This window comes from Vanessa atalanta, chromosome 5, assembly GCF_905147765.1.
Source record: "Vanessa atalanta chromosome 5, ilVanAtal1.2, whole genome shotgun sequence".
Lineage (NCBI taxonomy): Eukaryota > Metazoa > Arthropoda > Insecta > Lepidoptera > Nymphalidae > Vanessa > Vanessa atalanta.
Genome location: NC_061875.1, coordinates 5,614,783 through 5,686,871, shown reverse-complemented (window position 1 = coordinate 5,686,871; position 72,089 = coordinate 5,614,783).

The following is a 72,089-nucleotide window of genomic DNA, read 5'->3' as shown; positions in this document are numbered from 1 at the left end:
TCTAGGTGGTGACGAAAACCATTCCAAAAAAACCTCTAAATTGTGAAACATTGTGAGTGTCAGTGAGGAGAATAAACCTATTCTATATATCCAACCGGATAGAATATTGTCTCACATGTACCCACCCACACGTATGTGTGCAACATGTTCATATAAGCTTCTCCTCTTCAGGAGTGGAGACTTTAAGCTAGTAGAAAAAATATTGCAGGCTGCTTACTTTTTTTATTTAATTTAATAATATCCACGTGCTAACAGTTGCCCGCGCCTTTTTTTAAATTCTACTTTAATACATTTTGTCGTTTTTTATTATCAATTATTACATTTTTCACTTGTTTTTTTTTTTGGTGAATTATAGGATTGTGCTATTCAGTTTGTAAAATGCTAAAGCTTAAACAGTAATGTATTTTATATTTGAATGCTTAAGCGAGATCATACTTTATATTATTTTGTTTCGACAAAGTTTCACCCGTCGTGGTCACGAGCTGAGTGGGTTTTGTATTTCCACGCGCCTTCGAAGTCGATTTTAGGAGTTTGCATAGTCTACTTCTATTTCCATTTTATTGACATAATTTAATATAGCAAAATAAAGCAAATATTATAATTTGGAGTATATTTAAATTTAGTTAAATAATGCTCCAAATTGAATCTATTGTTGCGAGTATAATTTGTTCTCATTTAAAACCCATTTGCTTCTCGTATGAAAGTAGTACAAATGTTTGTCCATCGAGAGGATCTTTGGCGGTAATTTTTTAATTTGTTTTCGAGCTAAAGAAGCGTTTAAGTTACTGCATATTTATTTATATGTAAAAGTAATAATATCCAAATCTTCTTCTTATAGGGTGAGGAGACCTTTACCTATTAGAGAGATACTTTAGACAACTATTTTTTTTTTTCTTTTTTTATGTTTATTGTAAACATAATAACTATAAAAGATAAAAGAAAGCTATTGGTAGATATTCATGTTTAACTTCGCACACTATTGTTTAAGCCCAATGTCCAAAAGATATGTAATCTATATACTGGAAAGATCTCCATACAACATTTATTTAAAATCTAAAAAAATAATTCATTCTTAACAAATCTTACCTCATTACTAACTTATTCCTTTATAAAGCAATCCTCTAAACCCCGTCAAAGATAGAGTGAACCCTTTTCCACGGGCTTATTTAGACCGAGATCATTAAGAAAGAAAGGGTTAACTTTGAACCCGGTCTTAAGGTCCCCTATATAGATGCAGTATTTTAACTCGAATTAGCGTTTAAGGGGAAGACGAATTATTAAGTGTTGATAAGAATTTATCTCATTTGCTGATTAGAGATTGTTTGACGTATGGAATATCATTATGCCGAAGAGAATGACTTAGAACTTAATTCATTAATATGCTCTTTTATAACGTAAACCTTATAAAAACAATGACCTTTTTAAGGAACTACTATTTAATCTCTCAATTAATCCCAAAAAAGCTAGAAGTGGGGACGTCAACTGCACAAGACAAGAGGTCAGGATCGAAACTGTGACTTATCACATCGCTAGGCAGCTCGTAAACCGTTGTGCTATTGTCCCTAAATATACATATATTTATGTATAAGGTGTATATTGGGTTGTAGATATTTCATAATGACCGGTTATATCATTGTAGCTTTGTTAATTCATTACAGCATTATGAAAATAAAAACCAAAAAACCGCTGAGTTTCTATTATCTAGTATTTTTATTTGCAAAGCTTTTGTATACCTTTACTATCAATAGGTAAGCGTAATGCTTCTACACTGAATAAATGAATTTGAAATTGTATCAATGATATCACCACAATGTACTGAAACTGTTGAAAAATCGCGTGATTATATTTTCGTTGCGATTATGTTGTAACTTTTTACGGTAAATATTGTTTTTGTTATATCAAAATATTGAGTCATATCTAAACTGTATGACTTGTTTATTGTTGCTTAAAATATGGTGATGGCAAGATTAAATAATTTGAGCATATCGATAACGTAATTATTTAAAGATTTTTTAAATACCTTTATCAATAATAAAATATGGCATTTAAAATAATGCAATTAACAGCCAATTTAAAATAAATAAATTAGCGGAAATGAGTGCCGACGATCGATTTGGTAACATAAATCATTTAATTATATTAAAACTTAATTAACACACAGCTGTGATTTTAATTAGTTCCCTCATATTTAATTACATCGATCCGTAAAGAGAGGACGGTAAAAATTTTAACGATTAAGTAAATACGGACATAAAGATTCGAACAGGTGTTAAAATTTGACGAAACATTAAAAGAATACAGGTAATGTGACATAAAATGATTAGTGAATCGGAGATAAAGATGCTCGTGCAATGGCGATAGAAATTAACCGTTAAAATGCTGATCAGCAATAAAAACTCCGAGCCAAGACCACTACACGTGTTTGTGTTGGGACGTCGGCAGAGTGAAAGAAATCTCAGACATGGCACGAAGAGAAGATGGAATAGGAAATTTTAAAACAGGATCAAATGTTTTAAGAAATATATTGGTGATAGCTAATTTGCTATTAAATATTTAGCTCTTGCAAACTTTCAGACGAGGAGAAAAATTATGGCTAGACCCATACGAAGACCGATACGAATGGAGAAGGAAATTGTTTCATTGCTTGGAAATTGTTTGATATAATGAAAACGTTAAAAAGTCTAAAAAAATATAAACTGTTAATATATCCACGAATATCCTCAGACAAAAAAAAAAGAAAACAATGTTGTCACTAAATGAACGTAAAGATAATGTTACAATTATTTGTTAAATGCTTTGCAGGTATAAATGGCGTATCTGCCTTACGTTTCTAAGATCTGTGGCTATCATTGAAATCGCTGCGGGCAATTCGGACGATGTGGGCCGAAATAATTTAATTAGCTCACATAATTATTGACGAGCGGCAATGCAGGTGCAGCTTCGTATTTCCAATATGTGTTTGGGAATTTTTCGGAATGATTAGTTATGCTTTGAATCCAGTTTCCTTTATTTATTTTATCGTTGCTACTTTATCTTATTTGTGGGAGTTCTTATTTGGTACACCTGGTTATAAATTATTTTACGCACGAATAAATGAATTATATAATCAATTGTATAATTAAATAAAATCTACAACTTACGTGTCATACGTAATATTTTATTGCAAGATCTTTATTTTCATCGGCATATTTATGATTCACCTTTTGATATACGTTGAAAACATTTAGTGTGCATTTTAAAAATTTTAAGTTTCAAAATTACGATTATTACATTTTAAAGTTTGTTATTATGAAATACTGTAAATAATAAATGTCGAATAGAGTGAAACAAATTATAAAATTATTCTAAGTATTCAGGATTAGAATTTACATTTGTCAAAATCGATCAAATATGTGAATGGGTATTCAACTCCACCGTAAATATTAATTACTAGCTTACATTGCGTGTCCATTGAATATTGAGGTACAATTTCCTTATAGCTCTATAAATCCTTCCATTAAAGACAGAGAAATGGTTAACATAGTACAAAAATACTAACACGTAGTGCATTTCATTCTGTACTAGACTATATAGATGATTTAAAACTTGGTGTTTGAATTCGTTGATTTTCATACAGATCACATTATTATAATATATGATTAATACATGTATATCATTGATAAAATGAGTACTTACCGAGTTTATTGGCTGTTCATTGTTGAATCTACTTAAATAAAGTAGATATATATTGCTATTACGATCTATATATTATATGTCATATTATACAATACCGTTTTAGATTGAATATAAGTTTGATTATCTAACTTCAGTACTATATCTTTATCGCCACATTATGACCATTATGATTATCTAATTCAACCTTACTAAAATACATTTTAAAAGTAACGATAATCCAGTCGTCCTCCAACTCTCCCACAAGAGCCGGCAATCAACAGATAACAGCCTCTCAATCTGACGAGATATAGATAAATGACTAGTTTGTCCTAACGCTAATACACCGAGATTATAAGCAGCCCTGGAGAATGTCACCCGGCCTGTTGCCTAACGAATCAAACCAGTTTATATCTTGTTCATATTAAACTAATGATTTGCAACGTTGCTCACTGGGCCTCTACTCAGTGTAAGAAAGACGACAGTGTATGAAGATAAAATGACTTTATTATTACATCGTTTGTTTATTATATTATCTGTGACATGAAATTGTTTATTTTTATTACTGATGTATGAATGGAAATGAAATTATAGAAGTGAAGCTTTGGTATTAGCTGTTAAATTCATTCATTCAATAAAATCAAACAATTTTAAAATACTAATGGTCGAAAAAATTATGGTTGTAATTAACATTTGAATTTAGTATGTTTGGGTTGTTTCTATATAACTTCAGTAATTTTTATGTTTTTATATTAGTAGGTATAGAAGACATATAATAGCATCTGGTTTATGACTTTTTTAGAAAATTATAAATTATCGAAGCATTATCGATTGTAATATTACATACATGTAGAACATTTATCTGTATATTTTATAACGTTTTAGTTTCAGTAAAATGAATAATTATTTTTAAAAACGGTCTCTATATATATTTCATGCCCGAAAATGAATAATATTTATATTGGATTGTATTATAACGAGACTCCACAGTGTGTGCAAAAATTATTTGCAATGTTTGACACATTGATAACATTCTTGTAGATGTCCTATACTAGGAAAAGACTCTTCTTTAGAATAAGACTTTGAGCTCATACCATCGCGTTGCTCCAATGCATGTTGGTGGCAGTTTCTGTAACATGTGGCAGTTGTTGATTCGACACTTGTAAGTTATTCCTCACTATGAATCATCGAGATAATTGATTGGAAGAATTATAAACACAAATTAAATATATGAAAATCTCGATCCAGCTGGTTTTAAAGCCGCAACATTCAGGTAAGATTCTTGTAAAACTACCAAAACATTATTCGAATTCTAAATTAGTTTTTTTTCAATTGTGACATTTGTTTACAAAAAATCAACATCCAATTATGAAGAAGATCTGTGTATAAACTAGATAGTAACATTATAAGAGAAATACATTTAGTATTCGGTAATGTTAAGAAATATTCTCCCCAAAAGGTGTATCCAATATAGCTATAATCTTATTAAGAACATCAATATGGATTCTTCCAATGGCAGTATAGAAGACGATTACGTCTCGAGGTTATGGACCAAACTACCGGATCAACATTAACACAATGGATCGAAGGTATTTTATGTAATAGAAAATTGTATCTAATAAATAAATATTGAATAATAAATATGAAAATGAAAAGAATTCGGGGAAAATATTAATAAAATTATAATAAATTATAGGGTACAAATGAAGCAGTTTCAGTTTACTCAAAGATTATGCATGATATTTCATATTAACTGATGTTTACTTTTCAAATAAATAAAAAGAGCTTTAGTATTTTTTTATAAGCCATAGCTCATTATGAATATACCTATTCTATTTATCGATATGACTATATCATTGGCACAAGTGAAATCCGAAAACCGCTTTACACGTCTTAGTATGTTTTAAGCAGTATCGTCAATTAGAAAAACATTCTAGGTACCATTAGCTAAACAGAGTTCTTTGGACTGTCTGATATAATCCTACAAAATAGCAAAGCACTTTAGTTATAGGCTATGACAATAAAAGTTCTCGTAAATACAAACATTCGTATTTATGCGCACTCGCGTTCGCACATCAGAAATCACTATTTAGGTTATCGCCGCTCGATTCCGATTCATTCGGATTTTTCTACGCACTGCATCAAATATATTGGTACCATAAAAAGAAGCTCTCGATATCGGAAGCCGTCGTAAAAATAGATATACAACAATCATCGTAGGACTTAAAATATATCGCGCAATATTTTATGCTTGTGATATTGAAATAAGGGCGATTTTGCGATGAAAACTTGTTACAGTTTGGTTTCGTCGCACCAATAATTTAGAATGCTCATTGCGGAAAGATATTTGGTTAAGTTTGCTCATCGGTGTTGTATAAATATATTAACGTGTAATTATTTTTTATAATATCTGGTATTTGGGATAAAAGAAACAATTGCAATACGAGTGTGTAATATAAGAAAAAAAAAATAACGAGGAGAATGATATTAACAAAAATATAAATTGTAATTTTGTTTACCTTTAGAAATTTACGGATTTTATCAATATCTAAGTATTTTCAATATTAATTTATTTAAAGGTTATCTAAAGATAAATGTTTAAATTAAGATACATTACTGTTTAATTTCTTAATAGCTAACTCTGCACGCGTGAAATCCGTACTTCAGTCTGTAGTTGTTATACTTGAGTTTATTTTGTTGCCATAAAGTGACGTGAAATTATTCGGGGGACACGGCCGGATCCGAAAGCGGTTGGCTGTCAAAAAAATAACGTTTCACATTTAAAAAGAATTATAGGAATGAGGATCGTACGTGCTGCAGCGAGAGGCGAGGGGCCGAAGCTGGCTAGGTTTTTGTTTACGAGGGCGCTGCGAGCGCCGGCGGACCCGATGCCTCTCTTATCACTGTCCTTATTAGAAAAATCTCTAATTTTGTTTATTCTAATTTCAGAACGGAACTTTATGTTGCGAATTAACTTAGCTTTCGTATTTTGCTTGCTTGCTTGATATATGTAAGATGATAGAAGTTTTCGGCACGAAGATATTTGTTTAAATTAAAATAATTACTATTTCAAGCGTTTACCTCTAGCAATAAGCAACTTATGACAACGATACAAAGCCATTTACAACCTATATTCGACATATGCGTTTTATTTTATATTCGTATTAATTTTCTTCTCTAACTTTTCTTCCAAACTACGCACAAGGAGTAGGATCCATTCAATTTCGCGTCCGCGGCAATAAAGCGTGATTGTCACGCACGTACTCCAACCGCGGAGGGGTCCGCGCCCGTGCTCCTTAACGCACGGCCTCACTTTTCTAAACACACACATATACATCTCGATTTAGGGATATATTGATAGCATTCGTAAATTCAAAATTTAATCGATTGCGAGTTTGGTATTACTTTCTTGTAAAGAATGTACATATGGAAATTTTTACATTAATTCAAATGTAGTATGTGACCTTTGATTTATGTATACCTAGGTAATAAAAGGATTTTATATTTTAAATATTATTCTTGGAAATTTAAGTATTGTACAGAGCAGTATGTAACGTTAACTTTCCGCTGCTGAGAAAAGGCTTCTACTGCGAAGAAGATTTGGAGATCTGTTACTAAGCTGCGAGTTATTTGACTTAACAGCATAATTTTATCCGATAAGTACATCGCTATTTCCTTTCAAGAAAGTAATTCTAATGTATCTGCCGTTAAAGAACAGCAGATACATTACATGCTGATTATTATTAATTGCGCTGTTTTGAAGGTCGTTGGAGTATAGTTCCTTAGTAGTATATTTTATCTATATTGGTAATTCTAACTACGAGATAAGATTACTCGTAGAATTCAATTTAGATGGCCAAAATTTGGAAACTTTTAATATATCTTGTCCTCCAAATTACTGCAGACTGATAGACTGACAGACTGACTGCAGACAAATGACAATCGATAGTCTTTGAAGTATGTGTGTTACAACTGATAAAAATATGACATTACTTTATCGTCAGCCTTATTCACAAACACAAGGTTGCTGATCCTATTGAAAAATCTATTGCTTTCGTTTTTTGCTGCACAACTATGTTATAATACTGAAATCTGTAGACGAACGATGATACCCAACCCAAGAAGTTTTACTGGACAGGCCAAAACATTCAAGATGATAAAATGACATTCAAATAAAAGTAGGTACTTAAATGGAGATGAAGAAATGAGTATAAGACGTAGTAGATGACGGCGTGTTATCGTTGGATACAGTAAATTGTAAACTATTTATTTTTAGAAGAATTTAAGATGCATATTAATGTACAGTGTTAATAATAAACATATTAATGTTCATACTTAAAAATGGAAAATAACCTTTTTTAATTAGCGTAGTTTTTATCGCTTGTATCAATAAATTGGTTCGTATTTGTCACACGTTGCAACACTTAAAACTGATTCGAATACGTATCTTTTATTGCCATTTTATTACGATATTTGAATATTGTAAAGGATCTTCGCCACCTCGATTGTCACATCATTCAATGGTAATCTATCAGATATGGTAATCGATCTAGATCAGACTATTAATGAACCTATTATATTATAAAAGAACATTTACTATCGAAAATGATATGATATAATGATGATAAGTTCATGGCATATTAAGCGTATTCCATCAATAAAACAGACGATTTATGATTTAGGAAGTGTTATATGTTTTTGACTGATATAATAACGCGTGATGTTATTTATCGAAATTTATGTATAATATAATATATTTATTATATTTATTTGTGGCTTTAAAACGTGAATAATAACCGAGTATTCCGGCTCAAAACCTCCGAACGTATTAACCTATTACAATTCCGTGAGGAAACCTGTATGTGTCGGATGTAAATCTCTGTGCCTTGTGTGTAGGTAGGTATATCGTGTTTGAATAGCGTGGTGGAATAAGCTTCAAACTTCTCATATAAAGGTGAGGTGAAGTAAGCCCAGCTGTGGGATACATAAAGGATGGTATTTAACTTTTTTTCCATATTTATTACTATTCATTATTTTCCAGAGTACCAATAATTGTAAAAGTTTGGAATTTAACATTTAAAAGAACATAATTTATTTAACAATTACAATGGATGTACATATTTTTTAAAATTAAGAAAATCTTTCTAATTTCCTATAAGATTTTGGCGCAAGTCAAAGCAGTATCCCGCATTCGGCACAAATATCGCGTCCTGGGAGACGCATCGATTGACCGAATCCGGCCGATCCTGCGGGATCGACGCGTAATTTCTCTGAACGCGACGTGCGCTGAATGAGTAACCGCGCTCAATCGCTCACACCATTACGCTGCGATACTTGGGAGGTTGCTTCATTGACAGGATTTAGCGTTGAATCGATAACCTGTATGTTAAGAAAGTTTAGTGTTTACACGTATCTGCGAAAACCTTAGCTTACTAGTGGGTATTTGCAGGTGCCTACTTTATTTTACCTTATAATGCTGATAAAATCAATCATACATTGAACTAATAATAATATAATACAGCGTAATATGTGTTTTTCTATTTTTGCTGAATTTATAAAGGACTAGACAGGTCTAGAGGTCTAAAGTTTTATAAAACAATATTACAAAACTGTCAAAACATGAATATATTTACTGTATAGTGTTTTCTGTAAATCTGTAGAAATAGAATATTACATTATTTAAAAAATTAAGGATTATGTCGATTATAATAAAATTGTACAAAAGTATTTAACTTGGACAGTATCAGAGCGCATTACTTGGATCGATGTCAGATCGAAGCGGGCAATCAGGGAGTTCCTTACAACTGAAAACAGCTTACTATCGCCTATGTTGTATGTCTTGCCAAATATGCTGAACATAATATAGTAGATGACGCTACTTTAAGTCAGAATTACTTCAAATTACTGATATTGACTAAAAAGGTATAAAACAGTTTGTACAGACTCATTTTTTTTAAAGAAATCTTCATTTGAATAAGACAGCGTAGAACAAAGAGAATAAATTTTAGGTTTAGACAATATTACAGGAACAAACAGGAACAAACAAATGAGCCGAGATGGCCCAGTGGTTTGAACGCGTGCATCTTAACCGATGATTTCGGGTTCAAACCCAGGCAGGCACCACTGATTTTTCATGTGCTTAATTTGTGTTTATAATTCATCTCGTGCTCAACGGTGAAGGAAAACATCGTGAGAAAACCTGCATGTGTCTAATTTCAACGAAATTCTGCCACATGTGTATTCCGCCAACCCGCATTGGAGCAGCGTCGTGGAATATGCTCCAAACCGTCTCCTCAAAGGAGAGGAGGCCTTTATCCCAGCAGTGGGACATTTACGGGCTGCTTATGCTAATGCTAACCATATTTGAACTAGAACAGCAAAGGTCAGAAAGTTTGTTATTTCGTATCACACATAAAACATAAAATTATTAAATTTACTGATAAAGTTATATATTTATTAATAAGTAACATAATTAATAACAATAAATTTTTCTTTTCTTTCTTTATTAACTTTTTTAAAATAGCGAATTCTTACGAGTGTTATTTCTTACGATCGGCTTTGTACAAACTTTTCGTTTCAAACAAATTCTTTGTTACGCATAATATATAATTATAATTGCTAGGAAGAGTATAGGAAGTATGTCTGCCAAAAAAAACATGGCGCCCATGATAATGCCAATCTGTCATTAGTTAAATCTTTGACCTCGGTTTAATGATAGATTGATGGATAGATGAAACAGACAAAAAACATCAGAACATTTTGACCAATAGCAGCAATCTATATCAGAACGATTCTGTCATTGCTACTTCCAAGCTCATATCGACGATCGCTTTTTATTTACTAGTATTTGACATATAATGTACCTTCATTAAAGTCGTTTCTTTAAAGGTTTAACTTCTGAATCTTTACCTTATGGGAACGGATTTCATGTTATCATATCTTCATCGTATATATCTTACTACCTTTTAATTATATCTACCGAATAAAATTATCTTGAAAAATGCGTTAAAAAACTCAACACCCAGGATTATTATGGGGGCTGACACTAAATGTACTAGTCGTGTATTCTCATTAGTTTGTTAATACATAGCGGTGAAATCAAAGGTCGAAGATTCAGCTGATACAAAATATCTGGTATATTGTAGGCTAAGGTAAAAAAAATTTAATAAGATTAAGCCGTCAAAAGTAAAAATTACCCAAATTTAGTTGGTTATTATTGATAATGAGTTAATTTAAGCCTTTGATGTCGATAAGAAACTGGACATCTACCACGGTATCAGTTCAAATCTTAGAAAAAAAAGATAATAATTACATGCCAGCTCCGCCCTAATCACTTTAAAAACTGGTTAATTGAGTTTGCTTCCTTCATTTGGTAATAAAAATAGCATTAGTTAATTAATGACTTACAAATATTTAACTTTATGCTTGAAAAGCATAACATTAAAATCGATAAATAACATTCAGCCTACGTAACGACATTTTAAAATGTTGTCTAATAAAAACGACCAGTTTCTAAAAATTAAGATATTTAGTATTAGTTTAAAAATAGTTAAGACTTATCGGAATAACTATATATAAATATAGTTCACCGCAATTGGAACGCACATGAGCACCGAAGCTAATTTAATCTTAAGAAATAAATGTAATGCCACAAGTCAATCGTAGGTTGGGCTTTTTTTGCAAGACCCTCTGGACGGGTACCACCCATTTTTATGTATAGATAAAGATAAAGATATGTTTTGTCTATTCTCTATTTATTTCGCTTCATGAAATAGAATAATAATAATATTATAGAATCTGTAACACAGTAGGACTAAAAAGGTATAGAGAAGGAACAATTTCGATTGAATAACACTCGGACTCGGACAAAGGATAACAAAATAACAAGGACAGAACCCTCCTAAATAAACTCATAGAAGATTACTTGGCGGTACCACCTATCATATATTCTTCTGCCAAACAATAATACTCAGTACTCTTGTTTTTCAGTTTGAAGGGTGAGTAAGTCAGTATAACTACAACCAGGGTCAAAATCTCAGGTCCTGGTGACCGTTTTTTTAATAGCGCCCGTATCCATGGACAATAGTGACCACTTACCATCAGGTGGTCCATATAAACTACCGTGTAATTGTACCATAAACAAATAAAATTTACAATGATAATACAAGTAAACACATGTGGTTCATTTTTAAAAATGAAATCAATTACTTTAGGACAATATATTATAGCAGTATATTCAAAAATAACTAATGGTAACACTTAAATTGAAAAAAGGTTTTTATGGTACAGATAACGTTAATAAATTAAAATAATGTACAGTAATGTCATGATGCGTTTTATATACGTTACATTATTTTTTTCACTTTTAACCTTTCAAGAATGAGCGTTTAAATAAAAAATAATGTTATACAGGTTGTCGGAAAGATTCAAAGTAAAAATTTAATTACGATAAAATGGATCGACAAGTGCAGATAGGGATGTATCTAGACAGTATCGATATCGATATTATATATATTTTACAAGCTTGTTTTGCGCAGGAGCCGCGAGGAAGTGTCGCGGCCTTGATCGAGCGCATCGGCTACTGCGCACTATGTTTTGTTTACTACTAATACCTACAGAACATACATTTATTAGAAATGATATGAAAATATAAAGTATCCAAAAATAATGTCGTAATGCTAAATAATTATAAGAAATAGACAATATGGAACTTAGCCATTCGTTTTAGTTGCTTCGTAGCCCGACGCCCCATGCGAATGCTTTTGCTGGTGTGTTTGTAACCATATCATAACCCGGAGCTTGAGTCGGATACATCTTAGTCGACTAGGCACTTAAACGCCTTTAGATGAGATGGGTGTCCGTCCGGAAAATTTGGGTAACCAACTACTTATACATATATTTTGAGTGTTTCAATATATCTGCGTATTGAGACGACCTCCACCACAAGGGCAACGGATGAGTACGTAAAAATGACAGACGGCCTTCGCAGTAGGTTAAATTTTTCCTGGAAGATGGTTATATTCTGCTCTGCCAGGACCACATGAAAAATAAGATAATTAATAAGATAAAAGATATTAACATTTTACTGAATTATTACAGAGTGTTCTCAGTTGATTTTATCATCATTATGATTTATCTCTTTCCGATATCATTTCTAAAAATCACAATTCTAGCCGAGGTTTTGTATTTAATTCTATGAGTGCGACCAGAGTTACAATTACAATGTTTGGTCACATTTTTTTAATCGAATTCGATGTTAATGTTCATTACATTACTTTTTTACAAGGCATCTTAGGTGCTCAATAATATATGAAGACTTCAATAGCAAAATATTGCGTAAAGATAGATTGGTGTTTTATTTCACATACAACAGGAGATTAGAATAGAAGCCGGTTTGGTGTTTATCGCCAGCCATTACTTATTACTTCTATCATGAAGTATTGTCATGACGTATTCTATTCAATTAGCTATATTCGTCGTGACTTTAAGATCGTTTAGAACTTTGTATTATATAGAATAAATAAAATCAATTTAAAAGAAAAACTCAACTATAAAATAACGTTCCACTTTATCGCTTCTTAAATAGGAAGGTATACGAGTAAAAAATCTACGTGATAATAAGTGGTTACCGCTATTCTTATTCCGGCAAAAGTCCCACCAACAGTAGGAGCGAAAATCACCATCATGATTCATGTGTTTAATTACTCAGGGTGCATCTGAGTAGTCACTCTTTAAATCACTGTTTGCCTGGTAGATTTTTTCATGAATGTGAATCTAGTACTTACTGTAGATATAGTGGAAAAAATTGATATTAATGAAAATTGAACTTTAAATAAAAAAAATGATATAAAAAAAAAACTTTTGGTCTTTTTACAAGCCAAGTGTGTAGGTATCATCTATTCATTACATATTCTACTGATATATATTGACACTCCTTAGTATTGTTGTTTTCCGGTTTAAAGGGTGAGTCAGCCATCAATGTAATTATTGGCACAAAGGCCTCAATTTCTTAGTTACTTATGTTCGAGAGACATTAGCGATGTGAGAAATAATTAATATTTCTTGCAATGTTGTGGTGACCACTTATCATCAGGTGGGCAAGTTGCTAAGCCGCCTTTCTATTGTAAATAAAAAAAGACATTCATTCAAAAACAAAAATAAAATCGAGCATTCGAATACGAATACAAATAAAAATAAACTAAAGCTATTGAATAAAAACGTGCTCACATAATATTATCAATTGTAAATGCATTAAAATGTTGGTAAACTCAGCATGTAATTTTTACTGGTTTATTTTGAATAAATTTTCATACATTACATTAATTCGGAAGCAGTACTTTACGATTTGATTTTAAAAACTTAATTGAGAGATATTATTATAATCTAATTTGTGTTTTAATAACGATGTTTAAAAATCCTTATGAGTTTAAAATTATAAATTTTGATATTTTAGTTTTATATAGATTGAACATACATTTATGAAAGTAGAAAGATAAACATATTGTGTGACGTCATTGTCATACCAATTATTTATCTATCTATTACATATTATAAACAAGATAACTATGTGTGCATGATACATATTATGTGCACGGACTTTTGTGTGTGTTAAGATTGGTAATAAATTCTGATATAAATTTAAATAAATTACATGTGTTTAGCTTTTACGAGCGCTGCAGCAGATCAGCAATTTAGTAAGCTGCTTCTAACAGCTCTAATACACTAGAAATAATTATATTTAAAGAATACGAATTATATACATTATTTTTTAAGGCTACTTAAGAGCACAGCAAGTACAAAAAAACATTACCGAAAATATTATTTGTGAAACTTGCAATAATCGATAACTATAATCACGATTCGATGTTAAATATCGATTTGCAAGAATGACACAAAAAAAAACTCCGAAGTCATAGACGCGTGTAGTCGTGACACGCGGAAGAGATTGGAATCGTCATTAATCGGAGCCGGTCACGCGCATGCGCTACCGACCTGAGCTGTTCTATACTCTTGACTCTGATATTGATAGACTCGATGATTATATTAATAGTAATACAGAAATAATTATATGCGAATACTATGCCTGCAGTGAAATTAATCTTAAATTTGATTTTTTTTACATTGACAGCCTGTAAATCTCACACTGCTGGGCTAAGGCCTCCTCTCCCTTTGAGGAGATGGTTTCTTGTAGGTGGGTTAGTATTGTTGTAGATATAGATATATATATTTATCAATGTATGTAATATCTTAAAAAAAATACTATTTTTATATTTAATTTTTGAAAAGGATATCAGACGGACAAATGAGCTATCTGAAGACACAATTATCACTACCGACCATAGACTGCCACTGTAAGAAATATTAACCATTCCATATACCATCATTTTGTCACCACTATGGGCAGTTAAGTGCCCTGTTATTACATTGGCCCATTCACCCTTCAATCTGGAAACAGAGAAAAACGACGTGCTGTTTGACGGTATAATAACAGATGAGTGGATTGTTTCTTCCCAGTCGGGCTTGTACAAAGCATTACCAAGCGTAAAGTAAATTTACTAAATTCTTCAAGTCTAAGAATTTCACTATATTGGTCAAAATGATTGAGTAACATTCGTGATACTAATCATTGTGTGAGACCGCGTATGATTTGCAAAATGATCTTATAATTTATGCCCAATTCAGTTCCCTTCGAGACATTTTAAAGACATCATTGGCTTCAGACGATTTCGCTTAGCCTTGGGGTATGTTTGATTCACGAAATATATAAGAATGCCGGATCAAAGAATTGCTATGTAGTTGTTATTTCTTAATAAACATTTATCTCTTCAATCTTTTTTTTTAAATACCATCTCACGGCCAGTTGTCCGTCCCATCGTTACTTGAATAAAATGTATATTAGGAGGTCAACTAGTATTCTTTGATATGTACTATACTGTAGAGTACTATAAACATTTTATCTCATAGATTAATTTATTGAAAACTGCTTTTTTTTCACTGGAAAAACGCCTTCACACGTTACCCCCACATGATATGGGGTGGTATGTGGGACTTGCCGGCATTTAAGGCGCCAGAATACCCACTAAAAAACCAGCGGTACCTACTCCGTCTTTTCGGAGGATGTCTCGGGATTGCTTGCATACTATCGTGACGTCCCGATGGTAGGCCCACCTCTGTGGGCTTCTAAATCTTAGGGAGTTCTCAGGTTACAGAGACCCTATAGCCCCGGCGACACTTATGGCGGGAGGAAAGGGTGAGCATAGCGCAGACGCCTTCTCCCCGATCTTCTTCGGCGAAGCGGGGCAGCAGCGACATGTGCTAGATCTGAGTTACCAGTTGTTACGAGTAGTTATAATTTCAGTCCATTCGAATGTTGTAGCCATCCAACACTATATTTAACTACATATTCCGTTTAAAGAAATAAATAACTACACCTAGACAAATTCGTCTTAAGATAATTCCGAGCATAGTTCACTATTGTATTTCTAAATGGTAAAATTATTTATTTTATTTTTGTTCTGTGAGTTCGAGTAAAATTTCACTATAGAGAAAAGTAATTTTCTGATTTTTGTTATCTCTGTTACCAATAATATCCTATTCTTTGTCAGATTCCTCGATTATTACTATAATGACTTGTGTCATAATTTATAATTATGGTGACATTACACTTTGCGTAGCTTATTCGTGTATTTGTATTAAATTGTCCAAACACTACGATAGGGAAACAATTTATTATATTTGCTTCATGTTCACAAATATAGTAAATAATTCAATATAAAATGTGTGATCTTAATCACTCATCAAAGGAGGTATTCTGTTTTCGAGGTATTTTTTCATTTACGGGCTCAATCTTTCTATAAGTGACGTATTGATATCTAATATTTAGTCAAACAAAGCGATAAGACAACATGAACTTAGTATCTTTGAATGTACGTCTGCCTGACCGCACAAAATTAAAACTTGAATTGTCATATTGAAAGTATTTTACTTGAAAATAAAAGAAAACACATTCGTTTTTAAGAGAACCGTATCAAAATAAATTGCTTGCATTTGGCAGACTTATACATCAGTTTAATCATTGTGAGATAAAATTACATATCAGCGTATTTACTAAGTAAGGTTATTAAATAACCTCTATCGAGTAATTGCCGTTTGTCCGAAGGCGGTACGGAATTATACCGAAAATATTCATCGTATTAAAAAAGTAGCTATAGGCGCAGTGAGCTCGGAGCCCGGGTCTTTATAAATCATTGGACGTCATGTGGTTCAGCATTTTGTTTTTATACTTGTAATGCGATTAGAGTTACGAAATAATAATATTTTTACGACTCTTGTGTAAAATGATGTACATATAATTTTAATTCTTAATTACAAATGTATTACTATAATCTAGAAGAATTTAAATATATTTTGATATGATTCGCGATTCTAGTTATCATTGTGCTCGATTTCACCAAGATCGGATAAAACGTTTCGGTATAAATTCAACCGCTTTTCTCGTAATAAACCTATTTTAATATTTTTTATAAATAATAGTATTATTATTAAGAGATAAAAGAAATTGCCATCGATAAGTTAATATTGCTACTCAAAAAGACAAGCTCATACATCATTCAACATACGTTTTAAAACGATTAAAAGAATATCACATCATCGCTATACTTCTGAGAAGGTAAAAAATATTGTGCAAAAATATTGATACATTTTGCGGAGTTTCTGGTGATTGACGATTTAAAGAATACCATTTATCGGAACAGGTATTTCAGGCAACATCTGCCAATTCGCTAATTATAATAACAGAAGCTTTTATTTTTTGTCTCGTGTGTATTTTACCCGTTATTAAAGCGCCATATTATGCACGTGTAAATTAAATGGACCAATATATCAACTGGTATTGTTATTTTTTATACGTTTTTTTTGCGATATTATAATCAAATGTTGATATCTATATATGTTAAAGGTTAAACTGATTTTTAGCTAAATAAAGATTTGAATTTATTGAAATAACATCGGTGTGATCTTATCATCAAGGGTCCGATTTGAATCGATTTTAAATTTGACGTGTCCTCAATCAATTTGAAATTTATAGCCCGGAATACGGAAAGAATTACTGGCCTTGAGAGGATCTTCAAAAAAACGTAATGGCATATAATATTCGACGGTTATCGATTAGCAACGTTAGAAGTAATTGTTCGTGGCACGAACGAGGCGAATACTGTGATGAAGTAATAGTCATTAAATACAAAACAAAATAGTTGTTTTGAGCATCGTAAGCGAGGTTTTATATTTTTGAGATATATCACAGTCCTGTGCAGGGCATCGGTCTTCTACTTCTAGTCTGGTCCCGTCACCGTCTTCAAGTTATGACTCGACCTAAAGACCGTTTACCGACCCGCTTTCTCCACTAAAGGAGACCTCACCTGTTCATCAGTTCCACGATACTCCAGTTTGCTTAGTATGGATAAATATAGATTAATAATAACATAATCACTTTTCTTGAACCCGCTTACATATGATTACAGGGAATAGAAATTAGTTTACATATTTTAGTATATTTTTTACAAAAATAACTAAATCAGTATCGTTGCGTAAGCTAGCGCTCTGACGCTACTTTACGCATTTCGTAAAGAAGACTATAAATTCAAGGTTGTTGCGTTATTACGAGAGATTTTACAACATTTGTGGTGATAAAAAGTTATCACGCGCCATAACTCATTCCGCTTTACTTTTTGTTTCACACATACTAACGTTACTACCTCCTCGAATCTTAATATTGTAATTAAATAAATGTTAGAGTCACATTCGGACGACTCTTCAGAGCATTTTATGTATGTTCGTTGTAATTTGTAGTGTGTGCTTGTTTTGTACCGGCCTTACCTTATCGACTTATAAACGTTGTTTAGCGGGTGTTTAGTTTTTTTTTGAAATGCCAATGTCACGTGAACACGAATTAGATTGTTTGACGAAGGATATTGTGTTCATTAATGATTTCTATTTTTCTGTCAAAATTCATTTGACATCTGAGCAGAGGACTCAGTATTGTTGAACAAATAACTCGTCCCCAAAATAACATGTACGAGTATAAATAAAATAAATAATATGTATGGATAAATAAATAATTGAATTGATTTATGACCACGATAATACTAAGAACGAAGATCATGGGATTCAGGGGGTCACGTTAAAATTGCAATGTATATAATAAAGAAAGAGGAAAAAAAAACCACGGAACCCAGCGGTGTAGCAGCAACTCTAGTTTGGAAGTTGATAGTGCTTCTCATGCACTTCTTCTGCTGTTTGCTGCTTCTTAATAGAAAATAGAGATTGCACTTTCGTTTGTGCATACCCTTGTGCATAATACATATAGGTATAACCTGTGCAGTTGGCTAGTCTACGTAGGTAAAGGTCACATACCGAATCAAACTGATTTAAATAACGTCTAAACATGTTAAAAACAATGAAATTTATATTCATATTCTTTATTTACCATTTAAATTTCTACAAGGATATTCTATTTGTAAAAAAATAATCTATTATATTTTTTTTATTTTCTTTGAGATTTAAAATACACTTACGAATTTAATTTATTGATAATTTGATATCAATGTGATAAATTAATTATAATATTACATTGTAATTATAAAAACTATATTGTACCCATCCCATTAAAAATTTAAAACTTATTATTTGTTCAGAGATTAACCTCCCCCATAAAGTGTATTTTTTAATTATTAAAATTAAAAAGAAGATGATAATCTGCTTGTATTGATTGACCTTTGCAATTTTATTTGAAAGAGAAATAGACACATTCATATCGCCTTGGCCTTAATTCCAAAAAAAAAAAAACTTTTAAAGATAACATTAAATGAATCGAACAAAACTAAAGACGCAATCATTTATAATAAATAACTTCCAGAATATATATTTTATGACGTAGGTAAGACAGACGAATAGACTACGTGAGGTCTCCCATAAACATTGACGGTGTACGAAATATTTATAATTTTTTATATCACCAAATGCACCACCAACCTTGGGAGCTATGTTATGTCCCTGTAGCCTGTAGTTATACTCTTTGACTTACCCTTCAAACCGTAATACAACTTTGCTGTTTGGCGGTAGAATATCTGATGAATGGGTGCTATAAATCCAGAGCTTGCACAAAGTCCTACTACCATGTAAAAATAAATTGGATTACACATTTTGTAGCAAAGCAAACATTTACATTAGCACCCTGTAAATTTCCCACTGCTGGCCTAAGACCTTCTCCCTTTGAGGAGAAGGTTTGGAGCATATTCCACCACGCTACTCCAATGCGGGTTGGTGGAATACACATGTGGCAGAATTTCGTTGAAATTAGACACATGCAGGTTTCCTCACGGTATTTTCCTTCGCCGCCGAGCACGAGATGAATTATAAACACAAATTAAACACATGAAAATTCCGTGGTTGAACCTGTTTTTCAATTCATCACTACAATTATAACTACCAACGTTGAATAATTTAAAGTATGCGCTAAGTAAATATTGTACAGTAGGTATAAGTAGAGTTATTATGAGTCTGCAAATGTAGATCTTACAAGAGCAATAAAGGTCAAAAATTTGTGGAACTGTTATGATAAACAACGATTGATAAAGTGAATGAATGAATGAATTTTAATTGGAAATACAATATCTTCTTATTTAATATTATAATACTCAATGTTTCTTGTTTTCTCCCTACCCATTCTAAATTAATTAACCCAATTGCCAATTCTGGTGTCCTGGTATAAGCATACAAAAACTTATGACATATTACCAATAACGAACAATTGGTGGCGTGCGAAGTGCGTATCTGATAATCACATACATACATTTATACATATTTAAAGAGCAATTTTGCAAAAAAAATATATACAAAAACTACTTACCGGTAACAATATTAACAATAAATATATATGTATGAAGACTGCTATCGTATTAGTAAAATTAATGACGGTTAGATCAAAAATAATTCAATAAGAGGGAGATCAATCCGAGTCTAAGGATACAGTGATTGTAAAGTTTATCTTAGTTTATTACATGACGCATAATGCGATGCATCAGAGTGCTTTACGATTAAAAAATGTTGGTCGCCTAATTTCGATAATTCAATGTCGACCAAATCTATCTTTAAAAAAAAAATAGTGTGGTAGAAACGTAAAACGAACATCAAAATATCATCTAAAAAGTTTCCCCGACAATTAAGCGTATAACCTGATAATAAATCTTTATATATTTTGTAATAGGTATGAATATATTTTTTTACTTTAAGATTTAGTAAAAAGTGTTTTTTTGATTTTATTGAGCGTTATGAATCGTGCTTTTTTCCAATTTTTATATTATAAAAATTAATAATTAATTATTAATAGCCGTTGACAATTAATGCCTATCAAGAAGCATGGGGGTTGCAATTGGTCTGAATGCATAATTGTCATTATTGCGGTGTAATCGGTATGTCTGTTGTGTTGTAAATTACTATAATTAACATGTTCTATTCTAGAAAACTTCGTGATCGTAAACGACACTCACTTCGTTTATTTTTGCATATATAAATGTAAATATTGCTATTTGACGTATTTATTTCACGCAACTGTTATAAGTATCAGAATATTATCTAAATTAATTAATTAATCATATTATATTATGACATTAATGCTATGAATAAACGAAATACTTCATTGTAATGAACTTTCGTTACTCGTTACGTTTTCGTAATAATATTTTACGTACTTACATAAAACATTTAAAATTTATTAAACATGTTAAAATACATACCAATGACAAAATAAAACTTTATACGATTTTCTGGTTAATTTTATAAAAGTAAAAAAAAAGTATAAGTTTATTTAATAGTAATTTTATACATTAAATCAGAAAAGGTAAAAACTTTGCGTTTTAGTTTAATAAAAGTCTTCAGATTAGGTAAAAAATCTTATTTAATAATACAGAAATAGTCAACTACTAATACCAGCATTAAAACTCCAGTGGAACACAACGGACGGATAAAACAACGGTCAAGAATCTTTGTTTAAATTACTTTGTAATTATAATAAAGTTGGCAGAGAGCTGACTATGTTCGACGCATCACTTGTCATCAGGTGACCAGTTTGATTGAATTAAATAAAATGATCGCGGGAACGATGTAAAGTTAGGTAACTTCCAAATTATTTAAATATTGACTATAATTAAAAGTTATTTAATTTTGCATTTTGAGCATATTTTATATTATTTTGTTATATTTATTACGAAACGGAAAATTCTTATCTTATATTGGTATATTTATAAGTGTCTGGATGAGTTGTAGCCAGTTGGTTGTGGTTAGGTAGTAATTTCGCAAGCCGCTCTATTAGTCGCCATTCGACTGACCTGTCGCCAAGGAAGGTCGTCCGGTGATGGTAGCTACCAGTATAGCAACTTATTGAAACTAAGACTTGCGTTCGATTTGTAGAGATCTCACCTTATATTATAAATTAGTAATGTATATATGAATAATTAAGTATTTATATATATCCTCTACGAAGTATTTAGTACGTTACATAAAACAAATTTGGGCAGTAATTGACCCGGGGTATCCATAATTTCTGTTGCGAATTACACATGACATGTTGTAATTAGGAGACAAATGAAAATAGATTTAAAAATATATTAATTATTTTTAATTAGCTGACTGCTATTTCAAGTCTTAGTTTCTTTTATGAAGAGTTTTTTTTTTTGTTAAAACAGTTTTGTTAAAATATGGTATACAATCTTCAAGTCTTATCCACATTATGACTAACGCGTCGAGTTTCTCGTACACATTTAGCTATCTGTCTATCTCAAACGTAAACAATCTGGTCCGAGTCGATTTCAACAGCGGAATGTCCTCACTAACTGGTACGTTGCTGAGATTAGGACACTGAGGATGAACGTACATACCGCGGAAACAGTGTAAAAAAATATAATGTACTTATACGGATAGTGCATTTTATTCTGAGCTATGAGAAATGTATTCAAGTAATTTCCTAGTTGTGGAAGACTGTTTTAATAACATTTGTATTCGTTGTGATCGTAGAAGCCTCTAATGAGGCAAATAATGTCACAAACGATGTACAAAAGTCTACTGTAACATGACGCCAATATTTAACTGTCTCATTAGGCTAGTGGCTAAGTTATACCGCTTCTGATCCAAGGCCTCTGTTGGATCTCAAAGTGATCTAGGTTTTTAATATTATGAAATTGTTTGTATTAGTCTCGGGTTAGTTAGTTTAATTTTCATGTGCTTAATTTGTTATTTATAATTTATTTTGTGCTGGGCAGTAAATGAAATGTCTTATCTATCTCATGCAGGTTTCACCTGGTAGATGAGAATTAACTACGTGTATTTTATTTTTATTTTTTTCGTTGAAAAACGCTTATTTGCTTTTCCCCGCGTGAAATGGTTGGGTATGGTGGACTTGCCGCTGCTGAGAACGCCTAGTCGCACTAGGCATCACTCATCGGAATACCCACTAAAAAACCAGCTGTAACCGCTCTCTCTCTTCAGGGGGCATCACGAGATCGCTTGCGCACGCTACAGTCACCGTTGAAGCCACGTGTATCCACCAAACAGCATTGGCAGCAGTGTGTTAGAGTAAGTTCCTAACATTCTCTCAAAGAGGAGACTTTAGCCCAGTCGACTACACGATTAAAAATAGCTGTCTGTAGACGACTGGGAATGGACTAAAAAGCCCTGAGTTAGGAATTGGGCAGTTTTAAACGCTCTCTCAAATATGTTTGGTTTGAATGTAAGACGGTCATCGCACAGTGACAGTGGGAGAATAGAGAGTGTACCAGTTTTGTCGTATGAGTATTTATAGTAATATCTCCTGCGCAGAACGCTTTCTTTGAAATTGACCGCCGTGGGCAAAATTTGGTCAGGAGGACACAATAATTATTTTTTATGATTACTCTAAGAAACAGCGTTACATTCAATTTAAACACGGTTTTGATTAAGATTTTAACAATAAGCCCGCGGGGCAATATTTTTATGTATCGACGGTTGTAACGAGACTGCCGTATAATATATTTTTTAAATACACTTCGATTCAATATCACTAAAGGTTACATTGAAATTTATCGTGATATCAGTTTATATTCTGGATTATATGAAAAGTATAAATACTTTATACCCGTATAGTTTACCGTATCATTCCAAAAATTGCAAGTCTGTTTTAATTTTTTTTTTATTTTCTATTCTTTGTTTTGTTCTGTTCCCAGCATGTATTACATTAAAATATATTATTATTTTAATTGTAGATTACGTAGTTATTCAAGCTTTATGGTAAGTTTGTGTATATTTTTAATAAATAATAATTTTATAATATTAATGGCAAAATCGTCTAGAACTACAGAAATAAAATTCACCAACAATTTTGGAACGTTTCGATTAAAAAAAACCCGTTAGTGTCCACTTAAAAATAATATATGACAACGCCAATTCAACGGCCTCTAAGGCCGCTTATAACTTACAATCTCTGATAGTATTATTGACAAAATCATTTTGGTAATTTATAACTTAGTCTGGCTCTCCACTGCAGTATAACGCGAAATATTTATATTTATCTGCTTTCGAATATTTATTTAGTGTTGTGTAGTGAGTACCATTTATTGTTGATTTTAGTTACATTATGAAAACAAATTTTAAGCTAGTTAATCAATTACATTCAGAAGAAATAGTTTATATCAATAATATGTATTTATAACTTAGATTTGGACTTGGATTTATTATATAAATATTAAATAAAGATATGCACATTAGAATAGCCTTATTATATTGTAAAGCTATTTCGATAAAAGGTGCGATTTTTTTTTCGCGCTACACAATCGCTGGAGTGCAAGCCTCGCGCCGCCAGAACCGGGTCTGTCTGGCGAGGCCTTGATTTCGTTTCTAAGTTATGAACACATTTCTAATAGGACTGGAAATGTTTGTAATATTTTTTTGACATTTTAATGTTGTCATAAAATAGTTTATTGTATTTGGCACACTGAAGATGAAAACGATTAAAAATAAAATTCAAATCAAATGTTATCTCGGATTTTGAAGTTCACCAAACAGGAACTAGTTTGATCTTAAAAATATAGCCATTTAATTGACGAACAAACGTACTGGTGACTTATGCGATGGCCTTTCAATAGGGATAAATGTACTGTGATAAGGAAAATAAATATAATAATCAATTAAATAAAAACTATTCAAGTACTCTTCCAAAAGCGTACAATTACAAATACCTTTTTGGAATTTACTTTGAATAGAAACATTTTGTTCCTTTTTTTAAACTCGTGTTTACTGAGACAATTAAGCATTATATGAATGTAAAAATTCAATGTTTTTCTTAGTAGTGTTTTTAATTCGAAATATTGAAACCAATTTTTTTTAAATACAAATAGCCGATTTAATTAGTACCGAATGATTGAAGTATATAATCAATTTCGACGCAGCATTACATACATCTGACTCATAATAACTACCGTTGCCCGTGAAATGAGTAATCCCTACCGATATTTATCGTTATAGACTCAAGTAGTTATTACAGCTATAACGTCGGAGGTATGTGGTAGGTGGTACCGTTCTATTCTTATGTGGTGATGGGGATTTACAACGATTAAAGCTATTAAATACTTAAACAACTTTTTTAATACAAACTTTAAAAACTATGCTTAGAACGCTTGTAATAAGTACCTTTTTTTTTAAATAATAATTATTTTTATTTAGGCATAAATATTTTATTACATTCAAATCGTTGACAAGAAATACTAAAACTAGAAATTTATTGAATTTATTTATTTATAGGTACAACAACATTACACATATTAAAAACTTAAAACTATGTTACACTTGTGATCTGATGTGACAATTATAGATATCGGTACATACATCATTTGCTTAAAAATTTCATTTAATAAATAATATAATACGATATTTTAGTATCTAAATAAAACATTACAAAAGAAAAATTTTAATTGAAATAAAGAAAATAAGAATAATTATTAATATGAATCAATTTATTAATTGTTCGTAAATCTTTTTTTTTATATATAGGTAAGGCATCAGAAAAAATTTAAACAATAACTTATTTGCCACTATATAAGAATTCACAAATGAAAAAAAATCAAAAAGACATGTTAGTTAGTGTATTTAAGATGTGTAAGTAAATATCTCAGCTATTGGACTTTCTCTCACCTTTAAGAGGCTTAGAGATTATTCCTAAGCGCAGTTAAAATTGAAGTTGGTGGGTTCCCATGATGGCAGAATTTCATCTAACACGTTTTTTTCTCAGTATCTTTCTTCACTGCTCGATTTATAAGCAAAAATTATACATATGAATATCAACCTTGGAGTTAAAATAACAAAAATAAAATAAGTACAAAAAAAAAAACAATAAAAATGTATTTACCGAAGACAAAATTTCCTTAAAAATCTCCATAGTTTATTTAAGTTATAAAACGTGGGCAATTGCTTTAACCTAACCTAGGGCATGTGTAATTTAGGTAAGGTTTACATGCCCTACAGTTTCATTCGGTTAAGTTTAGTATATACATGCCTATTTCAGTGAATTTGAGTGAATGAAGTGCATCATTCATTAGCTATAGTGTTTCCGCCGCGGCTGTAGCCGTCGCAACAGTGATCTCGCATATGATTTTATTAGGTATAGAAATTGATTGACGTTTATGGGACTGTTTTAATTTTTAGAGTCGTAACGCGTTTAAACTTCTTACGTAATAATACTATGTAACGCAAAAATCATTTTTCTAAACTGGTAATCTAGCTAATTATTATTGCGTTCAAACATATTATATATTCTCTCCCATATTTTTTTTATATATGTTATCTGTGAGGCATCAATGATACTTATTATTTTAATTTCTGTTATGTCTATTTTTTAAATATGTTTTATGTATAAATACTTTGTTACAGGCGTTAAATTAATGTATCCTCGAGGGCCATATTAATAATTTATAAATTGTATGATTACGTATAGTGTAATTTACAACTTAAATAATAACCAATAATGTTATTTAATAATCGCTTCATTAAACTAATTGCAATGGTTTTCATTGATGTCAGTTTCGCGTGGAAAGCTAATTTAAGTAAAAAATATGTAATTGCATAGAACTCTAAGGCATTTTACGCTCTCTGAATTTTAGTTTTTGTCTCTTTTACTGTACATATATTTAAAAATAGATAATAAATCACGCTTCAAAATATAGACTAGACTTTACAACGGAATGTAGCTAACTATAAAATACGAACTTATAAAATGGGCAAGGGAGACGCCATAAAATGCAAGCATTCAATAGCACAGTATATTTTGACATCATATAAAAATACTTTTTTCGATAACTTTTTTTTCAAAATCACAGCAAAGATCAAGACAAACATCTAGGACAATATTCTTGTACATTTATCTGTAACATCTATATCTTAAATATTAATAAACCTATTTCTTAAATGTTCTTTGGTCAATAACAAATTAAAAACAAAAAACAATTAAGTGAATATATAGTTATAATAGGTATGATTAAATACAACGGGTTCAAGACTCCGATTAACGATCCATTATCATATTAATAAAAACAAAAACGATCGTTGAGTCACGAAGCCCGATGATCGATACAAAACATCACTCGAATAGTGTTCAACTGAATAATTTCTGTCCATTCGTCGGCGCTTATTGTAAATTTTTCATTCATCATATTTTAATCGAAAATAAGATCAAAAACTATCCTATACGATATTATTGAATGAAGAGTGAGATGAACATATAAGTCAGAGTGAGAGGTCAATAAGATTACTGCTCCATTCGATTCCATTCCGAGATCGATTCTCAATAAATCTTTCGTTTGTTTTTTTTTTCCTTGTGTCTTGGATAAGTACACTCTCAACGGTTGAAGAGACAGCTCGTTGCTACTGGGTTTTGGATTCGATTTTGTGATGTTATTTTATTTATCGAAGCAATGTTTATATTGATCGTCACTTCGATTTTATGAACGAGTTGTATTAACATCTGGGCAGTTTTGTTTCGAATGTCATTTCTTTAGCAATCTTTAAGGCTATAATATACTTTTAAGTTTAAGATTCATTCGAACATACAGACAGGGGTATCCTGCCTTTATGAGATTCTTGGAGGTAGGGAACCGGGTTCTGAGTTATGAGGAATTATCAAACCAAACTTATTTTTTGTTTTGATCATTGGGTCTCGCTTTAAAAACACGATAATGCGTGTCCCCGCATAAATTGGAGTGTATGTGGGCCTCATTAGCTCCGAGTGCACCAGAATACCCACTAAAAAACTGGCAATACCCACTCTTCAGGGAGACGTCACAGGATCGCTTGCACGTGCTACCGCGACGGCTTGACATCTGGCAAAGGCCAACCTCGATATGGATCGGAGAGGTGGGATCGTTTTAATATACGCATCCGCTATCCGACCGTCCATGCCGGCTCGGCAAGAGCTCATCTGCACATCGGAAGAAAATAAATATAATCCAGTGTTATATATTGTATTCTAATTATTTACAATAAATGTATAAGAATAACGTTTTACTATATACGTTGACGATGTCAGTTTAATTACAGTGACATTATATGAAATATTTGCTTAAGGTAGACTTAACATACATATGCATATTATACTAGCACTCAAAGATATACCTACACTCAGATGTCTTTACAATTTAGCATCTATTGCATTCATCGTTATATTATTTTCTATGACGTTGATATGACTTACTTCTTATTTATCACGTTAAGTTAAGGTATTAAATGTCATATACAAACCGCGGCACAGTCGGTTAAAAAATCATGTATTTTTATAAATTACATATATAAATTATAGTGGTAACAAGTCAATATATAACGCAGTAGATGAAGTTATTGGTATAATTTTATTAGCGTTTCGTGACTAGTTAAGACTTTGATATATGTACAGGTATGCCTAGTTCTAGATGAATAGGCCACGTTCTTGTAACGTTGGCGTAATATATATAACTACAAGTGTATCTTTTACATGAATTTTCGATATTTAATACACTAATAAATAGGTTTTATTAAGTTTTGGAAAGAGATGACTACTGTAGTGTACTAATCATAGTTTATAAACAACAATTAATTCAACTCTAATTTTATAGAATTCGCACTCAAAATATTTCTTGTAATTAATAAAAGAATTTGGTTAAGTTATAATACGTAAGTTGTAGTTTATAATGTATACACTTTATATTTAATAGGCTCACTAAAACGGTTATTTTAGTGAGCCTATCTACATAACCGTTGTGGGATTTTGTTTACGCTTGACGCCTAATTGTGAAAAGAAGGTATTAAAATCGCATTTTTGAGAATAACAATCATTTTAAACGATTCGCTTTTATTTATTATATTAATTCATCGGAACTGTTTTCAAATTTAACGTCATAATATGTGTCAATTTTACAAACCTTTAAATTTTGATTTAATTTTATCTTACTTGTGGACCAAGTAAGATAAAATACAAGCTTTTCAATTTAAATGTCTCGTGAGTGGATCTTGTACACCATATTAGCGCACCAATCAAATGACCTCCACTAACAATTCCTCAATAGCAATAAAACAAAAGAAATCTCACTTAAAAAATAATATTCAATAACAGTTAATGAACTGTTCCGAGTTTATTCACATTAATATCTTCGCTACCGTATTTCATCTCAGAACGTAACTAATGATTCATTCATAACGAGAGTTATTCAATTTCGAACTTCATAAAAAAATCAATCGCACAAGTTAAAATATTTATTTATTCAGTGTACAAATTATACGTTGTCATTAAATGAATGTGTCGTAATACGATATTTATTCATTATGTGATCAGCGCGGGCGCACGCCCCCGGAATTACATTAATGTCTTGAGACCACACATCATATAAAAAGTATTTATTTATTTAATTAAGACTTTGTGACCACATACTTCGCATTACGATATAATGTACTTTTGACTGTACTAGGAAAATTTACGAGTAAAAAATACTGAATATAATTGAACAGATAATAAAACGCTGTATAGAAATAAAAAATATGGAAAATAAGTTTTTGTTACGAACTAATTATTAATAAAAAAAAATGTTTAATTTATTGATGTCGTAATATTTATTATAACTATGCATAAATTTTACGCTAAATTAACGATGTTTTTTTTATATTAATATTTACTGAGACCGACCTAGTGGTTCAGAAGCTAACTGGATTACAAATCAAGAAAAAGTTTTTAATATTATTTTAAGTTAGCAGTAATTTATATATATATAATTTGTTATTCGTCATAAAAACATGTCCGTTAAGTATATTACTTATTATTTTACTTCGTTATAAACATAGGGAATAATCTGCTGTTAATAATATATCTAAAAACACATACAGAATATAAAAGGCAAAGATTGCGGGATTTTCTAACGGAGCGTAAACATTTCGTTCATGACACAACCTCAATTAAAGGTCACACACGTAATTGTAAATTAAAATAATCGCCTTTATTAAAAGCAATTATGCTTTATTGTAACGGATCGTATCGCGTTAATCAATCAACGAAAACATTGTTGTTTTTGAAAAATGCAATATTTTTTTGTTACATATTAACTATAGTGTAAGCTTCATATTAAAGGTTTTTGATTAATGAAGTATATTATAATAATTGTTATAAGTGCATTATAATTTGCTACCTACCTACCGCGAATTCAACCATCTACAAATAAAATAAAAAAATCAATTTACGCCGTACAGGTAAACTCGGAATAATATTTTTAACATACATAAACGCATATAATATATCTAATTGTGCTATTTATTTATTATTTCAAGCGAACATTTACCCTCTTGAAGCTATATCAAACATTCAGCTCACATGAACCTATTTGAATACTCCCGAAGTAATCAAATATAATGTAAAAGATAATACTTATTAATGGAATTTATGTACCTAATACGAATGCGAAGCCTAATCCAAAACGACCTTGATCCGAGGCTAATATATATATAAATAAATACGTAGGCAAATGTTTTTTTTTAATTATTTAAAATAGGATAAATAACACAATTATAGGTATAGTATTAATGGCATAATTGTAAAAAAATAGTATATTTTTGTTAAATTCTTTGAAATGTACAAATTTAAGTACCTAGCATACTTTGTGTACAAGATGTACAAGACGGTGTGGAATTTTTTTTTATGATATCGTTAGGCGGACGAGCAAATCGGCTACCTGATGGTAAGTGGTCACCACCGCCTATAGACAATGGCGAAATAATAACCATTCCTTACATCACCAATGCGCTACTAAACTCGGGAACTAAGATGTTATGTCCCTTGTGCCTGTAGTTACACTAGGAACTGGTGGTACTACCCACATTATATATAAAATATAAATAAATATAAATATTGGGCAACATCACATACATTACTCTGATCCCAATGTAAGTAGCTAAAGCACTTGTGTTATGGATATCAGAAGTAACGACGGTACCACAAACATCCAGACCCAAGACAACATAGAAAGCTAATGAACTTTTTCTACATCGACTCGGCCGGGAATCGAACCCGGGACCTCGGAGTAGGCGTACCCATGAAAACCGGTGTACACACTACTAGACCACGGAGGTCGACAAGTGATACCAAACATACCAAACCAAACAGTAATACTAAATATTGTGTTGGTCTGGATTGAAAGATAAGTGATCCAGTGTAATTTAAGGCAAATGTACATATCATCTTAGTTCCCAAGGCTTGTGCCGCATTAGTGATATGAGGTATGATTGACATTTCTTGAGTACCAATGTATATGAGCAGTCGTACTTACCAGTTCACCTAAATACTAAAACCTACATTTTAAGAAACTTTGTTATTAAACATTAATTAATCTCAAAGACATTTATTACAATAAATATAGCCAATATCTGAATCTTTCTTCCAATCATAACGTCTGAACAATAATAAATAACTCCGTGGTTAACCAAAAGACTATAATCTAAAGAAAATAAATATCCCGCATTACAGACTACGTGTAATGAAGGCTATGGTTTACTTATTACGGTGGATTATATCTCAAAGGGGCGGTCTAATGCTACTGTTAGGCTAGGTTACGATAACTCGATATAAGCCACCGCGCTTTAGAAATAACTGATAATAACACTGTAAATGTCGATTTCATATTGTAAAAGCACTTTATGATGTCGATTGCCTCTTTGTATATGTTTAAACGTAGGCTTATAGTCGAAAACAATAATTATTCTTTCAATATGATTCATCGAATATCATTAACAATCGAATTGTACGTAGCGACGTAATTTTAATTTTAAACAAATTGTATTTTAAAATATGTTATAAACTGTGTAAATAAAAATTAAATTTTATTTTAGAAATGTTTAGAATACTAATATTTTTGTTTTACTTTAGTTTTGCTTTCACTGTGCACATTTTGGGCACTTAGAGTGCACTTCTTTTGAAATAGTTCAAATATAAGCATAAATATTTTAACATAATTGTTCAGATATGCTATTGTAATGCCAATAATTCCTTTTAGAAAATTTAATAGTTACCTGATCTAAAGCCGTTTTTGTAAGCAAATATCTCAATACATTCCTGGACGCTGTCGATTTAATCGTCCCGTTTAGATATGTTCGATCGGTTAATGATAAAATCAAGGAAGCGTGTTGCAATCGAAATAAACGCGCCATCGATGTATAAGGATAATGTAGCTTTGTACATGTGAGCACGTTCGGTTAAGTAATATTCCAAATACCAATAAACCACCAGAACGTGAATGAAATGTCCGCACCCACCATTCAACGTCTGCCACATTCTTCTCTCACTCAATTGTCATTTCACCTTTAATCGTAAATATATAGAGTGTATATTCGTATGGCAAGTATGTAAGTATAGGCTAGACATGATCTCAATAGCAACACAAACATAAAGGTGCATAAAAACAACAGTAGAGGTTAGTGCGGTGGCTACCAGGCGAGCAGCGCGCCGCGGAGGTGGCCGGTAGCGACCGGTCGAGGTAATGATACCACTGCCTTATAGGGCGCGTGTTATGATGGCTGCCGGTGTTACTGTGGATACGACACTACGAAATTAATTTTATTAACACACGGTTTCTTTTTAAATTCAACTGTTAATAATCAATTACCTTATAATTTCGTAAATAATCTTCATATTTTGTTCATTTCGCTTCAAACACAATGCAAAAAAATGTGTTGTTAGAACAATTGGTATTTTCATTTATTGAAGTATTTAAACATTTTTACAGTTTCAACTATTTAATTATGTTGATATATTGCATTATCGTATCCACATTAAACTAATCGCAAAGCTCTGGGCTATCCAGTTTGTCCACTCTCATTAAGATCGTGCAGTTAGTACTTACGACTGCGTTTTTCCATCGACACTTGACAACTCGGCGAGACAATACTGACTTCTCCACAGTTATGATACCCTGGTACTTGTGGTTTATCTAGGAGCTAACTATGATCATAGATAAGCGTGTGTTTTTCCTACTAGACAGACAGACCTATTCGATTGATTTTATGTGACAACGAACTTCATATAAGGAAGTCAGAGATGTTTTAATGACGCTATTGGTTTCCAATAGTGGGCGCTTGTTAGTTTGCTCGGTGATTATTTTTTTCTTATTTGGTGTATTGCTTCAATATGGAATCTAGTAAAATGTATCGTATCGTAATTTACATTAACTAAAGTTTTCTAACGTAACAAAATATAAATTACATTTTAATGATAAATAAATTGTCAGAAAGTGTGGTACATTCAACACGTAAGTGTTTCTAGCTCAACTCCCACATATCCACCTGCTTATCTCGTCTATCTCTGTGTAGGTAGGGGCGCTAGATAAAGGCGGCGCGGGAACCGAACCGGCTATCAGTAACACACGGCTACCGGGTGACTCAAATGCGTTTCTCTTGTTACGCGTAATAAGTGTGTCTCGGAATTTAACTGACCTTGGGGGTTAAGATAAGGAGTCGTTGGAGAAACGGGATTCACTATTGGAATGTTTTATTATCTCAGACTCTTCACTAATTACGTACAGTTACTCGCCGACGAAGTAACCTAAGTAATTAAGTATGTACTTTACGACTAGAGAGTTCAAACTGACCTAATAGATATGTAAGCAATGAAAGAATTCTCCAAATATACAGCTTTCACTCTTTTATGACATTGCGTTCACATTCACGATGACATTGGAGTTTTATTACTCGGCAATGATTATTAAGAATGACAAAAAATGTGTGCCAAACCTAGAAACATTCTTACGAGGACATATACAGTTCATCGTTTAAAATTGCGTCATATTTCCTTCTTAAATTATTTCAACGTGTGAGTAGTGACTACTATCATAATATATTCTGTTACTTGACTAAGTAACAGAATTTATTATGTTAACACTAAAGTTAGTCCATATAACATGATTATTTTATTAATACCTAATAGGTCTAAAAGTAAGTATTTTCAATTTTGCTTGTCATAGTCAACGTCTAAAATCGTTTTTCATACTAAGCATTCGTGATTGGGTCGTCGAACTCTGCACAAAATTTAAACTGTTCTTGTTGTTTGCTTTTCGAAAAGGATAAACCAACCCTGGATCGATTTTATAAGGATTTCAAAGGATATGAAAATTGATAAGACAAACTATTTATAGTATCTATATTATTTTGATTTTTAAAAAAATCATATATGAGAAGAATTGCCGAGGGTATACAACTTTAACAGCTAACACTTTTTGATTAAATTTAAAATTGCCTGCTGACGATCTGTCATTTCGCAAGGCGAAAAACTTAAAATCATGCTTACGATGCACTAACATATACATAGACACAAAAATATTTTGTAATTTATTTGAATTGACAGCTCCATGGGTGTGGGTTCGAATTAGTTCTTGGGCTACTGAGTTTTCGAGTAGATTTACAGTTTATCTCTTTCTTAGCCGTGGAGGAAAACATCGTGAGGAAATCTGCTTATGTCGGATAATATTCTCCTATATATTGAATAAGATCAAAATCTAATTTAAAGGAGAGCAGTTTTTTCCATTTATCCGCTGTTATTTTACTTTCTTTGTCTCTTAATCAATTTTTCAAATTAGTCTAAATCTGACAGTATAAATACACTTTTTTTTTTACATTAACAGCCTGTAAATTTCCTACTGCTAGGCATATTCCACCACGCTGCTGTAATGCGGGTTGGTGGATTTATCTGAGGCAGAATTTTGTTGAAGTTAGACACACGCAGGTTTCCTCACGATGTTTTGCTTTACTGTCGAGCACGACATGAATTATAAACACAAATTAAGCCCATGAAAATTCAGTGGATCTTGCCTGGGTTTTGAACCCGCAATCATCGGTTAAGATGCACGCTTTTTAAACACTGGGCCATCTCGGCATAAATACACTACGTAGATCGTTATAATTAATTTGAATCTTATGTAATGTATCTGATAATAAAATTGCTACTTGTTTATTCTATTAATAATCAATCAATAACACGCGTCTTAGCTCTTAATAGGAGTATATATCTTTATAAGAATGGCTGAAATTTTTAAACAGTGCAATAATTTTCTACACGGCGAAATAATTTTAGATGGAGATTATCTAATATAGGATAAAGGAGAGATAGAGCATCTTGACATCATATTGTTTCCAGAGGTGAAAATCCAAAATATATTACTAATAAATGAGAAGGAATAAATTGTTTTCTTACGATTTCGCTTCTTAACTATTCAACCCGATCATCATGGAATATTATATATTTATATACATGCATACACGTTTTTAGGTGTATCGAGAAGAAACTAATAATTCACTATTAACTAATAATTGATTATCCTCCATACAAACAAACGCATTTTATCCCTTTATAATATTAGTAAATACATAGTATTTTTTGTATATTAATTTAATTAAATAAAAATTCTATCTTTACTAAAATTATAAATCAAAATCAAAATATACTTTATTCAAGTAGGCTTATACAAGTACCTTTGAATCTAGTCATTTAACAAACTATATTAAGCGAATCTACCACCGGTTCGCAATGTGGATTCTACCGAGACGAACCGACAAGAAAATCAGTTGTTACTCTTTTTCAACATTTAAAAATACCGTCATGTTAGTTAAATACAATTATATATCTATGTAATTTATTCTGCCTGGAAGTCAACAAGTTTTAAATCCACGCTTTTTTATCATCTGCAAATGCAAAAGTAACTCTGTCTGTTACCTCTTTACACTTAAACCGCTGAACTGACTTAAATTAAATTTTGTGTGGCGATAGTTGAGTCTCCCGGAAGGAATCCATCCTATTAAAATGGGGAGGGGGGGGGCGTTATATTTCGCGCGGTTAAAGCCGCAGGTTCACGTTTCTTATTACCTTATTCAATGTTATTGTCATGGTATCAAAGAATATAAAAATCTCTTTAAATCTTGACTTATCTATCGTCTATGTAAATAAAAGTGTAAGTTACTATCTATTTGTTCTCTATGCGTTCCTAAGTCGATTGATCCGATTAAAACGAAAATTTTGTAAGGTTTCTTGTCCAAATACATAAGAATTTTTCCATATAAAATTTCCTTCAAAATAAGTGTTTTTTTTTTATGTCTAATTCTACCCGTGTGAAGCTGGGACGGGATGCTAGTTGACTTTAAATATGAGTTTTTCTAGTACCTTTTTGTTTTATTGTTTTATCTTTGTTACAAATAAATAAGTACGATACCGGCACTGGGTTTATTGACCCGGAATTGAATCATCGACTATAAAATACGACGTATCAAGTACATATATCGTTTAATACATTAACATTATCCGATACGAGCATAGTAAGTTCGGAAAAAGCATTACGAAATTGAGTATTTCGGTGTCTCTTGTTATGTGAATAAGTCGCGTGTGTTTGTATACTTTGAGTTAAATAACGGTGTTATTCAAGATGGTCTCCAATTTGAAACGACTTTAAAAAAGGAGAAGCTTCTATATTCGAATCGTATGTTTTTTTTTTAATAGTAATTTCCTGATTTCTCGATAACGGCTTCATTATTTTTTTAACGGAGACATCAAACAGTTTTATTTAGATACAAATAATAAACTTAATTTAGACATTTTGTACATTTTATTACCTTTTCATAATCTTTATTTATATTATTGTGCTAAATTGTGTCACTCTCATAATCCGTAGGGACGGCAATCCAGGTCCTTGGCGTGGCGATATTTGTTTCCGAAGCACGAAAAAAGTGAACTCAATAATGTTACATTACACATACATACACTCATAGATTTTAGATGGGCTTATAAAGAGTTATTGGGTTCTTCTTCTAAAACATTCTCTATAGCATCCTTGAGTGTGAATATTGGAAGTGTGTGCCTCGGAAAGCAAGTAAAGCCATTGGTTCTGCGCCCGACTTCTTTCCGGTCATGTCGAATTTGCTTTAGGGTAACGAGAACATAGGAACAGAATGTGCGTGTTTACGCACACACTTGCATTGCTGTGGGATCGTCATTTATCTCAACGTACCTTATATGCTGTATTGTAATGTAATAAAAATGATTTCAATCGGTGAAATCGGACCGAAGTTTCGAGATTAATAATGGACCTACTAATTAGTACATATACGTATATATTATCGAAAGTCTGTCTCTCTCAGTTCATGTCACCTGCATCATTAAATGTTTCTTTTTAATGAAACACGACGTTTGACTTGGATAATAAAAAAAAAAAATCTACTACTACGAGCTTGCTTCATGATAAAACAAAAAACATGGAAGCTGTAGCTACCATGCGATTTCATAAGTCTAATTAACTGAGAAATTTGTTTTAAGAAATTCCGTGTCCAAAAATTTTTATTATCGCCTTCCGAGAACTCATTATAGGTTGATACAGGTACTAATTACGTTGCGACGGCTCTATCGGCACCAACGTCGTGACCGTGCGATCGTTACACGACGCCTTTCATTCACGATCATCAGTTCGCATCGGAGGTATGGGTAACACCCCATGCATTTGATAGATTAAAAAAAAAATGAGGTGATATTGTTGCATGCTCAAATATTTAAAGAAGGATAAGACATTTGCACCGTTTGCATGTGAGAATCATATCTATTTTTTATAATTACAGACTATTTAACTAAGAATAAAGTTATGAATCAAGCATGTTGTACTGTGTATGAGATTTTGGACATGTACATCTTTAACGAACACAATTATAGTAACGACTGAGTTCTACTTTGCAGTTCTACTCTGCGAAGTTGGAAGCTTCCATTAAACTTAATTTTATTTTATTTATAAAATTATATGATTTAAAGTACTCCTAAACCCTACCTGAATAACATGTACTTTGATTTATTTAAATATATTTTACGGTCTCAAGATGTCACTATCTCTAAAATGGCGGACGATTGACATTATATGGGAAATCTTGAACTTATATAGTACGTAATAAAATCATGGAATATTTTTTTTTCATGTAACTTTTCACTTATCGATAACTTCTTAATGATACTTCTGATATATTACAAAACTTAATGTCGAACAAAGTTAAAGGCATAGTTTTACAAAGTTATAGGCATACGCTATTGAGTCGTATAAAAAATTATAGCTTCTGTTTTGAACCACAGCGGTCGTCCACCTGAAGTGTAAGACGGACCGTTCCACGTTGAAACACCACAATTCGGGCGAGTAATTGACGCTATAAATCTTGCCATCCATACGCCCGCGTTGAGGATTATCACAACATATTTTAAAATCGTCAAGCATGAATCTTGGTGCATATATAGTGGTTATTTTATGTTCCAATAACTTTGTCGGTCTTATTAGTATTTCGTTTCTAATTATTGTCAGCTAATATTGTATTTGAATATTTTTTCAAACTTCAACTTAATTTCGTATTAAATTATCAGTATCGAAAACAAAACTTACGTATCGTATTAAAGAAAAGAATGTTTATAAAACAGACCCCACGCTTAGATATATCAATGAAGTTATTCTAATTTTGTCTAACGTGGAAGCCTGAAAGCTACGTAGTAATATATACGCCATTAACACCGGAAAACAATTTCTACCAGCTCGTTGTATTAAAAAAAAATAAGCATGCATTACTCACATACATTGCTAGAGATATTCTCCCATCAAAAACCCATTAAATCGATCACTTACTAAAGAGTATCAAACGAGACAATAAGTCGTGTTTTTTATATCTTTATATCGTGAGTTATCTTTGGTATTATAAATAAGGTCCCTCGTCAGTTTTATCTCGTAAAGCGAGTACACACTGATCAAAGTCCGGTAGCTTAATTTATTCCGTGTCGCTTGTAACATTGGGACAAAAGATACAAATAAATCCAAAACGTATGAATACACTTATCGCGTAAAGGACACCGCTTCTCTTTCGTGTTTAGAAATCCGTGCCATTAAAATGTAATCATTTCACTGTATTCCATAAATATTGTGATCGCTTTTTATTTTGGCAGGTTTATTTATGTATATCGAGAATTGATTGGTATTGTACTATCTATATAATTATATCATATGGCAAGTGAGTTTGAATGTGAAGTGGAAGAACATAATATCATTTAGACTAAAAAAGTATAAATATACTGTATGTAGAAGGATTGTTGAAGAAAGCTACCGACTGTATGACTTCACGGTAAAAGCATAAAGAGCGTTGAAGGAGAGTCAACTAATTTAGCAGACTATACATTACTCTGTACTGGTTTTTAGTTACTTATATAGGTTCACTTGCTGACGGTTTTTGAAACGCTAATTAAAGTCTGCTTTGTGAACATAGCTGAGACAAATGTCGTGCCCACTCCTGGCACAAACTCCCTGAAGAAGTAGTCGGTACCTTATTAGAAAAAACTTTTTATTAAATCCCCATTTAAAGTATTAAATATTTTTTTTAAGAAAATCGAAATTATTTTTTGAAAATACTCGTTACGGTCAACCCATCTTCGGAACTTTACATGTTGAGACGCCGTGCACCTGTCCATTAGTTCAGAAATCGATTGACAGCGATCAAGACGTACACGCAAATTTATCTTTAATTGATCCGAATAAACAACCATTGCAAAACTTGTTTATCGGCTTAAAACATTATTGACATAAACAACTTTGTAAGAAAGTCATTTGATTTTTTTAAACAAGATAATTAATGAAATATTTTAATCCACAAAACGTATGTCGATATGACTTTCTTATTGCTAACTGAAGCGTATCTCAGAATATTAAACTGGGCATAAAATATTTTAGCAAATTCACGGAGAAAAATTAAAATATAATTTAACATTCATAATATATTTTTTGTAGGTGCGTATAAATACACTATAATGTATATAAAACAACGCGGACAAAACGTTCAGTTTCATTGTAAGTTTTTAGATAATCCCAATGACCAAGTATAAGGTATAGCACAAGTAAATGAAAACCCAAGTCCATGCTCTGGCGCTAATGAAGAAGTTAATTAGACGCAGTCGCAGCGTGCCTCGTATCAGCAGATAACACTATCACGCACTCACCTACACACCGAAATGCTTTCCAATACGTCTGATTAAGTTTTAACTTATTTAACAAAGCGATCTTAATGTGTAGTTAAAATTTAGTGGGGTTCGAAATCGACTTAGATTTTTTTTATACCAACAAGATTTCTTACTAAGTAGATTTTTTGCTAATTTAACACGAATAAAAGACATATTTAGTTTATTAAATATGGATCTAGTAGCTATAGTAGGGCTTTTATTAGTCTTATTAATTATTTACAACTAAATAAAAATATTCCCGTCGGGTCGGAAGCCGAACTCATTAACGCTACTGGGCGACTCGACTATAAACTGTGCGTTCGATTTCAATACGCCCTTGTATAGGCTGATCTAAATAAATATTTGATTTAATAAATAGTCAAGTGTTTTTTTTTTAAATAAAACCTTGTTAAATACATTTTTGAAATTAAATTATGATATTTATAGTTACTCCGTACATATATTTTTGCAATAATATGTAAAATTCTAGAGATCAATACGCACTGTCAGTCCTTACAGTTTAAGTTAAGAGTAAGTGTATAATAATATGTTAACTTACAAATGTAATTTATGGGTTATTGTTTTTTATTAATAATATAATTTTCCCTTTTTATTAAAATAATAATACTATAAACTCTACCTACTTAGAAGCTCAAAGGTAAGGAAAATATGCGTATTTAAATATTGTTTTAGAAAGATTTTTTAAAATGCTTAATACACTAAAAACCTGTAATATTAATTTTCGAACCACCTGTAAGTTGGTCCAGCGTGGCGGCGGGCGGCGGACGGCGGACGGCGGTCGGCGGTCGCGGAGGCGTAGCGGTTGAGTTAAATGCCTCTTATCTGCCCCTAATGGCCTCAGAACATGTCAATTCATCACTCGCGTGTCTCACACGCTCTTATTCCTCTCACTAATCCCTCGGGGATCCGTTGAGGTTGTGACGAAGTGCCTTCGATACTGAAAATGATAGCATAGACAGAATTGATGACCAAAATTATAATAGCGCGACTACTCAGACCTTACGATGAAGATTTAAAAGCGGAGTATCAAACTAACATACGAAAGATTAAATATACTAAATTAAAGATAAATAAACACTGGAATTTTTGCTTGTAAGTAAAAACTCAAATAAACAAAATCATGATATTGAATCATTGTTTCGTTAATAAATAAACCTCTTTGTTATAAATCATTGCTAAGACAAAACATATGACATAATGCAAGATATTTAAAACATATTGTAACATAAAGGCGCCGTCTGTCGCGGGACGGGACAATAAAAAATACGTTGAATTCGCGATAAAATTCGTTCTTACACGTACAAATCACGCGTAAAGTAATATTAAAGTGTTTCTTCGCTTTTATTAGCCATTTGTCGGGCATAAAATTTGGGAGGCCGTTCGGGGCATGTCCACGCTTGCATCGCATTTTGCATGTAAATAAACAAAGGCTTAAGATTGTTAATAATAAAAAGAAATAAATGTATCGAGCGAGCGGAAGCCGTTTCTAACCGAGCGATAAGTGTTCGACGCCGACAAAAGGCTTAATACGTTTAGGGGTTTATAAATCACTAAATCCATAGTTATCACCGGCACAATTAAGACGTCTCGGAGCGGCGCGGGCGCATGTACGACGTATCGCTTTTTAGCTTAAATTAAGGAATGTGTCACCGAATTTATTGAGTTATTTCTTACAATTAAATATTTACACATTTTTTAATTCATAAATTTTAAGTGATACATTTATATCAACATTTTAATAAACATTATATTTATTAAGCACGCACCAAATTATCATATACTTAATTAGATTTTATAATTTATCTCGTGGTCAGCGGTAAGAAGGAAAAAATCGTGAGGAAATCTACATGTATCGGATGATATTCTGTCACCTGCGAGTCCACGGATTCGCATTGGAGCAACCTAGTGCAATAAACTCCAAACCTTCACTTTAAAAGGCTTCCCAGCAATCGCATATTAAAGCGCTTTAAACTTTATATTTACTCAATTCTACAATAATACATTTTATAAATCCTTATAGAATAATACTTGTTTGTAATTTTCGAGTTAGAATTAAATTACTGACGTTTTTTTATGAACGGCTAGTTACCTAATTAGTTGAATTACAGTTTGAATTTTGATTCGTATCTGAATTGAGAAAAATATACGTATATTATAAAACTAGGTACTAAAATTTTATTATACTTATATTTGCCAAAGAAATATATACAATATTAATGTAGTAATATCAATAATATTTAATTATCTGTATCGTCCAAGTTATATATGAATATTAAGTGACAAGTCCTATAAATATTGGTATTATATTTCTTAATATAACATTAGCATAATTAAGATAATGGAATTATTTGACTGTAATAAATAAACGTACATATAATCGGATTACAACTTATAAATTCATTGTCACGAAAATTTAATTGCTTTAAACAAATTTGTTATAAATAAAAATTATCTTATTGATTTGGCGAGTTTACGGATGTTTACGGAAATGTTTAAAATTCGACAGATTATATTTGACATACTTTTTGATATAACTAAGGTTTGTATTTAGAATACACAGTCTCATGCATAGAAGGTATAAAATCTTATTGCTGTGCTTTTAGCCACTACTTTTGACGAGTTTTAAGCTGATACACGCTGCTCCAATATGGGTTGAGCAGTTTTAATGGTAATTGTAAATAATCCTTTTTATATTGACGTTGTACATAATTCAATTAACCTGTGGTGTTTAAATTTACTATTAGTGAAATTTGAAGATATTTTTAACTATTGAACCTAATAAATTGTTGTTAAAAATAAAATATCTCGTTCAATGTTTAAAACTTGCGAAAACCAAGAAAATATTTATTAAATAAAATAAAAGTGTGTTTTGGTAAGCTTCAATAGTAATGGTCGAATAAATATAAAAAATCTACCGAAATCGGACGGTTGAACTCCGAAACAGGTCTTGAACACTATTCGGCGAGCCGAAAAGGAACAAATAACGCGCCCTCGATAACAACACTCGGGAATCGATTTCCAGAGTAACCATTTAATTATTTTATCGATAATCTCGCATCGAGTGGCCGGTAAGAAAATAAGACGAGTTAAGAGTAATCGTCGCTTAGCCGACGCCCGGTAGCCGCCGGCGGTTGCCGGTCGATTTTATCGTCTCATAACAGGCTCGATTTATAAGTATCGATTATACGTATCGATCTCGCGATACGCAGCTCGCGGTCATTTAGCGAATTTTTTTCGCTCAACTGCAACAATTTTGTCGTTTGGTTTAATTTTTTTATTTCCAGATATGAAGGCAGGCAAGTGTTCAATTCGATGTTAAGTAGTCACGTCGACTTTTATAAATTGTCAATTTTAGAAAAAAACAAGTTTCTGTAATTATTACCAATGCGCTTCTGAGTGTAGGATCTGCCATGCAACTGGTTCTACCGCTCTTTACAAAACAAATTATTGTTAAGCCATTCTCATATTGAGCGTGCTTTATGACAAGAAGCAGGTTAAACGTGCCTTTGACGTACCTAATAAAAAAAGTAATTTGAGGAGTATTTACATTCCAAAGTGCAGTACAAATATGCTGAAATTAAGCCAGATGCATGGCGATAGTGACCTTCGTTTCATGATCACGCCGATCATGATTCTTCAAATCCTGCCATATACATACCTTATGCTGTTTTTAGCATACTTATTTCCCAGCCTTGTTGGTTAAGAGGCTAGCCGTACGGCTATATGATGCCATAGATTCCAAGGTTCTAGGTCTAAAACTCAGACCGAGACAAAATAAAGTACGGGCAGCACTTACATTTCCGCTGCTGAAAAAGCAGGTAAAGGTTTGGTTCGGTTGGTTGAACTAAAGCTAGTCGTATACGATTTTCCGTCCTATTGGAATTTGGATTGTAAGCGTGTGCTTGTATGAACTTTGATATGTTCTGCCTCTGAGAACCCGTGTTGGCTGAAATCGGTCAAGAGGAAGTTCATCGAATCATATGTTTAATTATTGTTTTTGCTACTTGTAAAGCTCAATAAACGGGTGGCTCCATATGTGGTGAACGAAAAAACACAAACGCTATTTGATATGAACTACTTACTAAACGTAACTAGTTAACGTGGAGTTTTTAATTGATCACGTAATTATATATTTTTTATAGAACGTACTTACGACATTCCACGTACATATATTGAGCTTAATAAAGTCGATCGAGTGAGCTTTGAAGATGGATTAACAGATTTTGATTATATTTATATTTTATTTATTTGAAGAAGAATTAAGACCAATAGGTTTTCATTCTTCTTACAATAAATTGTAGTCATGTATGTCATTCAATGGAATTACATATCAACACATATCACATGTCATTTTCAAATCAGTAGGTTTTTTGGGTTATCCTGTATATACCTTGATGGTATTAAAAAAAAAAAAAAATCATTTTTATACCAATTCTATTTCGGATTTGTGTTACCGAATGAACAATTTCCTTTCGTGATCTCTGTATAAATATTGTATTTTAACGAAACTGTGACAGGATTACAAAAACATACGCCGTATGTGTCTTTCCGTTGCTGTTTTAGCTAAAACCTTTTGCGTCATTTTTCAACGCAAAAAAACAACGGCTTAAACTATAATTATTTATTTTAGAATATATTAATATGATCATAATGTAATGATTGTAATGTAATTGTAATAGATTCCAACTGCAATTACATATTTGTACATAAAAATTGCAAACTAAGTAGGTACTATAAATATTCGATTTGTAAACTGGTGGTACCTTCACACTTATTCTAATTAGTCAACTAAGTTGCTGATGTCTTTCTATTTGCGGTCACTGTTTTCAATTGAGTCAGTTACCCAAGAGTCCTGTGCCGAGGCTAACGAAGCACTCTGATAATCTGATAGAACAACAAATTTTACCAGTCCGACCCCAGTCTTGAAGTATTGAGTTCCGGTTTGACGGGTGAGTAAGCCAGTGTAACTACAGACACAGGGGACATAACATCTTAGTTCCCAAGGTTGGTAGCACATTGTCGGTGCAAGGAATGGTTAATATTTCTTACTGAGTGTAAGTGGCCCATATGTGTGTCCGCCAACTTATGACATAAATAAAAAAAAAAATCCTTGATGTTTAGAAGTGTAAGAAATACAACACTATGAGGCCTGCAAAACTAATCATCAGTAATACTACAGTAGGTTTATCTGCTTTAGAAGTCTGCCAATGAACTTGGTTATCTTCTTATTATTTTATTTTTTATTTTACTTTTATTTAAAAATATATAAAAAACGAGCGATTTACATAATGCGTCTAATTAATTCCAGTTGTATTATCGTTCACGCTTTACTAATTTTTGAAATAACATTAAATAGAATGAAATATGATATGTGAATGAGTTTTTTTTTTGTGTAAATTCCAATTAGATAGAAACGGAACAGACATATATGCGAAAATGGTGAGCATTCTTAATATTTTATATTTTACCAGAAATACATACATCATTCCTTATATTAGAATAGACTAAAACACACAAGAATAAAGGCTAATGAAATAAGGTTTTATAAATATAAACTTTTTTTAAATATAAATACTGGCTAATGTAATTCACTAATTTTTTAATTTTATTTTACAATTTTGATTGATATAAAATAGCTTGGATGCAGTTAATTGACAAGGTGTGTAATATGTATAAATATATATATTAAAGGTACATGGAATTCTTAACAGTAATTTTTATATTTAATAAAGACGCATATTCTATAAACAATTTATTGTACATTTAAAACTTTATATTGAAATGTTTTTACGAACAAATTGACTCTAAGTACTGCATCTTGTTGTATGCAGATATCTTTCTTATATAAGTAGAGGAAACAAAGTATTTTTTCAAACGCGCTTATAATAATAGACATAGTTTTTTTTTATGTCTTATGTTATATATTGAGTTTATGAAATAACTGTCAAATGTCTAAATAGAAGTTGCGAATAGCAATCCAACCCATAAGTGTTTTTGTCTATGTTCATTATTCATCATATGACCATATGAATGTACACAGATAAAGTATTTCTTTTACATATTTTACGAAGATAATAAAAATATAATAAATGTTTTTTATCCATTTCATAATCGATATTGTTATCGTTTGGTATATATTGTTTTATCCTTTAATTTATTAACATTATTTTAATGTATTGTCATTTTTGTTCTTTATAATAAAAGAATATCATACTTAGTTTTATTTAGGTTTATATTATGCATTGTATAAGCACGGAAATAATTGGAAGGAGACGATTTGAAACTGAGCCCACAATCTTTTCAAGTTTATCACACTAAAGTAATTCTTGTCTTTAACTCTTTTATATTATTGTTATTAATATTCTGTTGAAAGGTCGGTAATCAAGTACATATATACATAAGTAAAAAGTATAGCTTCTAAAGCACTTGCTTTGTAATTGCATACTGCCCTAATAGCAGATAGGCCACTCTCGTTAAGAAACATATTTAACAGGGGATTCAATTAAATTTTGACATGTATACGATATGAAGTAGGCGAGTTTTGCGCCGGCGCAGTTTGTCCGAGTTTTTATTAACACGAACGATCCGATGTTATCAGCGATTATTGTCACATCTTACTCGGAATGAGTTTTTCTGGCGCCCGATAATATTACGATTGATAGATGTTAAAATTATTAATTAAGATTGGATAATTTTAATTAAATAATTTTTTGTTCACGTTCGATATTTAGGGTCACGTAGTTATATTCCGACGAAGGAAGGAACCGTTACAATTATATTATGCTAATAAAATCGCGATAAGTTACTCCGACGAACATTTGTTATAAACATTTAACATTATGGCACTCAAACAAGAGAATTTCGTTGATATTACAGATACTTATTTACTCTTCTTATTACACGGAACCCAGCCATCTATATGCTCTGACGCGATCTTGACCGAATTATTTAAGGAATGCAAACGTCAATTATAAAAATTTTAATTAAATTGGAATCCATAAATGTTTAATTTTATCTTATCGGTTTTGTTCTCGTTTTAAATATAACTTTAGTATTGACCAAAATTTTTTTTTATGTGTAATGTAAAATTAAGTAAGCTTCGTAAATAATTAATCATTGATTATCAAAACTAGCTTAACTTTATTTTGTTGTACTTCAAGCTAATATATTGAAGGTGAGGAATGCGTGCATCTTAACTACTGGTTCAAATCCAGGCAAGTGCCACTAAATTTTAATCTGCTAAATTTTTGTTAAAATTTATCTCGTGCTCGGTGGTGAAGGAAAACATCGTGAGTAAACTCGTCTGTGTCTAATTTAGTTTTAGCAGCGTGGTGATTTAGCTCCAAGCCTTCTTCTCGAAGGGAGCCTTAGGTCAACAGTGGGACATTTAAGAGCTGGTACTTTTTTTTATATACGATTTAATTAAGAAAAAAGGAAAGGAATTGTTACTAAGAAATTAAAAAAAAAATCAACAATTAAATGTAGTTTATTTTGTTCTAGCAAAGAGGAGTATTTAGGAGATAGATAGGTAAATAATTATTTTAAGAAAATTTTGAATTCTTAACTATCGGGGAGTAAAAATATATATAAACTAATAAAACACATGAAAACAACAGTCTGGAAATATATAATTTATTTATGTAATTAAAAAAATATACAGGCTACCTACTTGCTTTATAACAAAACAAAGACATATTTTCTACTAACAAATAACTCAAAAAATCTCCATATCAAAGCAGATATCCACTTAACTCCTTTCTTCGGTAGAGCAAAACATTTTTTTTTTGTAAAATAAACAATTGCCAATACGTCTACTGGAAAGACCGTAAAGAACCAAGAGCCACCAGTTTCTGTCTCGGTCACTTTGTTTATAAGCAATTTGCATAATTTAAATTTTTATTTTAACCCTTCAATGACGCTGTGACGCGGGACAATATGTCGTTTTTATTGGAGCAAAAAACGCGAAACATCGTTCTGTTCGCTGACGATTTCTTTACGAGCTGGTGAAAGCCGGACCTATGAAAAAATTGGAGCGATGTCATAAACAGCGTGTTCCTTATTTGAATATTTTTAAACAAATTTGCATTCTATGTGCTGTATCGAATTCAGTAAATTTAATATGACATTTAATAATTTTTCACCGGTATAGTGTTGCAATAAATATTGTTTTTAAAAACCATATTCTTAAATTCTATTTTTTATATATTTTTCGAAAATCGAATGATTTAAAACAAAAAACTTATATTTGGCATAAATTCATTATAATATATGTATATTTTAACGAAGATAGGATTATTCCATGATTTAAGATGTGATGAAATTTTTGAAAAGATATTTTTTATTTTTGATACATTTTTCAAAAATCGAATAATTTAAAAAATCATTGTTCTTTGAATAAATTGATTATAATAAATATGTATATTTATTATTGAGACGATACGCGAAAGTATTCAATAATTTATTTCTATTACACATTACATACATTTACATCTTACAATAAATTAGGTACGCAATTTTTTCATATAAATTGTTAACAATTAATTCGTTCTATTATGTTTAATTAATTAATTAACTTTACAACAAAACACATTATAAATTTAATTATAAACGCATAAAATAAAAAAAAAATATTATGATAGACAAAGTTATTAATTGTTGAATTAAAGAAATTAATTGACCGATAGTATAGAATGTTGTGTCTTCAATCGTTATATTTTTATTACTTAGATAATTAAACATGTTAAAGTACTAATAGCTTTTAAATATTCATTGATGTATTTTCAGGTCTTAAATTAGATTACTGCTTGTTTTTAAATTCTACGATCGAAAATATAATATAAGTGAAAACATTATTGTTTGTAAATTAAATTTAATTAAAAAATTATAACAGGAAAAAAATATAAAATTATAAATTTATATTTGTTGTGCTAACAGAGGACATATTATTTCACCTATTATATATCTATAAATACGTATGGAATTTTAAAATAAAAGTGCTTTAAAATTTTATTGTAGCCCCCTATATAATATAAGTACCTATATATGTGTTCAACGTTCAACTTTACGGCAGATTTTTTGCTAACTTATCCTTTGTCTGACCGTTGCGTAATATCTCTGAACTGTTATGTCCGTAGGTCTATTAATTTATTTGTTTTGGACTGACGGACAAAAACTGGAGCATAATAAAAAAAAATAAGTACAAATACCGCCTTATTGAGGTAACCGTACATTGTTCATGACCCTTTTTTCAATCATTCAATATAACGACACTAAATATTTTTATATTTAAGCAACACTTAGTTTTTATTTTTCTATATAATTTAACTTTAGCCTTATTTCATGATGTTCTCATAATAATTGTTCATCTACTTTGATCCCAAATAGACAACCAAGGGATTTCTAATTTAGATAAGGGTCACACTATTAAGAAATACGCAATATCTACCTTTTCATAATTATTATGGTTTTCGTAGGTTGTTAAGAAGAATTTAATTTGTAGTAATTTTGACATAGTTTTTATTTAAAAAGCTGGTTATATGTATAGGTCAAATTATACAAGTTAATTTTAAGCCAGTGCCACACCACCGATCGAATTGCAACTTTGCAACCACGTTTAGAGATGATAAAAATACAATGTAATATATGCCCATATTTGTATAGATTGTTTATAGAGAAATAATTTAATTTATATAATTAATTGAATGGCTTACTTAATTGTAGTTAAATGTTATGTAAAAATAAACAAAATTTTAATATCTGTAAATATTAATAAGGCACTTCTTTAAAATATTCAAACGTAAACGGCGTTAACGTATTAAAAGTCAATAAAACAGCAATCACTGTTATTAGCGTCTTCTAAATATTTAAGTATGAATGAATTACACGCCTGCGGCTTACATTTTATTAATATTTGATGCTTCTTGAATTTATGTTTCGATTTGCATTAATTTAACATTATAATTCATATATTCTTTTGTTCGTCACTTGTCATCGTACACACAAAACAGTTTGAAAAAAAGTTGCTCTACATCGGACAATGTTCGGACAGTAGCCATTGATACAGATAGAAAAAAAAACATAACGGTCACAGTTTTAACGGCGTTTTTTAAGATCAACCCTTTATCGAAAAAAATGTTCCGTTATTTAAGGACAAAAGCGAAGTCTCCGTCGTCGATAGATTATGCAAAATCGCTGCTCTTCCTTTTGACTGTATCAATTCCCATGCTCCTTATAAAAGACTCAACGGCAATCGATATTCACAAAGATGACACCTTGTTTGAATATTCACATCTTTCCCATGGATCCTTTCAATCGATCTAAAGGGTTGCCTAGGGTGGATGCGTCTATAGGCAAATTCGATTATCTCCGTAGCATTCTCACGCACATCCCGATATAGAATAATAAATCTTTGCATACGGAACGTAATAAAAAAACGCTATTAAAAAAGAACTATCTATGCGAGGTCCCCCAAACTTATGCATAAGAAAGGAACGGTACACCCAAATTATACGCAAGGTGACAAGTGCGCCCCATCAACAATCGCTATTTTTGCGTTCGACGGTAATACAAATAAATAGGATACTTTCTGTGCAGTCGATACGGTTGCGATTTTTTTTCTACAAGCCTTACATACCTGTAACCCTCGCGTAGACGTGGGGACAGTTTATTTGCATTTTTTTATATTATTCCCATTCAAATAGTATCTTAACCCTATTGAATAATGTCAGGGGTTAGGTTGCACTTAATATTCAAAAAGGGCAGGTACATTTCTCTTAATATTCTCGCATAAATTATAGTCAGGTACATTTTAGCTTATTGTGTATCGCAGAAGGGGGTCGATTTACAAAAGGCGTAATACTTGTTTAGTTGTTATGCAATTTCGTTGCTTACTTTTACTATGTTTAAGGTTTGATTTCGTAAAAAGCATTCATGAACTTTGATTTTTGACCCGCGATGCAAACGGATCCACGACGTTTTACTTCCTGAATGCTTTAACCCGTTTCCTTTGTAAGAATTTATGCAAAAAAGTCTACCCATCCTATTTTTTTATTCAATAAATTTTAGGGTCTATGCACATTATGCAAATGCGTGCATAAATTTTAAAGTGACACATGAAAGGCACGCATGTGATAAGAACCCTTCCTGTTTGTGTATTAAGGAATATTTTGGTGTACAATTTAATTCAGATTTTGGTGGATTATAAGTAAGTAAGCAATTTTTTTTTCGGGACCCGTTTCTCGGCGACTTTTTTTCTCAGGGCCGTTGAAGAAAGACTGTTACCGTTATGAGGTCGAATGCTTGGCTTTTTATTGTGGAGTGACATATGAACCGGCGGGGCTCGGATTAGAATATGTAATTACTTCCTTTACGGTTTTCGGAAACGTTGAACCGAGGCCGTTACCTCGAAACACCTTCGGGCTGGATACGTGCTTCGCGTCTCCTAACGCTTTAATGATTTAAATATTCAATTATTTGTTGTTGAAATTTTATCAATTTTATTTGTAAATTTGTTTAACTCTAGCTTTATTTGTATCAATTTATTATGATTTAAACAAAAAAGTTTATAGGTAGGTATAGTATGGAGATTATAGATATATAATTGATACAGCACAAAATATTAAAATTTTCAAAAAATATTTACTCAGATAAGGCTGATTTGCAATTTTAATGTCGGATCTTTTTATTTTAGTAGAAATATTGGTGATTTGGTTGGTAAGTATTTGGTCATTGTTATATTAACCTTCAAATATATTAATCGAGATAAAAAATCTAAATCATCTCAAGTTTAAAATTTTACCTCGAACGGAATGTTATCGTTCATCTTTTGTAAAATTTAGAATGAGAGATAGGAAAAGATTCTGTTTTACAATGTCGTTAAGCATCGCTGTAATGGGTTCACTAATATTTTTTACACGTTCTCTTCATCTTTACGACTCGGTTCCCGATTTGTTTTTTAATATAAAAACACATTACCAATAACATTTTTCAACCGACTAAATAAACAAACCATCACACCGTTATTAAAAAAAAAACAAACGTAGGGCGGCGCACTGATTGTTGGCCTGTCGCAAAAAAAATGTTTTTTCTTAAAAAAAAAAAACGCTCGGTCTCCTTTGCGCCTGTCCATTGTCTCGGCGCTATTGTTTCGACAATTTAAACTTTTATGTATTCCGGATGACAATAATGTTTTGGCTTATTTTTCGATAACTATTATTCGGCAAATTTATTGTTTCTCGTGACGATTAAATCGTTTTTTGACGCACGGTAGTCGAATTGATGTGTATCGATTCTGTTAGCTATTTGTTCGCGGATGTCGGTGTTTATTCTATCATAAATATAATCTAATTATGTGTTCCGCTTACGGAACGTCTAATTTTTATTTTTTATATAAATCCTTATTAACAACAAATTTACAAGAAAAACGTATCAATTTGGCTGCTATTCAGAATATTCCATTCGAACTTATAGAATAAATAGTCAATATAATATTTCTTTACTTGATTATATTTTCATTATTGAAAGTTAAAATATTTAAGTTTGACACAAATTTGAAAATTAATAAAGATACGTTTAGATTAAATTTGACATTATTAATTTTTTTTTTATTATTCATTATATTTTTTTGTCAGTCTAGATTATAATATAACTTTTACATGACTAATAATATAAATATTCATTGTTTACAGTATAAAGGGAAGGAAGATTAAAAAATAATAAGAACAATTGGTCGACAATAGTACGACTTATTATAACCCTGTTGTGGAAGCAAAATAAATATTTATATTTATTAGAATTACCATATCTGATGATTAATAGGAGAAATATTTAAATTAACGATTGATTTCGATATATTTTTATTGGTCGAACGGAATAAAAAGGCGTAAGGTTTTTAATATTAGAATTTATTGTTGTTTTTTTATGCAGCTGTTGCACACCTTTTGTATATTTTTAGTAGTTTAAATTTAGAATGCTGTGATTTTTTATTTTTGAAAAAGATATAATTTAAAAGATATTTTAAAAAATAAATAATTTCAGTAAAAAGTAAAAATATTTTATAATTATTTATTGTTATAAAAGTTTGTATCATAAAATTAAGAAAAAAAAAATCGATTGAAATCATATGTTATATTTTATTCAAGTAAACGTTACAAAAAAGCACTTTTGAAACGTAAATATTTCAATTCCACCAATGTTTCGAAAAGCAGCTTCCAGAATGAAGAAACAGCAAAAAACTCGTTAGTTACTTCTTTAAAATAAACCAGATTTGCAAAGAGGTTTGATTTCACAATTATTGTTCTTGAGCAGCCCTACGTTGGAAGCTTAAAACATCTTTATCCAAAAACAATACATGTATTGTGAGATTTTTTAATTAATTATATAAATTTAATTATATTTTCTAATACGTAATTATATAGGCATATACCAAAAACATTATCTTTACCATATGTTAGCGGATAGCAGGACTATTTTAAGAATATTAGCAAATATACAAAAAATATATTTAATTTCAATAAATGTAAAATGTCTGAAAATATATGACGATGACGTACCTTGAGAAGATATTCATACAAATAACAATAAAAATACTTTTCACGAAGTAGAGGAAACAAAAACATATATTTATTGAAATGACTGACCAAATACGCACACAAATATGTATGTTTAAATAAAAGAGGAGGCAAACGATAAAAAAAATTGGCGGCCTGTAATGTCCTACCACATGGCAAACGCTTATTCTCCTCTTAAGGGAAAGGCTTGTAGCGTTCCAATTTCTGACCAGCAGTATGCTCTACTGCATGTCGGTGGTTATTAATGTGACTACATTTCGTTAGACAAATGTATGTTCCTTACTGAATTAGGAAGGTAAAATAAATGCTCAATAATACTTCCCCGGACTTGATCGACCAACCTTCAGATAAGATCGCCGTATATGGTTATCTTTATATAGTTCTACATGTGTTGGGAATTAAATTATAGATTATATTATGTATGTGATATTTCATAAAGTTATTAAGTTTAAACTCAGGCAGCTGTTACCTTTAGTCGTTTAGTCATATGCTAATGTGGAACAGTAAACGTACACAATTCCGTCGATTGTTAAGAATCACTTGTTATTTATCGTTATTTATATGTTAATTGTGCGTAACCCCGCAAGGGGTTACTGATATTGGGTTGCGATTGGAAGGGATCTGCAGGTAAATTAGAAAACCGCCAAGATAATTCTTAATTCGCTTTAGAAGTTTATTCTTGATTAAATACGTGCACCACCAGTCATGTCTTCGAGGAATGGTGGAAATAATATTGTAATGGAAATGAATCTTATATTTTAAATATTTCAATATTATCTTAGAATCTCGTACAGTTCTTAAGTGACGTTAGTTGCCTGGAAGATATAAAGTCGCCAAAAGAGTATGCTTCTTCTATTAAGTCTTTATCCATGTTTTATTTTATTTTTGCTCTTTGTGGTCTATCAACAATAAAGTAAAGTCATTATTAGTATAATATTATATATAATACTTTTTAAAACCGAACCAATTTCTAAACCTAAATTGTGTTTTACATCGACGGTTTGAAACGTGCGGAACACAACAAATCCGACTTACGGTTGTTATTCTTTTTTCCTCATGACATTGTAGGAATCGTTCTTATTTGCAATGCAAATTATTTCAACTAGTACCTACTTCCGTCGCCCGCTATTGACAACCGATGATTGAGTGTCCAACTTTTTGTCGATTTGCCGCGTAATCGAGCAGATGGTTGCTATCGGTTTGGGATTGACAATAGATGGCGTTACTAATCGTTTAATTTAAACTAATATAATATAATAAAAAAAACTGTCTACTTACATATATTATTTTTCATTCTTTTAAATATTTGATTAAGAGTATCATTCTGCAGTCCCTATTCTGTGACTGTTTAATTAAGAATATTAGATAATTCATGACCCTAATAAAAAAATGGCAAAAAATATACTTTTACCTAAGCGAAAATAATTATTTACTGGATTGTTATTTGTTCTTATATCATTAATAAATAATTAATAATATGTTATTAATGCAGGTGAAATTAATTTATAGTCAAATATTAAATCTTAAAATAAATATTTTGAAGTTGTTTAAATTAATGATGGTAACTATAAATCGAATAGGAAGATGCAATAAACATCGATTAATTATCTGTAAAATAAAGAATCATTATAATAATACATATAAATTATGTACAACACATATCTGTAAATGCAGTCACATCGAAATGTCTATCTTTTATCCAGGCGTCTGCAAGGATGCAAATCCTATCCCCACCCTGAAGGCCGAGCTCTGAACACCATGAGTGTTGTGTGTTATTGTGTCATGCAATACCGAGCCGCTGGATTCAATGCTTTATTTAATCTGTGTGTAAATCTCAATGGCGGGGGATCCACTACTCACTACTGTATTAAAAAAAATAATTATATTTGTATATTTTATCGAATTTGTGGAGGTAACGTAAATTTATGGAGGTTAAATACAATATAGAAATATTGTTAACAAAAACCAAAGTATAAATTTGTATGTTTTTAATAAACTAAACTTTAATTAAAACTAAATTACTTACAACTTAATATAAACATAAAAAGCAATGTGGTTAATCGTTAACCGCAGGCGACGTCGACGCACGCGCAGTTATGTCATCAAGCAGATATCGGTATGCGCTCGCGCATCATTCATTGTACGATTAAAATATGTTTAGGCTATATATTTTATTGCATCGAACGTTTTAGTAATTTTCAGAAAACTATTTCATTTTTATTCCCTTCCATCTATCTGAAATGGTCCAATGCATAGAACACGTAGATATCAGATAACGACTCCAAAGGTCCGCAAATTCCAAAACCGAAAACAACAAACGAAAACATGAATATGGAACTTATGAACACAAATTTTAGCATAATTTATAATTAATTATAATTAATTTTTTGCTAAGTGAGGTAATAGTCGAAATAAAACTAGTTTTGTTCGTGGTCACGTCTGCCCGTGACCACGAACACTGCAAAGTGCTCGAAACGTCGGGATGTTAAAATAATTAATATACGCGATTAAATCCGTTAAAAACTAGTTTTATTTCAATGTGTAATAATCGCGAAAATCTAAGACAACATTATGAGGTAATAGTCGTCAGGAAATCATCTTTTAGGTGAAATTCTGTTTATTTTGTTATATGTATCCATTATACCGTACTGGAGCAGCGTTGAGCACAGAGCTCCAACACTTTCTTCTCATTATCGAGGCCCAGTAAGACATCAACGGATTTTTACCTCTATTTCTTCTGTCTTCGATCTCCGTGTCATTAATTATGTTGATTTCAGGATATGCAAATTCCCTTGATTACGCATTAATTACCTATAATCATTGTAGTTGTTTGGGCGTTATGCAAGAATAGATACATTGTCGTGTTCATTATGCTCCGTATCAAAATTAAACTTCAACGATTTCTTTTAATACATGAACTAAGATTTATCAAAAATGTTTATATATAATTCGTATGAGATAAGCTGGAAGCAATCACGATGTCTGTTATATGAGATGAAATTTGTTATCATTAAAAATAACAATCAATATTAAACATTAGTCTTAAAAGCTCTTGAGCTTATTCTCGAAGGCGTTATTTTTGTCACACTGTCTGTCATTACAAGATGGTTCAAGCCAAATTGCAACGACCGATGCCATGCATATTCATCGGTCTCATTGTCTCACTCAGTATTGTGTACCTGAACCAAAACTTGACCCCTCGACACCTTTACATTTACCTCGCGTGTCATTGTAACGGTTAGAGTTATTAGAGGTGGGGTAGATCATGTAATACTGGTGTTCAATACAAAGGCGCGTCATAAAATTTCCACAATACGAAAGAGTGAATATACGTGTACGCCGAATTAATCACGACGTTGAAAAACGTAAATTAGTATTATACGTGAATTTAATAATATAAAAAAAGTAATTAGTTATTTAATTAGATCCGATCCGACCTTCAGGGTGTCAACATCTATTTCTATTATTACTTTAAATCATACATGTGTATCTCTTACGAACATACAAGTCTACTACGAGGCCAAGTTTAAATATATAACAAAACTTCGGATTCGTGCACAATAAAACAAGAAAAATAGAAAACCGATGTTTTTGGCCTTTTACACATGCCACGGACGCAATTATTTTTTTCCAAAAGTATTTTATTCGCAGCGGAAACGATTTACACGCTTAATATAAATTGAAATTTAATATTTGTCTAAAACTGTATATTTACTAATGGAAAATTAGCAAATATTTTTAAAGTTAACTGTATTCTTTTGAGTACTGCCAGCAATTGCAAATAGTTGCAAACACAATACATGCTAATACATCTATAATATTTCTGCTTTTATGTCTGACCTCGATCAGACGGAGTGACATCTTCTTTTTACCGAAAAACTTGCCATAGATGCTTAGTTTTAATTACTGATCGGCTATGAGAGAAAGCAGCCACTTAAATTCTTGGAATTTATTTTTAAGAGCGCAGTTATGCGTGATATATGTGATTTGCTGTTTTTTTTTTTTAATTATACTAATTGATTCTTATATTTCTTCCTTATATAAAAGTTTTACGATGTTTGTTTTATAGGTTTTTTATTTGAATTTGGCGTCAAATTTTCTAAAGTCAATTATTTGTTTTTTATTTAAATTTAAATGTGAAATTAAAAAACGGGATTATGGCAATAAAAGTCTACTAGATCTGCGCCAAATTTAATGGGATACTTTAGCATAGTTAATATATTATATACAATACAAACAAAGAACGTTTTATATGAGACGTACATATATATTAAAATAAAGACCTTACACAAAAAAGAACTGTCGTTTATTAAGAAATTAAATAACAATTCATAAAATCAAATATTATATAAAATCGTTACATCATCCAGTAAGAACATTTCTAGTCATTTATATAAATAATTGATGATGTGAAGAGAACTCTCTCCTAAATTTTGCGTGCACGTTGACCTTTGACTTAATGATTTTCGATATTTATAATCGCTATCAATATAAAATTTCTTCCTTTCTCGTTATTAATGAGTCTCGGATTAAATGTGTTTTATATTTATTACTATAGCTCTGACAGTATGGTTTCACTCATATAGGGTTGCCTCAACTCCTAAACTCTTTCATAATATTAAATGGACTCGACTAGGATAGGAGAATTACTAAAAGTCATATTTTGCCTGGATAAACCAAATAGCCATTCAATGGCATACGAATGCTGATACGAGCATTCAAGCGACGATTCCTCGTGGTTGTGGTTTGTGCCGTAGTTGTTTTCAATTTTTATATGTTATAGGTATGTTGATTAAAGTTCTCAGTGTAAATAATCCTTACATTCGTTAATGTAAAACAAAAAAACACCGGCACACATGCGCACACTAAATCAAACTACACAAGCCAAAAAGTATGATAGTCGTACTTCAAAATAGTGCAAAAGAAGCTTTATGTCACGAATATTATAAATGTTTGTGATTATAATGATAATTTAAATATAGCTAATTATTACTTTTATTTATGAATGTTTTAATTTTTTTCAGTTGGAACAATAATATTAATAGTGTATTTCTTGCCAAATGCGTGGACCGCATCCGTCGACTGCACTGGGTTACATACACTTAACGGTGATGGCATATCATGCGATTTCGGCATAATTTCTCTGTTTTATTTAGCGTTTTAATATAATACATTTTATTAGTAAATTAGTTAACAGGTAGCAATGACCACTTTTTAAAGTTTAAATGACTGCAACACGGACGCTTGAGTGCGCTTTTATAATGACTTCGAACCACTACTTTCGATACGACTCAGAGCTCAACAAGATAAAAAATATATTAATTTAATTTATGAGGACAAACATACGTAAATGGTTATCTTTTTTTAATTATTATATATATGTTGGATATAATTTATAGAGCTTATCAAGTAATTTTAAAAGATATATGTAGACAGAGTAAGTGACTTGATTGTACGACTGCAAATCAGGGTTCGTATTCCCAGATTCGGACCAATTCAATTTATTGAGTATTCCTAAATTCTTAGTAGTAGCATAGAGTGGCAGTATTACACTTCCTCTCTTCGAAAATCACACGTAGGCTATGTGTAGGTGAATGAGTTTAAGCGTTTCCACCCGACCACTTGAAATTCTTACACATACTTATGTTGCTAGTGGCAATATAATCGGATATACTTTGTTTACAATAAATAGTCGTGTTATTACAAATAATAAAACGGAATCCGTATCATTTTATAAAAACGTGCAATCTTAGTACAAATATTTACAAAGCTCTATGAGCTTATGAAGTTGGTAATTAATCTTTAATAGACAAACTCAACAATCGTTTTAATCCAATTGTTCTTTAAATTTAGTCGCGTTAAATTATACAAAAATGAGTATTGAATTTGATAAAAAGATGTTCTAAATTAATTTTACTTTTTAATATCGAACTTGTTTCCTCTTTGAGTTTGTTAAATAATAATTTAATGAGTTAAAACTCATTTTTACTAATTACTAAATACAACATTAAAATTATCATAAAAATAATCATTTATCGAGACGATTATTTAAAACAAATTTATCAATAAATCTAATTTATTGCCAGATAAACCTGGTCTGAAGGTCTAAACCTGGAGCTTTGGCACACTTTGGGGGAGGTCTATATCCGCTAGTGAAATTCCATTGGCTGATGAAAATATTAAGTTCACCAATGTTTTAGATTAATCTAAATTTAAGATTAATTTTTAAGTCAAACTTCGATACGACCAATTAAAGCACATGGTTTTCAATTTAATATTAATAGTAGATCTTAAATCTTAATTGAGAATCGCGTGCTCAAATCATCATCAAAAATCGAAAGAAGACTAGGATTTAGTGTAACCAATTCAGCAAGATAATTTCGATTTTTTTTTATTTCGAATTTATACGTAGACTGGCGAATGAGTCCTTATTGTAAGTAGTCATCACCGCCCATAGGCACATTAATAAATATTAACCATCACTTAAAACGACTGTGCGTTATTTATTTTTAAATTTGTTAGATATAAAACGGTCCACAGAACTATTTCAATCCAGATTAATATTATTATTGTCTAAGAAAATTGGACACGTTGAATGAACTTAGTGTGTCGGAGGCTTTACTTACGCCGTACTAATTAACCTGGCACCATCACACGTTAATGAATGCCAACGTGTAATGTCTGTAAATAATAGCTTACTCTACTTAATAACTCTTTGATTTATTATCTTATTATATATTTTTATTGTTTTTAACAAAAGTATCTACGAAGTTGTTTTTGGAAAGATAAAACTGAGAATCTAAAAACTGTTAAATTATACGTGTTTCCTGTACAAGAAGAATTTTATACTTGTATGTTTTATACTGCGGTATTGTTTCTACTGTCATTTGGGAACTAAACAATTATTTGTTAACTTTTTTAGATTTATTTCACAATTCTTTTCGAGGCTGACATGTATAAATCACTGTAATCTTAGAACAGATTTAATAAATTCAGTTGTCTATTATTTTAGGGTTAAAGTAACTGATATTATTTTCGACCAGTATTATAAATTCGATTTTTTTTAAATAAATTTGCTTTGTTATATTATACACACAATACAGAAGATAGTGTAATAATATAATAAATAAATATATATTCATAGTCTTTTTTTTCTATGCATTGTAAAGCACAAATAATGATTCCAATGATTTTTCATTTTATATTGATGCGTTAGAGCTTAAGGAATTGGGGTGAATCTCTAGGCAAGCTATCAAGCATCTGCACGGGAGATATAACGTACAAGTTGTGCGCAAATACAGTTGCAGTGTTAAAATATTTCAACGGATGACACGGCAATCGAACACTACGGCATAGAAAGGCGAAAACTACTTCACATGTTTTCCAGGTGTTTTTTATTTCTTAAATAAATGTCCATAATTTCTATTAAGCTGTTTCAGACAATTCGAAGCTAGGATTTCATAGATTGACAAGGAATCTCTTAATCTATTAAGAAATTGTCATGCTTTTTTTTGAACAAAAGCCTGATTACATAACTTCTCGTTTTTTTTCAATCATTGCAATTTACTGTTCTTTGAAAAAGGACATTTATAGTAAGACGTCAATTATTGTTTATATATTTTTCATTCATATATAGGTATAATTTATTATAAATGTTTCGTATTTAAGTATTTATTTCTAAATTCTTTCGCATTAGTTTCATCACACAGCGACTACAGTTGTGTTAATTATAATCAAAATTCAAAGATAAGATCAAATTACTTAAATAGCGGCATATTTCATACACGCTCCGTTGATATAGACAAAAAAATGCAAGTCTTGGTAATGCGTGAGGTATTCAAAATACGTCAAAAATTATACGAAATATTAAGTTTTTTAATATTCTTTGCGACCTGAAATTGTTGCTATATTTTTTATCTAACTTTGAATGCCGTAACAATATAGATTATATTGTTTAATTTACAGCGTTTCTCAAACTTTAATTTAACTTTTCTTCAAATTTTAATGTAATTATTTTAAATATTTATTCAAGAATTCAAAAATAAAATATGGGGAATTATTTTAGGAAATCGGGTAATAAGCGGGTCTCTTGATAATGGTAGCTAAGTGGTTTTGCCTATCGAATTTGTCACTAGTTACTTGTATGTAGTAATTAATTAGCGACATAGTAAGCTGTACTGGTAATTCGATCGTATATGTAGTTAATAAAATTTTGATGAATTAGGCGAATAAGCAAATGGGTCATCTGTCGGTAAATGGTCACTGGTACTCACAGACATTGGCGCCGTAAGGCATTGTAATGTAAGGAATTATACATCTCCAATTTGCCACTAACCTTGGAATCTAAGTTATTACGTCCCTTATGCCTGAAGTTCCATTGGCTCACTAACCCTTCAAACCGGAACAGAATAATAAAAATTATTACTGTTTGGATAAAGAATTGATGAGTGAGTGGTACCTACCCAGATGGGTGTGCACAAAGCGTTACCAAAAGACCAAGTAAAGTATGCAGTGCTCAGACCTAGCCTTTCGAGAAGAAGTTAGTAGTACGTTGGTGGACATATAACAGAACAGAAAAGTGACCAGATATATGAGATTAACTCTTATATTCTGCCCCCAGTTAAATAAACAATAGCTACTGCCATGTAACTAGTTAACCATGGTAGTCAAGCGAGGTTATGTTTTCACAGAGAAAAACTCTTCATCGTCACGGATAGATAACGACAGGTTTTTACCGAAGTTGCGTGAAGCAAATGCCCACTTTCGTTATTACAACTACCTAATATGGTACTTAAAACACAGTGATTCTTGTTGTTTCGATTGATCGATTCTATTTTTTACATCGGTCTCAATCAATTGTTAGCTCGAGTTCGACATGTTATAAAGGCGAACGTATATTTATTACACATTGTTAATTTTTACTAAGAAATTGAAAGAATTGTTTTCTTTACTCAGAACACCTAAGAAGCTAGTCAGTATATCATTGGGTACTTAAATGTACCTTTTATTGTAACTTTGAAACTTCGCTTCTTGACCTATTAAGTGTGTCCATTTATTTGTTAATATTGCAGTCTACCTGATAGAATGTCTACTAATTCCATTCCTCAGTATAGACATTTACAAGGATGACATAATTAGCTTATTTGGGTATTTCTACGCTAGTATAAATACTTCATGTTCTCTTCATGCTATAACGATGTGAACGATAGGTACTATCAATCTATATTAATATTACAAAGAGGTAAAATTTGTTTCAAATATATTTAATTAGACAAGGAGTACAAGTAGTTTTGAATCACCAATAAACCTTTTAAATTTCGCTGTAGTTATTTATACGTCGTGTGAATATCCAGTCGTAACCAATGTCTTGCAAAGGAATAATATTTTTAAATGTCAATAACTTTTCATTTAAAAATACGTATTTGAAACACAAATCCCTTTCGCCACGGTCATCAATAGGTTACAGTCTTTGAAAGGCGACAGAGCGTCGCTTGACACTGCCAAGTAGGAAACTGTGGCTCTCAACCTCACGTCGAAGCCATCAATCAGCGGAGTGAACGACCTCAAGCATCCTGACAATGCGTGACGTCATCGAGTTGACCAAGTCCTGGCATATGCGGCACAAAGGATGACTCTATTTGGAGTATTTACAATTGGCGATGTATTTGGTCGGTTACATATTTGATGATATTTTTTACGTAACTTAAAGGTATGTATGTATATCTTTACATATATTCAATAAAATAGTCTTAATGTTGACTCGGCTTAGCTGTTATTTCATTTAAAAAATCCATCGGTTTTCATTTATTTTGTCATGAAATGTTTCTGTTAATTTTGGATAATTCTAAATGAACCTACATATAATATTCTAATGCCTCCTTTGTAAAATTACGAACTTTAATTTTAAATATATTTTCATAACAACGTGTATCAAACGCGTTAATCAACCACTATTAGAAGTTCTTTGAGATTGATTGATGTCTAATTGCCGATCGTCATTAATTGCGAACCAATAATTGTCATCGACACTCGATGGCAAATCGCTTTCTAAACACGTCTGTGAAAACACGAACACATTTTTGGCCGAACCGGAAATGAATGGTAGATAAATACATTTATTTTTTAAATTATTTTGTATATAAGGTGGATATTTATACAGCCATTGTATTGCACTATTATGGAATTAAGAAGACATGCATCATTTGTTTTTTTTTTATATATATAATATATGTGCAACGCGTTACGCATCGATGCCCAATAAATAGGTCATGCGAATCTTAACTGACGAATACAAGCTAAAATCCGAGAGCTTTATTTTTGAGGAAAATTTTAAGACAGTGGGACATATACAGAATGGTATATACATAATTCATTAATTAATAATAAAATAAATCATTCGTATACGAAATGTGCAATAAGTAAGATCGTAAGATATCATATGTATTGTAAGATATAAATAACTAGTTCGCCAGTATACGAATACATTATTTTTTTTCTCGCTGGAAAAACGCATTAAGCGTTTCCCCCACGTGAAGTTACTCGGAACTGAAGGACTGTGTCCCAGTACACCGGAATACCCACTAAAAACCAGCGGTACTCTATCCGTCTTTTCAGCGGACGCAGAATACGAATACCTACCGCATTTATGTATGTGTGATGAATTTTAGATACTAATTGATGATTAGTCTATATTGTACCAATATTTAAAATTTGATGATATCGAACAATCTGTCTAATTACAAAGAAAGCAGTCAAAGGATTGTAGTTGTAATTCAACGGGTAAAATACCGGTACTATTCTTGCCACCATTCCACGCGGTTATGAATCTGTACAATAATTACTTATTTGTACATTTTACATATATTAAGCCTTTTTTATTAGTTAAAAAATTTAAAAGGAGGTTATGACCAGTCAACGAATGGGAACCATTTGTTTTATACGAATGCAAGGTGTCTCTTCGACCCCGATGCTCGCTGAGGCTCGTTCGTTTCGTGCTTTTTCTAACAATTTACCATACTTATAAAACGATGATTCGATCACACAAAATTAGCTCTTAAATCTTAATAACAAGATTGTTTTTTGAAAATCATTTAAGAATCAGAGATATCAATAGAATCGGGTGTTTTTGGTGGTTTTACTTAACAGAATAATTTACTCTATTCTGTATTCAATATCATATATAAATTATAATAGTCAAGTTATAGTTTTGTCAGTATTTTTTGGTCGAGCTTCTTAGAAATAGATGAGGAACTTGTACCAAATCAAATACCGCCACATATACCAGCACGCAGTTGAGTAGCATTGTGGAAAAACAACTATTCTTCTCGTTAAGCGGGGAGGAGACTTTGTCCAGCTGTGGAATACATGTCGGGCCTTAATATACATTAAAAGTTCTAAATTTAAAAGCAAACATACATAGAGGTAGTAATTAAGAAAACACACCGACGATGCTTAAAATAAAAATTCCACGTATAAAAACAAACAATTTGTGTATTAAAAGATATCTGATATGTGTATAATTCAAGTGTTTAGTTAGATCTACATCATAATTATAGCGTTCAATGCTGAATTTATAATATTTATTCTAATTGTTTTGTTAATGTATTCCAAATGCTTTCGTTATGAATGAAGAGTTGCGTGGTTTAAACAAATAAATTCGATGTTTAAATTTAATGAAAAGATTTATTAAATAATGTACATAGTCAAAAACAATTTTTTTTAAAGCGATTAATTATTTTCCAATGTGTTATTTATTAAATACTTTACATATAGTCTTTGATTGTTATTTTTAGTTTTTATTTCTGAATTTATTTTTGTTCAGTGTGGCAATATAGACTGAATTCGAAATGAATTCCACACTAACGATGAAGTTACACTAGTGGTACGCATAATACGTATTATTTGGCTCTGTGATCGACTTCCTACGACTCTTACTATCTGATCATGAGCTATGGGAATGTTGTAGCTGAGAATCCTTTGGTAGAATGTCACTGAGAATCATGATAATACATATTGAGATATATATAATATGTAAAGGGGATTTATTATATTTACTAAAGAGGGTGCAATCTTACGTATGACAATATTTACTATAATAATAGATATTATGAAAATTTACGACTCGTTTAGAGTAGAGATGCCAATTTCAATTTAACTTCAGTTATAATTTATGTTTGTTTTTAACTTGTCTATATATATGCCTTAATTATTGAGATAAATAATGTAATCACGAATTTAATTCTATAAAGGTACTTACCGAATAATTATGTTTCGACGAAAACGGCGAATTATTACGTGATCAATAGACATATAGAATCTAAGAAATACAATTTTAATCAGTTGTATATAAATATAAAAATAATTAAATGCGAGTTATGTTAATAAACAAATAATAGTAATCACTTAACGCAATTATAATGGACTGAGCAAAACAAACAGTTGAATAGAATCGAGGAACATTCGTTGCATGAAGCACATTTCTTTTTTACCACAATAATTGTTACCTGAATCGATACAAATGCGTCAATGTATGACTAGTATTAGATTATTTTCGTTTAGTTAGTTGAGATAGCGCGGCTAAACAGTGATTATCATATTGATGGCAATTATATCGATTCGATGCTCGTGTTGGGAATTGTTAACATGCGATGGATGCAGAAATCATTATCGAAGAGTGTGTACTTCTCTTTGTGGTAACATTAACATCATTATAAGTTATACATATAATATTTGAGTTCAGTGTAACTTATATGTTTAAACGTTCTATATTTAAAATCTTATTGGTAAAGTTCAGCTAGTTTGTATGCCCGCTGATGATATTTGTAAATATCGATAAATTGTCAGTAACAGCACTGGAGTACTAATGCTGGCGTACTTATTATTGTATAATAATTTCTTTAACCCAAGTCCCACAACTACATACTATCCTATGTAGTTATTTTAGTTATTTAAGTTTCTGCCTATAATGATTGCCGAGTCCGAAACCAGTCAGGACGAAATCATATTAATAAAAGGCTAAAAAATGACAGTAAGACATGCATAAAGTATTTTTTCTTTCTACATTCACGTTTTCTACGAGATAATTTTCTAAAGCGAACGAAGTATTAGTCGCATGAACTGATACCACAAGCAATGCAGGAAAAATGATAAGTTTCTCAGAATATCCCCAACTGGTCCAATTTCAGGTCTTCGTCAATTTCAAATAGTCTTGAAATTGCGACACATTCAAACTATAAACAACAGCCATATCGCCATAAATCAGTGGAAATATATATAAAAATGAAATTGATAGCAATAATTCATACGTCTCTCAAATATTAAAACCTCATGAAACGGATTAAGAACGACGCAGTAGATAACACGCCATATGTTTTCCCGCGATTACGCGCAGATACAAGTAAATACATTATCAGCGCGAGTGGGCGCTATATATCACGATATATAAGAACCTTTCGCACACATACGACAATATTAAAATATCAATTTTGAATTTCGAATGTAAAAAGTTTATGTTCAATAAATAGTTAAATATGATCGATTTTAATTGTTACCTCATTTATGATGGTATTATAGGTGCTTAATTTTTTTTTTTTAATTTGTGATGTTGTTTTTTTTTTTAATTAATGAAAATTATCATTTGACTTAGTAGTTATTTCGGTCCGATATTACTCATGGAAAATAACACCAGCTCACTCATCCTACAAACAGTAACAGTAATTTACAGACCCAACACCAAATTTTATATACATTAAAATAATATTAGTAATGCCGTTTTTAAGGAATTACATTAGGTAGTAGTTCCTTAGTTATTGAAGGACATTCTCGCAATGTAGCTGTATTTGGTACATGAGCACACTCGTACACCTTTGTGCTATTGATATTTTTTATATTTTATTTTAATTGAGAGTCTCATAGTGTGCAAATGTTCCTAAAACAGCTAGATTGCTAGAATGCGCTACAAATTACAAAGTATTTGTTTTATTTACTTTGCCTTGTTTACGACCCAGTCGCCACCCGACGTGTCGTGGCGCTAGTGTTTATTGATATGCAATGATTAGTACTGATTGTGATCTTGTTATTTAAAAACTATTGCTTCTATTATATAACTGTAACTAATGCCATACTTTGTCTCTCTGTTCGTTAAAATTTTTCATTTGAACTTTTTTGTACATATTTTTTTAGATAACTGCCTTGCTGTATTAGATAACTAGCAGACGCTACTGTAAAAATCATAAGTTTCCTTCCATTCCCCCACCATAAAATAAGAACTTAAATAAATGGGTGAGAATTCACTTTGCGGAAACAGTAACTATGCTGATATTAAATTCAATCATACCTATTATTACGGAGATCTTGTGCTTATTGAAATTTTATTTTAACTGTTTAGGATGGTACACGGTTTTGTTAAGATCTCATATTGGAAAGTCCTACGTCAATTCAAAATGAAGTAACGTGCTGATACTAGTTAAAAACATGAGAAAATATGTTGTGTATCTGATAATTGTTAATTTATTTATAAATATGTGTTTGGTATTTGATGTTTGAATAGTATTTCTTATTTATTTTATAACGAGCAAAGCTTGCGACAAAGTATAAACTCTAGTTATTCAGAACGTGAAGTCGAGTTATTCCGGTAGAGTAGATTGTGCCTAATCCACCTTAACGCTGGTTGCGATCTATTCATCGTCCATTTAAGCACCAGCACCTGAATGGTGGTAGGAATTTAAGGCGCATAAGAAACGGTTATCGTCAGGCAGACGATTAGTCATAAAAGCCAAAACCAAATAAATGGAGGAAAGTTAAGCGAATCATGACCATCATCAGTCGTTGGTACAAAGATACTTATTACGTAACTATAAGGAACACTTATATAATAAGAAATTACGCCTTATATATATTTCAATAGTTCACAATAAGGAGGTTCCTTAATAAGGAGGTTACGTTCAAAATATTATCTCCAGCCTAGTGTATCGCTTGATAAAAAAAATGGCTATGAATACAAAAACAGCTCAGTCAGAATCAAAACCTTTCATTATTTAGCTACCGTTAACTTTGATACCGTTGAAGTTCATGCTAAATAAGATTTAATTATACTAATTCGTCTAATTATTTCCGTTATATATGAGAAGGCGGGTAAACATGTATATGTGCCTAAATAGAGCGACTTTTGAATATATTTTATTGTGTTTTTTTTATTTTATATCTAGCTTTTTATATATTTTTATGAATAGAACATGCAATACCGCTTACAGCTGATAGCGATGTATCAACACTTGCTTTAGACTTCAACGAGTACTGAGTTTACTAAGAACTTCAGTCGTCAAAAACTCTACCTTATATTTTAGTGAAAATGTCGAGACATGAACAAGAAAAAACCCAGTAATAATATCAACATTAAAAAAAAAATGCTTATTTTCAATACCGACAAGAGATTAAATCTTTAGAGAAAATCATGTTCATTAGCGCATTTTTTTTACAACATTAGCCATTAAAAATAGATACCTTGACATGAATAGTATTTATTTCGTCAAAGTGTGACAAAAAACTAATTCGTTAATGTAATTTATATTTTAGGTTTTTACAATCAATAAAAACAAATAGATCATCATTTCAAAAACTCATTAGACATAGACCTGATTACTATAAGATTTTTTTTTGTTTCTAATATAATAATTAAACTAAGTTTATGATAACGCAACGCCTTCCCGCGACAGTCGTGGTGACGCAACGTCAGCAGCGGGCCGCATTCCCGAGTCGCGCAGGCGCAGCGTCAAGGCAACCGACAAACAACGCTATAAAGTATCTTGTAAACATCGACACCGCACCTGCTGCTCTCACATTGACTATTACATTATATTAACAACTATTTTGGTCACTAATAATTCGCTATGTCAAAATTATAAATTCATATTTTTTCCCAAAATCAATTTCATTTCAACTATACAGGAATAAAGCTTCACTTTTGTTGATTATATCCTGAAACGTTTCATTACAGACGTATAATGTGCAAAAATACATTTTACCACAATAAGCCATATTATACCTAAAAATATGATGGCCAAATAATGTACATACATAGTTTATACATTTTGTCCATTAAAGTTTTAATCACAAGAGACATAATAGAAGATAGAATTCCTGACACTATCAAAGAAATACCGAGCTCAAGATCTATGATGTCAATGATTGCTAGTAATTACACAGTAGTCCTGTTCAAAAAACTTAGGTGCTAGGCCAGTTGTTGTGAATCGTCCGTATCTATCGGATTAGTGGCAACAGTGGCCGCTAATGGCAATCCTCAGACCCCTGAATATCTCGACAACAATAAACACCTGGTTTATTAGCTCACAATTTATCACGATACGACGCAACGACGCTTTACGAACCAGACAGGCCGTATGTCCTAGATTACATTGATCTGTCTGTGGGCTGCTTGTTTAATATATCTGTTTACCTGTTTTTCTCGTTTGAGTTTCAATGGTTGAAGGCTTGAATGATGATAAAGAGTTTGAATACATTTTACTTCTATTCAATTATGGTTTGAGATATATCGTAATGTTTCAAAATTATAGTGACCGAGCGGATCAATAGTGACGATAAATTGAAGCTTAGTTGATGGATGACGAAAAACTGCATATACGATATTACAGGCGAATTGTTCATTGCTTTGTTTATCGATAATTTTTAAACACTTCTGCGATGTTTTTTGCTCTGCTCTCATAGACCAGACTACAATACGACACGACAGAAGAAAGATCAAGCACAAAATTTTACCCAGCTTTTTACCTTTAGACGGTAACTGTGAAATTCTTGTCAAGACAACTTCTTTTAGCTGGACTTGTAATTTGAAACCAAGATATCAGTATCTGCAGTTTTAAAAAGCAGGCACTAGACCAATAAAGCGGTTATTCTTTTTACGTGTTAAAAAAAGCCACGTCTTAAAGACAGTTCGTTGGTGCTGTCAATTCTTTATAACTTGCATAATATATTATGTCTGAAGGGCAAGCGCACTTGGTCGTGATAAACTATCTGATAACTCGACTTTCGTAATAAAGCTAAGATCAGATAAGATCGTTAAATTTCAATAACTTCTATGTCAGTATATAATTTCCTTTTATGTAAAATTTCATTATCTCTGCAGTTACATCGTTGTTTTCTTATTAAATTATACGTATATTTAAGAGGCTTCAAACATAAGATCGATCGTTAGAATATTTTACTTAATTATAAAAATTCAAATATGTATTTAACTATACCTAAACATATTCATAATACGTATAATAAAAAAAATTGCACATGGCAAATGTTTTTAACACAATATATTAGTTGAAAATCAATTATATACATTTGAATTGTACGTAAGTTTATCTTAAGATATCAAGGATACAGTAGCGACGATCAGGTAACAAGCTACAGGTTAGTATCTGTGATGTTCGTTAGATCCTAATCTAGCTTTGCATGACGCCACCATCCGCGCTCTCGGCAGCATGCTGCCATATAAGGTTTTCCGGGTTTAGTTCTAGTGAATGTATTGATGTTTTTGTTTTTAGTATAAGTTATTTTTACTTCAAATTCGAACTGTAAATTTATTAATATTTTTATTATAAATAATCGAGCTTTAATAGTTTTGAATTGTATATGTATGATACCTAATATCATTAAATTGTTTTTAAATAGGAATTATAAATTATTACCACGTTTACCTTTGAAAAAATTGTTTTTTAAGTATTAGTTATTAAAATCTTTGCTATAAGAGACTTTATTCGATTTCTCTAAAATTTTAATGTTACGAAAAAACAATACAATGATATCACGACCAGGTAATACTAATTCAATAATGATTATAATTTAAATGTTACCTAATACAGAATGAGGGCAGTGCGCATAACAATATGTCTAAATATTTAGGCTAAGCTCAGGCCGGGCCTTTCTAAGGACGGCCTTGAACAATCATCGCGAGATTAATGCGCGTGCGACAGATCGCAGATAACGGCCTACTTACTAACCAATACAGGTGGAGTATACTTAGCTAATCAAATTACAAGTTAATCATTCGAATGAATCGATTACATGCGTTTTGTATGTGTTAACATATATAAAATTAATTTAAATATGTACCCAAAACAATTTCGCTCGGAACTATTACAATGAAACCTTATCTATAAATAATATATCAACCGTAGACCTGTGTTCAAAGAAATAATTATCTAATTACAACGTCATCACTCATGTAACTTTTACAAAAAAGAAAAGATTGATGGAGCCGTCAATGTTCCTCATCA